The sequence below is a fragment of the Chlorocebus sabaeus genome, unplaced genomic scaffold, assembly GCF_047675955.1.
Source record: "Chlorocebus sabaeus isolate Y175 unplaced genomic scaffold, mChlSab1.0.hap1 unalloc_scaffold_428, whole genome shotgun sequence".
NCBI lineage: Eukaryota > Metazoa > Chordata > Mammalia > Primates > Cercopithecidae > Chlorocebus > Chlorocebus sabaeus.
The window spans coordinates 60745-132833 of record NW_027327735.1 but is presented as its reverse complement, the minus strand read 5'-3'; the positions used below and the strand labels follow the sequence as shown (position 1 = coordinate 132833).

At 40.2% G+C, this 72089-nt stretch overlaps 1 long non-coding RNA gene and 1 pseudogene across 1 annotated transcript; both read right to left on the bottom strand.

The window, feature by feature from the left end:
• Positions 1-22057: 22057 nt before the first annotated feature.
• On the bottom strand, positions 22058-31505 carry LOC140711266 (uncharacterized). The gene is made up of 3 exons (XR_012092424.1): positions 30806-31505; positions 23813-24046; positions 22058-22164 (listed from the first exon to the last, which is right to left on the bottom strand). It is a non-coding gene; the product is annotated as an uncharacterized lncRNA (long non-coding RNA).
• A 21122-nt stretch (positions 31506-52627) lies between these two features.
• LOC140711265 (zinc finger protein 426-like) lies at positions 52628-61797 on the bottom strand (annotated as a pseudogene).
• Positions 61798-72089: the final 10292 nt, after the last annotated feature.

Sequence of the window (72089 nt, the reverse complement as noted above, 5' to 3'; positions counted from 1 at the left end):
GGAGGTTTCTCAAAAAATTAACAATAAAAATACCATTTTGTTCCAGCAATCCCACTTATTTTATATATATATATATATAAAACATATAATATATATATGAAGTTATTGAAATCATTATGTGAAAGAGATATCTGCACTCATATGTTCCTCTCAGCTCTATTCACAATAATCAAGATATATGAAGAAGACACACATGTTATCATTCATTCACGGACGGATGAATTAACGTTATATATATATATATGTATGCACAATGGAATATTATTCAGTATTATATAATAATGAAACCCTGTCATTTGTGACAGCATCGGTGGATCTGAAGGGCATGAAGTCATGTGAAATAAACCAAACACAGAATGAGAAATATTGTATGATTTCACTTGTATTTGAATTCTCAAATAAACTCAGAAGCAGAGAGTAGACTGGAGGTTGCCAGGAGCTGTGGTGCAGGTAAATGAGTAGGTGTGATTATAGTGCAAAGTTTTAGATATACAAACATAAATAAGTTCAGGAGGTCTAATCTACAGCATAGTGCTTATAGCTATGAATGCTGTATTGCATACTTAAAATATAATAGGAGGGTGAATTTTTTGTTAATTGTTCTTACTAATAGAAATAATAATTAGAATGGGAGGGAGAACTTCAGGAGGTGATGATTATGTTTATAATCTTGATAGTAGTGATGCTTTCACAATGTATCCTTATCCTCAAACTCACTGAGATACACACATTAAATAGGTACAGCTTTTTGAATGTAATCATATCTCAACAAAGTGTTTTTAAGGGAGGTTGGTTAAAAAATTTAAAAAGGAAGGGTAGATGTTCCTTTGCCCTTCTCTCACACCTTTTTTCTTCCTGCTGTCTAGAATTCAGAAATAATAGGTGGGAATTTAGCAGCCAATCTAGGGTATTTTCTAAAGTATAGCAGAGCAGATACCTGGAAGGGACCTGCATCCCTAATGATATTAGAAAGTATCTGTACTAGCCCTGAATGGTGTATCTACAGGTTAATTTTAAGTGACAAAGAAATCAACCTCTGTCTTGTTTAAGCAACTTCATTCAGGCATTAATTTTATAAACATGTAGAGAATACATACTCCTTATGAGCAGAAACAATGTTTATAAATAAAACAATGGTGATAAATAAAAGAAAATAAAAAGCAGTGAAACAAAGTGGTTTAATAGCTATACATAGTTATTTTGTTGAAAGATTCTGCTGCTAATATTATGCAATATTTTTGTATGCTGGTGCAAGTAAGGAAATTTACATTGTCTAATAAAAATTATTTATCAATTTATAAAACAGTAAACATTTCATAGAATGGGGCTAAGAATCTGCATTGCAAAATAACTTTCAGTTGATTTTATGCACAGTAATTATTGAGAATCCCAACAGATCTGGACCTACATAGGTGCTATCAAGACTTAAGGAAGAAAATTTCCCTGACTCTATCCACACCTCCAGTTAGTAACAGATCTAGAGATTCAGAACTCAAATCCAGACCTCCTGCTTCCATGTGCAGTGGCCTTTCACTGTCCTGTTTCGCTTCACTTGTTGAAGAGGATTTGAGAACAAATGACCACATGATTCAACTCTCTCCTCAGCTCTGAGGAATATAGCCCTGTCCTGGCAAACAAGAAGCTCACACAGTAGTAGAGGAGGCAAATAGACATTCACTAATCTAGCATACAAGCAGTAGGCACTGTACCATAAACAAGGCACTGTGGGGGTTCAGACCAGGAGCAAAGCAGGGATTAGCAGGGCTAGTAAAGTCTGGGAAGTGTTAACAAAATGTCTAATCATTAACTAAACCAAATGGTTTCTCAACATGGCCTAATTAATTGTAACTTAATATAAATGGTTGGTTGTTCATAAACCTTAACCTTTTGCCAAAATATTTGTAGCTTATGTTCCCATTTAACAAGGTTTTCTGGTCAAAACTGTGCACCCACATCTTTCTAATGAACTTAGTGTCCAATAAAACGTGGACTTTCAGTCATCCCATGAAGGTGATTTTACATGCATAGTACATCTCTGTCTGCGAATATGCCTAATGAGGTATGGAAGAACACTTATTATCCAAACAAAGATATTCCACTGGTGCTAGAGAGCTACAGACGGAAGTTTTTTCTGCCTACTGGAAATAAAGCCAAGCTTTCTTCTTCCTTCAGCAGTGAGGATTGCTGTCCTCCTCTTTATCTTTCTCTCTCTCTCTCTTTTTTTTAATGGGCAAAACTCTACCAAATAACAAGATAAACTTTGTGTAAGCCTTGGTAAGAGCAGAGTGTCTGACACCTTATGGTGCTATAATACTCAAAGCAAAAGCAAAATCATCTATGACCAGAAAAGGGAGTCACAGGAAATCTAGAAGACTTATTGGCCAAGAGACCTGTAGCCTCGTAGTTCATTAGCTCTCCATAAGAATTCTCACGTGAAATGAAGTCAGTGGTGGTTCAAGTGCTTGAAACCCTCATTACTCTACCTCTAAATGTGAATTAATTAGGCAAGTTTACTAGCAGTTACTAGACCTCAAAAGCAAGAGAATCAGGCATTATTCTACTAAATATTGTTCTCCATAACTCCTCTATTTTCTTTAGGAAAAGCTAGTTAGCCTAAGACATTTGGCATAAGGGCTATGCCAAAGCTATGTTGGAGTCAGCCAGGAAGGATTCATGGGGGTCTCCTTGAAAATATTACAATAATCGAAGAAATCTTCAACCTATTGCCCCTCAGTACTGTTGGTCCCTTGTACTTGATTTTTCCCCTTAAGTTTTATTCCAATTTCTAATATTATCATTCCCTCTTCTTTCTCAGCAACTAGTCCTCCAAAGTAGAACTTAAACAATGACCAGACATGGCCCTGCAACAGAGCATATCCTTCTACATTTAGCATGCAATCATGAATCACAGGTATAAGACCCCTTGAACAGACATGGTTTTGGTGACTACATGTAGGACTTATTGCTTTTACCCAAGAAGAGGATCAGACATCCTAAGTAGCTCAGAAATTTTTCTGGAGCTCTTGAATGTGTAGAGGCAAGAAAGATTAAGCAACCTGTTGCCTCACATGAGGCATACTATCTTCTTATGTTTTCTTTTGAATTCAGGATTTCAAGGTTGGGGAAGGAGTGGGAAAGTAGCCATGGACATGTGAGAATGTGCATGATCCTTTTACATTGTCAGGAACGGTTAAATTCTATGCTTTATGTTATTTGCTAAAAGACACTTTCCAAAGCTTTCAACAGAAAATATAATGGCACACATGCCTATTCTTGGTGAACCCAGACTTTTTATCTAGTCTGTGATAGTCAATTCGAAGGACTGCTTAGTGTAATGAATCCTTCAAGTTGTAAAGATGAAGGGCAGTTTTTGGACAATTCCCATTTTGCTGTAGGAAAACTAATCTGGAAGAAGTAAAAGGGAGAGATTGAAGTGGGAGAGAACGGAGGTGGAAAATGAGTTCAGTTGATCAAATATTTGTTAAGCACCCACTGTATGTCGGGCCCTTACAAGGAAACAAGCAAAGAACAAAAGCATGTGATGGCCTTGCTCCTAAGAAGCCAGAGGCCAGTAACCTGGATGGCTATAGACCAGAAAAACGTTCACAAGCCCCTACAATACAGCACTGGCAGAGGATGAAGAAGAAGTTTCTTTCTATGAGATAAATAGCATACAACCAAATAAGAAAGCCAAAAGTTACACAAAGTTCAAAAACCTAAGACACTAACCTTTAAGAGATCTGATTGTCGGTGGTGACTTTGGAAGGAAAGTTATTATTAGGATTATTTTAGTACTAAGAGTTTTGAGCTGTCTATCCAATATTTTCATCTGCACCTCTGCCTTAGTAATACTGTCTGTGTGTGTGCGTGCGTGCGTGTGTGTGTGTGTGCGCGCATGCGCCTTTTCATGTGTTTGAAATATATTATCTATACCACACTCCACATAGGTTTGGGGGTTAATTAAAAACAGGCTGATCTGAATCTATACTCTTGGGGATGGGGTTAAGCTACTCTACCACATTGTGAAGAGTTGATATGTAAGAGACTCTGAACATCTTATAAATTATCTTTAAAATGTTTCCTTTTTTGGGAAGGGAAGAATAAATATTTGTAAACAAATGCAGAAATATCTTTACCTAAACAAAAGAACAGTTAGTTAACCTTGTTGTGATTAGCAGAGAGGATAGCTGCAGACACTATAAAATCACTCAGCAACAAGATTTGACAAAACCTTAAAGATGGCTCTATTTTTCCTGTTTTATACAGGAAAATATTAAGGCCCTGGGAATTGAAGTACTTTTCCCGACAGTGGAGTAAATGTCAGAGTCAAGGTTGTGTTTTACATCTCGGTTTCCCCACACATCCCACCCTATGGTTCTGTTGTACTGTTCCTTTGTGTGACTCCTCAAAGCCTGGTTAAAGGTGATACCGTATCAAATTGTATTAACTCAGTAGAACAAAACACCAGGGAATTGATTTATAAGTGTATTAACCTTGTGGCATTACTGAAGACCCATCTGATTAGTAGTTATCAAGTAGTCACCCTGGCTAAATACATAGGTTTGATTTTTAATTTTGAAAATGAAAAATATTTTAAAATATATGTCTTACATCCATATCTCCAGGAAATTTTAATCAAGTTTTAAAACTTCCAAATTTAGATAAACTCATGTTTTTTGTTGTTTTAATTTTCACTCAATGAAAATAGAAAAAAACTAATTGGATAGAACGGCACAGCAGAAGCATTACTTATCGCCAAAAATGGGATACAACAAGACTGAAGAAGAAAATGCAGGACAGTGCTTAAAAAAGCAGTCTAACGAAAAGTGGGGTCTCCTCAGGATGTCCTTAGGTAGACATTGCAGCAGAACTGCAAAGTTTTCTTTAGAAGGCTGGGGAAGAGAGGAGGAAACAGAGAAGGGGCCAGAGTGGAAAATAGAATGAGGCTCCGAATACCAAGCGTTAGTGCCGTCCCTATCACCTTCCTCACTTGATCACTGGGTGATCTTGGGCAAGTTTCTTCCTTTCCCTCAGCTCATTTCCTCATCTGGAAGGTAAGTCACTAGACAAGATAGCCTTTGATGTTCATTGTAACTCTCACTGATCTTCCCCAAGCAAATAGCTGGGAAAGACACTATGCCCACAATGTGCAAGACACAAGGTTTACAAGCAAAGAACAAATCAAAACAAAAGATGTTTTAAAACCCCTAATGTCACTTGAATTCTTACAACTAAGCAATGGTACATCATACTTTTACAAAGCCCTTCTGTGATTTCATTTTTAAAATCATTTCAAGTTTTATTTTACTTCATATTAAGATAATGGGAGATAAAGTGTTACATGGGTTCATGCAGAAATATATGTAAGAGACACAAAAATCCAAAATAGGTAATTGTTATGTTAGTTGTTCCCTTTACTGAGGGGGAGCAGACAAAAGAATGTTAGAAAAAGCTTCATAAAGTGGATTACATAGAATGTGCTTTAAAAGAGTTTGGTATTTTATTGAGTGGGAAAGAGCAATATGAGGAGTTATTGTTCAAGGGTTAAAGCTATGCAAAATGAGTCAATTACAAAGATAGGCTCTAAAATATAGTACCTATAGTTATTACTGAGGTATTTTGTATTTAACAATCTGTTAAGAGGGTCGATCTTACGGGTTCTGACAACAACAACAACAACAACGACAACAACAACAATAAAGGGACGTAGGAAACACTTGGAGGTGATGGATATATTATTACCTGGATATTGGTTGTGGTAACAAGAGCAATATCTATGTGCAAATTTGCCAAACTATGTCCGTTAATTACGTACAGTTTTTGTATAACAATTTTACTTCAGTTCCTACTATATTGCCTGGCAAACAATACTTTATACTTAAAGTAAGAGCAATGATTATTGCATGTGTATGTTGAAAATAATAAAGAAAGCAGGTGACAATAAGACATCCTGAGTCTTTTGGAAATAAATAGCATTCACCTGCTTTCTTATCCATTGAGATATCACCACATTTATGTACTTGTGTGTCCCTGGAAGTTTCTTGTGGGAGATTTAGTTATTCTCTTTTCGTTAGGCTCTACTAACCAAGAACAAATCACAGACTCAGACAGCATCATAAAAAGGCCCAGACCCACGATGTCCAGAGACTCCAGGCTCAACCCACATTGATGCTGGCCCTTCAGCCATGAGACTCCATTTGCTTCTTCTTATTCTCCTTCTTTTTTCAATTCTTTTATCCCCAGGTAAGTTGGTAGCTGATTACTACAAGGTTCTGCAGATTAGAAGGCTATATCCCTGGCCAGACAAGATCCTAGAATCAGTCCTGTGGGTTCAAGAACCTCATATTTACAGCTTCACTAGGATAATAATAGGGAAAAATAGAAAAGAGACTCATTTAGCAGTAGCTCCTGTTGATAAGATTCCATCCATGTTTTTTGATCTAGTGAGTGGATATAATAATGGATGCTGCTGAAATTCAATCCTTGTCAGATCAAACTGCCTACTTATAAATTTCCATGTCCCACCAAGGCATCTCAAGATACAAAGTAAGAATACAACAGAATGTGACCTCAATGAGATGTCTTTGTGGGACCTGGAAATTTATATGCAGGCAGTTAGATCTGACAGGATTGAATTTCAGCAGCATTTATTATTATATTTGCAGAGGTTGCAGTGAGACAAGATCACGCCATTGCACTCCAGCCTAGGCGACAGAGTGAGATTCCAAAGAAAGAAAGAGAGAGAGAGAGAGAGAGAGAGAGAGAGAGAGAGAGAAAGGAAGGGAGGGAGAGATGGAGGGAGGGAGGAAGGAAGGAAGGAGAGAGAGAGAGAGAAAGAAAGAAAGAAAGAAAGAAAGAGAGAGATAGAGAAAGAAAGAAAGAAAGAAAGAAAGAAAGAAAGAAAGAAAGAAAGAAAGAAAGAAAGAAAGAAAGAAAGAAAGAAAGAGAGAAAGCAAGCAAGCATTAGTGAGGGAGAGTGAGTGAGAATGAGTGTGTTTGGGCCCCTACTGATGATGCTAAACTATCACAAGCCCACACTCAGCCTTTCAACATTTGCTGGAGATTCACTTGTTTCCTTGTTATTTCCACCAAGGGCAGCTTCCTCCTGCTTCCGCTGCTGCAACTCAGCTAGGCACAAAGCATCTGTGGATCCGTTCTTTTTTCAGCAGGGCTTCATCACTCCGAATTTAAGTTAATTAGCTTTTTTTGAGACCTCGGTTCTGTGTTTTAAAATGAAATCTATGATCTATAGATTATCCAGCTTATTCTCTTTGTCAGGGCAAGAGCATTTTTCTATAACTTTCTAAATTCTAAACAAAAGTAAAAGTTCACTTCTTTTCAGAATCCCCACGTGTTAGAAAGTGTTACTATTATCATCAGTTTAGTGATATTTATGGAATTCCAAGTTGACTCTAATATCAGCTTTTGGGTTAAATTCTTTCTTTCTGATATGTAGCCTTTGAAATTTTATTTGCTGCAGATCTCTTGGTAGTGAACAATTTTCATTTTTATCTGTCAATTTCATATTGTGATTTTTGATCTTGAAAGACAGCATTACTGAGTACCCAATTCTATATTAACAGTTATTTGCTCTCAACATTTGTTGATACTAGTTTACTCATTTTTAGTTTTTGCTTTACTATAATAATCAGATAAATATTATTTCATTATAAATTATCCTTTTTTCAATGTTTGTATGGTCTGGTGTTTGGTTTTAATGTTTTATAATTTAACTAAAGTGAGTTTATTTTTATATCATCTGTTAGAAATATATTCTTTGAATCAATGGATTTATACCTTTTCTTAATTTCTTTTTGAGAATCTCTTGAAACGGTGAATCCTTTTACACTTCTCTCCCCCCATATTTGAATTAAATAAATGTTAGACCTTGTGTTTCCATGCTACATTCTGGGTATATCATTTAAACATTTTTTTTCTTCACTAGTTATCCTCTTACCTGTGTCTAATATATCATTAATAACTTGCATTTATTTTTAAATTATTTTTTGTTTCAGACCTGCCTTTTTTTTTTTTTTTTTTTTTTTTTTTTTTTTTTTTGGAGATGGAGTCTCGCTCTGTTGCCCAGGTTGGAGTGCAGTGGTGCGATCTTGGCTCACTGCAACCTCCACCTCCCGGGTTCAAGCGATTCTTCTATCTCAGCCTCCTGAGTAGCTGGGACTACAGCACCTGCCACCATGCTCGGCTAATTTATATATATATATTTTTTAGTAGAGACAAGGTTTCACCATCTTGGGCATGCTGGTCTTGAACTCCTGACCTCGTGATCCACCCATCTTGGCCTCCCAAAGTGCTGGGATTACAGGCATGAGCCACCACATCCAGCCAGACCTGCCTGTTTTTTCTATCATCTATATTGTTTTACTATTGTTTTTACATCTTTGTAATAGTAGATTGTTTCTTTAAACAATTGATACATACCTGCTTAATTATTTCTCCACATTGACGATTTCAATACATCTAGTATGAAAGGGTCTAGATATGCTATTCATTTCATTAACTTTCATTCATGGTGTCTTGCTTACCTGATCATTTTTAATACTGAACTCATTGTTCATCCTTAACCTGACATCATTTTATGGTCTGAAATGAGAATGCTATTATCCAGACTTACTCTGGGAAGCTGACTCAACGCTTTAACTCAATATAGAAGTTTCAGCATTAACAAACTGGAACTTCTGATGGCCCAAGAGTCAGTAGTACCATCATTAGCATTACTGATCATAGCAGATCTTCCCAGAGGATCTGGGAAACCTTCACCCACCTCCATCAGCTATCCAATACAAAGTGCCCACTGCTCAAGCTCCAATTCACAGACTATTTTTGTGTTTGAAAGAGGAGATATTTTAAGAACTTGCCTAACCATTTTCAGGGATAGAAATGTTTCAAGGAGATCCTCTACTATATATATGTTCTATAGCAGCAGTCACTTGAGAGCAGCTCACTTGCAGTCATGGCCAAAAGCCTAAATCTTTCTTTCATTCTAGTCACACCTATTTTGTATCTTTTGGGGATATCTCAGATTCAGATGCATTCATAGTATTCTATGATTTGCGACACTACTATAGATTCTTCAAAATGTTACAACATTCCAGTGGTATTTTGGGAGGTATAGAAGGAGAGGAAAAACAATGGGCTCAAGTCTCCTCTGACTTCTCTTCTTACAATATGTTTCATTGTTCAAAACTTTTAGAACTATATTAATACAGCATTGACAGTGGGAATTCTTCTTTTCCTTCTGACTTTAATAGGACTGAAGGAAGTGTTTTGTTATGAAATTGCTATATGGGTTGTATTCAGATAAATTTTGACTTTATAAAGGCAATATTCTCCTCATTATTTTTAAATGCTTACCAGGATTCACAGTATTATTTTCAGGTCTCCCTGTTTAAAGACATATTTAAATAACTTGATGACTTGGATATAGTATATATGTTACTCTGCTACAGAAACAGAAAAACCACCACCAAATTATATTCTAAGATACTTGGTACACCAATTGCACCATCTTTTTTTATCTAAGACATTCAATTCTTCCACAGGTGGGAGCACATGAATTAGCATCATTTACTACTTGTAGCTTTCACTACAGACTTTCAGACTTATGGTGCCTAAAAGAAATAGAAAACTTCTGGGTTTAAAAGCTACAAATAAACAGAGGAAATATACACTATTTTGAAAGTACCACTTGAGTGTTATGCATGTATTTCAATATTATGTTGCTAATTTTAATTGTTCAAAGTTAAAGAGCTTAAACCTCCCCCTCATGCATTCCTGAATCACCCATTACTCCCACACATACGTTGTTCGATACAGCATAAACCTAAGTAAATAAAGATGTGGCAAAATGAAAAAAATAAAATAACGTTATACCATTCTCATCTGTGAATGGCATCAGTAGACAGATGTGAATAAAAGTAATGTGATTATAATTTTAAAAATCATATTTAATAGGATCCATTTATTATTAAATGAACATCAGGTTACTTAATGAATAATAAATCTTTGACACAATGAAAACTCTTAATGCAGAGTGAGACCAAAATGAAAGTAATAACTGTTTTTCTCCTAACCCTTGCTTTAGTTGGTCTTTCCACCAGACTGTCACTTTATTTTAAGAATATTATAACACCACAAAGCCACCAGCTTTACCATTAGAGAGATCCTCATCAAATTATCTTTGTTGTAATAAAGGTCATCTGGAGGAAATACTGGTCTGGACACAATAATAAATGTTAAGCTTTCTAATATTTTTCACTTTTAGACACAAATTGAAAGGATCATTTATAATGTCAAAAATATACTTTTTTCTAACTAATCTATCTTATGACTAAGACACTATTAGCAATGAAAGTAGATAGAGCAAATCTAAATGTGGAGAGAAAAAGTAATTTCCACTTATGTTTGAACAGATGAAAGCGCGAATAAATTGAAAGCCTGAAATATTAGCTTGGGGGAATAAAATCACTTGGGGGAGCAAGAGCAGGATATACCAGCCTTTAACTCTACCCTTCCCCCAAGAAAAAATATATAGATAGCTATGTACAAACCAAAATAGCGCTGGGAGGGCTCAAGGGACCACTTAAGAAACTACAGCAACACAGTGAAGCCAAAAAAAAAAAAAAAAAAGAAAGAGAAAAAGAAAAAAAAGGAGAGAGAGACAGTGAAAGAAAAAAAAAAAAACCGAATAGCCATATAGAAAAAACAACTGCTGAAATCAGCATTCAGCATACCTGAGAGAGCAGAAACATCTTTTTTGGCTAGGAACGAAAAAAGCAGAAAGTGACTATCAGTATCAGCCACAAGGTGGAACCACCATGGCCCTCAGTAACCCACTCTGGCAGAAGACACTGGCATTTTTGCCCTGTGGTAAGCAACAGCCATTTCTGAGAGAAAACCCAGAGGAAAAGATGAAGATGTACCATCCCCTCCCACATCCCTTTTCCCCCACCAAAAATACCGTGACTGTTGTACCAAACCTGGATCGGAACTACTACCTTTCTTAATCTGCATGTGTCTCTGACATATGAGCAGCAACCATTTCAAAAGCTCCCACTTAAAAATGCTCATACTAAATTTATTCTGTTACTTAAGAGTATTTATGGATTTACATTCCAGTTGTGGACTATCTCACTGGATCTTCTTTCCTGCAGTAAGAGGTGGTTTGGGTGCTGCTGAAGGTCATTGTCTCAATTTGTCTGGTGTTTGCAAAAGAGATGTCTGCAAAGTAGTAGAAGATCAAATTGGTGCCCGCTGAAGAAGGATGAAGTGCTGTAGAGCATTGTGGATTTTAATGCCAATTCCAACACCACTTATCATGTCAGATTATCAAGAACACCTTAAACCTAAGTTGAAACGAAACTGACGTAAAATAAAAATACATCAAAAGTGAAGTTATTTGCATCTAAGAATATTGAAATATACAGATTAAGTACTTCCATCTTGATAACCATCTTGTATTTTCACTTATCAACATAAATGAATAAATACTAATTTCAAATATACGCAATACTATTTCTTTGTGAGTCATTAACAGATCTTAACAAAACCTTTAAAAATGAGAAAACTGTTACTTTTGTTTTCCAAGATGGTGGATTGAAGGCATTGTTAGCCTGCCTCTTGCACTTTGAAAGACAAAATGGTGTGTAGAGATTCACACTGAACTTTCTTTCAAGAAACAACACAGGAACTTAACAGGAAAATTGAAATAAGCCACAGACCATTTGAAAGAAGCAGCAGGACGCAGCTTACACCATAAGCTAGGCAGAAAATTTTGAGTTTCCAGGGTGTTAGATGGGGATAAACTGACTGTAAGATATACACTTCCATTGGGAACTCTATCAATCTAGGCCATAGGGGAAGGCCTTAATCCTGCTCAGGGCTGGAGTTGATTTAGTGAAGGGTGACGAGTATATGAGGAGTGGCATTGGGATGTGCTTTGAGTCTCCAGCACGTTCCCAGTTTCTGGCAGGATGGAGGGAAGCCATTTCTGATACTACCTCAGAGAGGACCTCCCAGAAGTCTGCCAGCTAACTCAAATGGTGGTCACAGGTTGAGAGAACCTCCCAACTGAAATGTTTGATATAATTTTCTGTGGGGACAAACTCCCCAGGCCAGAACTGAGAGGTGAGTGGGACGTGTGATGCAGCAGCAAGCACAGGAGCTGGATGCCCCTGCTCTGCAGGTGGATCAGGAGGGGTTTGGCCTGAAGGCTGCAGTTACTATCTCAATAGGAGAGGCTTATGGTATGGGTCAGTTTTGAGCTCTGAGTTTAGACTTCTTGAAACTTAGCTAACTACTCCCAGTGGAACACTGTGGGTGTGAGACCTGCCTTGCCAAGGGTGTGGGAGCTGGATGGGGCTTACTGCCAAGCTGCTACTCCCCATTCTTCATATGGACTCTCCTTGTACAGAGGCAGAGGCAGCTTCACTTCTCTCTGGAAAATTACCCCAGTGGCCCAAGAACTGCCTTCCGATTCCCACTGGAGCCACTGCTTGTCCCACACGTAGAGAGCCAGAGCATCACTTTACCTGACCTAGTTCCCACCTGGTTTTGCTCAACCACCTACCCTGGTAGATTAACACAAATAACAGAAGAAACTTTTAGAAGCCCTTTTGCTCTACCCGTTCCCTGAGACACCAGAGTACCTCCCATGGGTAACATAAGGCAAGTCCAAATCTCACCACTACCACCACAGCTGGCAGTCTTTTGCAAACACCACTCCTGGCTAAAGGCCAACTGACACAGTCCATTAGAGCATCTTGAATTCAGAACATTCAATGTCATGACAGGCCGGGGAGCCTCCTCTGCCTTAATTTGGCTCTCTATCACACATTCACACACACACACACACACACACGCGTCACACACACACATCAACCTACTGGCAAACCGAGGTAAACACACACACACACACACACACACACACACACACACACACACACCCCTGCTCAATTCAGGCCATTATCCCTGATGAACATCGATGCAAAAATTCTCAGTAAAATACTGGCAAACCGAATCCAGCAGCACATCAAAAAGCTTATCCACCACGATCAAGTGGGCTGCATCTTTGGGGTGAAAGGCTGAGTCAACATACACAAATCAATAAATGTAATTGATCACTTAAACAGAACCAAAGGCAAACACCAGACAATTATTTTGATACATGCAAGAATGCCTCTGATAAAATTCAACATCCCTTCCTGTTAAAAACTCTCAAAAAACTAGGTATTGATGGAACGTACCTTAAAATAATAAGAGCTATTTCATACAGCCAATATCATAAAGAATAGGCAAAAGCTGGAAGCATTCCAATTGAAAACTGGTACAAGACAAGGAAGCCCTCTGTAACCACTTCTATTCAACATAGTATTGGAAGTTCTCGCCAGGGAAATCAGGCAATAGAAAGAAATAAAGGGTATTCAAATAGGAAGAGAGAAAGTCAACTTGTCTCTGTTTGCAGATGACATGACTTCCTATTTAGAAAACCCATCATCTCAACTGAAAAACTTCTTGAACTGATAAGCAACTTCACCAAGGTCTCAAGATACAAAATCATTGTGCAAAAATCACAAGCATTCCATTACACCAACAATAGTCAAGTAGAGAGCCAAATCAAGAATGAACTTCCATTCACAGTTACTATAAAGAAAGTAAAATACCTAGGAATACAACTAGGAGTACAAGGGATATGAAGGACTTCTTCAAGGACAACTGCAAACCACTGCTCAAGGTAATAAGAGAGGACACAGACAAATGGAAAAACATTCCATCCTCATGACTAGGAAGAATCAATATTGTAAAAATGGCCATACTGCCCAAACATTATAGATTCAATGCTATATCCATCAAAATACCGTTGACATTTTTCACAGAATTAGAAAGAACTATTTTAAATGTCATATGGAATCAAAGAATACCCCATATACCCAAGAAAATCATAAACAAAAATAACAAAGCTGGAGGCATTATGCTAACTTCAAACTGTACTAGAAGGCTACGGTACCAAAACAGCAGGCTACTGCTGCCAAAACAGACATATAGACCAATGGAGAAGAGCAAAGACCTCAGAAATAACACCACACATCTATGACCACCTGATCTTTGACAAACCTGACAAAAACAAGCAAGGGAGAAAGGATCTCCAATTCAGTAAATGATGCTGGGAAAACTGGCTTGCCATATACAGAAAACCAAAACTTGACCCCTTCCTTACACCTTATACAATAATTAACTCAAGCTGGATTAAAGATTTAAATGTAAAATCCAAAACCATAAAAACCCTAGAAGAAAACCTAGGCAATATCATTCAGGACACAGGCAAGGACAAAGATTTCATGACAAAAATGTCAAAAGCAATTGCAACAAAAGCCAAAATTAACAAATCGGATCTAATTAAACTAAAGACCTTCTGCACAGCAAAGAAACTATCATCAGCATGAGCAATCCACCTACAGGATGGGAGAAAATTATTGCAACCTACCCATCTGACAAAGGTCTGATAACAAAAATTGACAGGGAACTTAAACATATTTACAAGCAAAAAATCAAACAACCCCATCAAAAGTGAGCAAAGGATATGAACAGAAACTTATCAAAAGAAGACATTTATCTAACCAACAAGTATATTTTTTAAAAGCTCAACAATACTGATCATCAGAGAAGTGAAAATCAAAACTACAATGAGATACCATCTCACACCCATCAGAATGGTGATTATTAAAAAATTAAGAAACAATAGATGCTGGTGAGGCTGAGAAGAAAGAGGGACGCTTTTACACTGTTGGGGAAACTGTAAATTAGTTCAACCATTGTGGATGACAGTATGGTGATTCCTCAAGGATCTAGAACCAGAAACACCATTTGACCCAGTAATCCCATTACTGGCTATATACCCAAAGGAATATAAATCATTCCACTATAAAGACACATGCACATGTAAGTTTATTGCAGCACTATATACAATAGCAAAGACATGAAACCAACCCAAATGCGCTTCAGTGCTAGACTGGATAAAGAAAATGTGGTACATACACACCATAAAATACTATGCAGTCATAAAAAGGAATGAGATCATGTCTTTTGCAGGCACATGGATGAAGCCATCATACTGAACAAACTAACACAGTAACAAAAAAATCAAACACCGCATGTTCTCACTAATAAGTGAAAGTTGAACTTTGAGAAAACAAGGACACAGTGAGGGGAACAACGCACAACACGGTCCGCTGGGGACTGGGGGTGAGGGAAGAGAACTTAGAAGATGAGCCAATAGGTGCAACAAACCATCATGGCAAAGGATACCTATATAACAAACCTGTACGTACTGCACATGTATCCCGTATTTTTTAAATCTAAAAACAGGAAATACTTATGGACATACATACATGCATACATACACGCATACATTCTTCCCGGATCTTCATTCCTGGTAAGCCAAGAAACCTGGAGAAACACCAGAATTCTGTCCCTCTGAAAATGCAGGACAGGTCTACCTTCATCAGCATAAAACTTTGGACCAAATGTGGTAACTGCAGGTCCACCCCACAATGAGTAACTGAAAATTGAGGCAGTATTTCAGATCCAAAAAAAACTGATGAAGCAATTCGTGACACATTTGGGTTGTTTTTGCCTTTTCCTACTATGAAGAGTGCTAGTAGGAGGAAGGAAGAACGGTGTACAAATATCTGTTTGATTCTCTGCTTTCAGAATCCTTTGCTTGTTTGTGTGTTTGTTTGTTCTTTCTTGAGACAGGACATCACTCCAGTCAGCCAGGCTTTTCCAGTCTGTAATTTTTGTTCTTTCCTTTTGTCAAGTTTTAGAAGATTTTATTTAATTTCTATTGAATTTTAAGGCATTTTTAGATATGTATTAAAACATTATCTCACATGCTGTGTGTTACATTTCATTTATTTTCATCGTCCCTTTTTTATTTTATTATTTTATTTTATTATAGTTTATATTCTAGGGAATATATGCACAAAGTGCAGGTTTGTTACATATGTATACATGTGCCGTGTTGGTGTGCTGCACCCATTAACTCGTCATATACATTAGGCGTATCTCCTAATGCTATCCTTCCCTCCTCCCCCCACCCCACAACAGGCCCTGGTGTGTGATATTCCCCTTCCTGTGTCCAGGTGTTCTCATTGTTCAATTCCCATCCATGAGTGAGAACATGTGGTGTTTGGTTTTCTGTTCTTGCAGTAGTTTGCTGAGAATGATGGTTTCCAGCTGCATCCATGTCCCTACAAAGGACATGAACTCACCCTCTTTTATGGCTGCATAGTACTCCATGGTGTATATGTGCCACATTTCCTTAATCCAGTCTATCATTGATGAACATTTGGGTTGGTTCCAAGTCTTTACTGTTGTGAATAGTGCTGCAATAAACATATGTGTGCATGTGTCTTTATAGCAGCATGATTTGTAATCCTTTGGGGATATAGCCAGTAATGGGATGTCTGGGTCAAATGGTATTTCTAGTTCTAGATCCTTAAGGAATCGCCATGCTGTTTTCCACAATGGTTGAACTAGTTGACAGTTCCACCAACAGTGTAAAAGTGTTCCTATTTCTCCACATCCTCTCCATCACCTGTTGTTTCCTGACTTTTTAATGATCACCATTCTAACTGGTGTGAGACGGTATCTCATTGTGGTCTTGATTTGCATTTCTTTGATGGCTAGTGATGATGAGCATTTTTTCATGTGTCTGTTGACTGCATAAATGTCTTCTTTTGAAAAGTGTCTGTTCATATCCTTTGCCCACTTTTTGATGGGATTGTTTTTTCTTTTTTTTTTTTTTCTTGTAAATTTCTCTGAGTTCTTTGTAGATTCTGGTTATTAGCCCTTCGTCAGATGAGTAGATTGCAAAAATTTTCTCCCATTCTGTAGGTTGCCTGTTTATTCTGATGGTAGTTTCTTCTGCTGTGCAGAAGCTCTTTAGTTTAATTAGATCCCATTTGTCAATTTTGACTTTTGTTGCCATTGCTTTTGCTGTTTTAGACATGAAGTCCTTGCCCATGCTTGTGTCCTGAATGGTGTCGCCTAGGTTTTCTTCTAGGGTTTTTATGGTTTTAGGTCTAACATTTAAGTCTCTAATGCATCTTGAATTAATTTTTTATAAGGTGTAAGGAAAGGATACAGTTTCAGCTTTCTACTTATGGCTAGCCACTTTTCCCAGCAGTATTTATTAAATAGGGAATCCTTTCTCCATTTCTTGTTTTTGTCAGGTTTGTCAAAGATCAGATAGTTGTAGAAGTGTGATATTATTTCTGAGGGGTCTGTTCTGTTCCATTGGTCTCTAGCTCTGTTTTGGTACCAGTACCATGCTGTTTTGGTTACTGTAGCCTTGTAGTATAGTTTGAAGTCAGTCAGTGTGATGACTCCAGCTTTGTTCTTTTGACTTAGGATTGTCTTGGCAATGTGGGCTCTTTTTTGCTTCCATATGAACTTTAAAGTAGTTTTTTCCACTTCTGTGCAGAAAGTCACTGGTAGCTTAATGGGGATGGCATTGAATCTATAAATTACCTTGCACAGTATGGCCATTTTCACTATATTGATTCTTCCTATCCATGAGCATGGAATGTATGGAATGTTCTCCCATTTGTTTCTGTCCTCTTTTATTTCATTGAGCAGTGGTTTGTAGTTCTCCTTGAAGAGGTCCTTCACATCCCTTGTAAGTTAGATTCCTAGATATTTTATTCTCTTTGAAGCAATTGTGAATGGGAGTTCACTTATGATTTGGTTCTCTGTTTGTCTGTCATTGGTGTATAAGAATGCTTGTGATTTTTGCAAATTGATTTTGTATCCTGAGACTTTGCTGAAGTTGCTTATCAGCTTAAGGAGATTTTGGGCTGAGAGGATGAGGTTTTCTAAGTATACAATCATGTCATCTGCAAACAGGGACAATTTGACTTCCTTTTTTCCTAATTTCATACCCTTTATTTCTTTCTCTTGCCTGGTAGCCCTGGCCAGAAGTTCAACACTATGTTGAATAGGAGTGGTGAAAGAGGGCATCCCTGTCTTGTGCTAGCTTTCAAGGGGAATGCTTCCAGTTTTTGCCTATTCAATATGATATAGGCTGTGGGTTTGTCATAAATAGCTCTTATTATTTTGAGATATGGTCCATCAATTCTGAATTTATTAAGTTTTTAGCATGAAGAGCTGTTGAATTTTGTCAAAGGCCTTTTCTGCATCTATTGAGATAATCATGTGGTTTTTGTCTTTGGTTCCGTTTATATGCTGGATTACGTTATTGATTTGTGTATGTTGAACCAGTCTTGCATCCCAGGGATGAAGCCCACTTGATCATGGTGGATAAGCTTTTTGAAGTGCTGTGGATTTGGTTTACCAGTATTTTATTGAGGATTTTTGCATGGATGTTCATCAGGGATATTGGTCTAAAATTCTCTTTTTTTTGTTGTGTCTCTGCCAGGCTTCGGTATCAGGATGATGTTGGCCTTATAAAATGGGTTAGGGTGGATTCCCTCTTTTTCTATTGATTACAATAGTTTCAGAAGGAATGGTACCAGCTCCTCCTTGTACCTCTGGTAGAATTCGGCTATGAATCTTTCTGGTCCTGGACTTTTTCGGTTGGTAGGCTATTAATTATTGCCTCAATTTCAGAGCCTGTTATTGGTCTATTCAGGGATTCAACTTCTTCCTGGTTTAGTCTTGGGAGAATGTATGTGTCCAGGAATTTATCCATTTACTCTAGGTTTTCTAGCTTATTTATGTAGAGGTGTTTTTAGTATTCTCTGATGGTACTTTGTATTTCTGTGGGGTCAGTGGTGATATCCCCTTTATCATTTTTTTATTGCATCTATTTGATTCTTCTCTCTTTTCTTCTTTATTAGTCTTGCTAGCTGTCTATCAATTTTGTTAATCTTTTCAAAAAACCAGCTTCTGGATTCATTGACTTTTTGGAGGGTTTTTGGTGTCTCTGTCTCCTTCAGTTCTGCTCTGATCTTAGTTATTTCTTACCTTCTGCTAGCTTTTGAATGTGTTTGCTCTTGCTTCTCTAGTTCTTTTAGTTGTGATATTAGGATGTCAATTTTAGATCTTTCCTGCTTTCTCTTGTGGGCATTTATTGGTATAAATTTTGCTCTACACACTGCTTTAAATGTGTCCAGAGATTCTGGTATGATGTATCTTTGTTCTCATTCGTTTCAAAGAACATCTTTATTTCTGCCTTCATTTCGTTATGTAACCAGTAGTCATTCCGGAGCAGGTTGTTTAATTTCCATTTAGTTGAGCAGTTCTGATTGAGTTTCTTAATCCTGAGTTCTTGTTTGATTGCACTGTGGTCTGAGAGACAGTTTGTTATAGTTTCTGTTCTTTTATATTTCCTGAGGAGTGCTTTACTTCCAACTATGTGGTCAATTTTGGAATAAGTGCGAGGTGGTGTTGAGAAGAATGTATATTCTGTTGGTTTGGGGTGGAGAGTTCTGTAGATGTCTATTAGGTCTGCTTGGTGCAGAGTTGGGTTCAATTCCTGTATATCCTTAACTTTCTGTCTCATTGATCTGTCTAGTGTTGACAGTAGGGTATTAAAGTCTCCCATTATCATTGTGTGGGAGTCCAAGTCTCTTTGTAAGTCTCTAAGGACTTGCTTTATGAATCTGGGTGCTCCTGAATTGGGTGCATATATATTTTGGATAGTTAGCTCTTCTTATTGAATTGATCCATTTACGATTGTGTAATGGCCTTCTTTGTCTCTTTTGATCTTTCTTGGTTTAAACTCTGTTTTATCAGCGACTAGGATTGCAACCCCTGCCATTTTTTGTTTTCCATTTGCTTGGTAGATCTTCCTCCATCCCTTTATTTTGAGCCTATGTGTGTCTCTGCACGTGAGATGGGTCTCCTGAATACAGCAAACTGATGGGTTTTGTCACCACCAGGCCTGCCCTACAAGAGCTCCTGACTCTTTATCCAACTTGCCAGTCTGTGTCTTTTAATTGGAACATTTAGCCCATTTACATTTAGGTTAATATTGTAACATGTGAACTTGATCCTGTCACTATGATGTTAGCTGGTTATTTTGCTCATTAATTGATGCAGTTTCTTCCTAGCATTGATGGTCTTTACATTTTGGCATGTTTTTGCAGTGGCTGGTACCGGTTGTTCATTTCTATGTTTAGTGCTTCCTTCAGGAGCTCTTGTAGGGCAGGACTGGTGGTGACAAAATCTCTCAGCGTTTGCTCGTCTGTAAGGATTTTATTTCTCCCTCACTTATAAAACTTAATTTGGCTGGATATGAAATTCCGGGTTGAAAATTCTTTTCTTTAAGAAAGTTTAATATTGCCCCACCCCCCCTTCTGGCTTGTAGAGTTTCTGCCAAGAGATCCACTCTTAGTCTAATGGGCTTCCCTTTGTGCATAACCCGACCTTTCTTTCTGGCTGCCCTTAACATTTTTTCCTTCATTTCAACTTTGGTGAATCTGACAATTATGTGTCTTGGAGTTGCTCTTCTAGAGGAGTATCTTTGTGGCATTCTCTGTATTTCCTGAATTTGAATGTCAGCCTGCCTTGCTAGGTTGGGTGAGTTCTGGATGATATCCTGCAGAATGTTTTCCAACTTGGTTCCATTCTCCCCTTCACTTTCAGGTTCACAAATCAGACGTAGATTTTGCCTTTTCCCATATTCCCATAGTTCTTGGAGGCTTTGTTCATTTCTTTTTACTCTTTTTTCTCTAAACTTCTCTTCTCACTTCATTTTATTCATTTGATCTTCAATCACTGACGCCCTTTCTTCCAGTTGACCGAGTCGGTTACTGAAGCTTGCGCATTTGTCATGTAGTTCTCATGTCATGGTTTTCAGCTCTCTCAGGTCATTTAAGGACTTCTTTATATTGGTTATTCTAGTTAGCCATTCAGGAAATCTTTTTTCAAGGTTTTTAGCTTCTTTGCTATGGGTTCGAACTTCCTCCTTTAGCTTGGAGAAGTTTGATCGTCTGAAGCCTTCTTCTCTCAACTCGTCAAAGTCATTCTCTGTTCAGCTTTGTTCCATTGCTGGAGAGGATCTGCATTCCTTTGGAGGGGGAGTGGTGCTCAGATTTTTAGAATTTTCAGTTTTTCTGCACTTCTTTTTCCCCATCTTTGTGGTTTTATCTACCTTTGGTCTTTGATGATGTTGATGTACAGATGGGGTTTTGGTGTGGATGTCCTTTCTGTTTGTTTGTTAGCTTTCTTTCTAATAGTCATGACCCTCAACTGCAGGTCTGTTGGAATTTGCTCAAGGTCCACTCCAGACCCTGTTTGCCTGGGTGGCAGCAGTGGAGGCTGCAGAAGAGTGAATATTGCTGAACAGCAAATGTTTCTGCCTGATTATTCCTCAGGAAGCTTCATCTCAGAGGGGTACCCGGTTGTGTGAGGTATGGGGTGTCAATCTGACCCTAGTGGGGGTGTCTCCCAGTTAGACTACTCAGGGACCAGGGTCAGGGACCCACTTGAGCAGGCAGTCTTTCTGTTCTCAGATCTCAAACTCCGTGTTGGGAGAACCACTACTCTCTTCAAAGCTGTCAGACAGGGACATTTAAATCTGCAGAGGTTTCTGCTGTCTTTTGTTTGGCTATGCCCTCTCCCCAGAGGTGGAGTCTACAGAGGCAGGCAGGCTTCTTTGAGCTGTGGCGGGCTCCACCCAGTTCGAGCTTCCCCACCACTTTGTTTACCTACTCAAGCCTCAGCAATGGCGAGCGCCCCTCCCCCAGCCTTGCAGCCTCCTTGCAGTTAGATCTTGGACTACTGGGCTAGCAATGAGGGAGGCTCTGTGGGCGTGGGACTCTCCAAGCCAGATGCGGGATATAATCTCCTGGTGTGACGTTTGCTGAGACCCTTGATAAAGGACAGTGTTAGGGTGGGAGTAACCCAATTTTCCAGGTGCTGTGTATCACAGTTTCCCTTGGCTAGGAAAGGGAATTCCCTTCCCCCTTGCACTTTCTGGGTAAGGTGAAGGCTCACCCTGCTTCGGTTGCTCTGTGTGCTGCATTCACTGTCCTGCCCCCACTGTCCAACAAGCCCCAGTGAGATGAACCCGGTACCTCAGTTGGAAATGCAGAAATCACCCGTCTCCTGTGTCACTCACGCTGGGAGCTGGAGGCTGGATCTGTTCCTATTCGGCCATCTTGGAACTGCCTCTCATCGCTCCTTTAATGAACAAAAGGTTTTAGCTTAGTTATCTTCCTATTTGTCAAGTTTTTCTGATTTTGACTTTTCAAAATATGCTGTCATATACAAGAAACTCTTGGATATAAAATTCCATGAATATTTCTCTTTTCTTGCACTCATAACTTCGGTGGATGTCATCAATTAATCTCTGGGTTATAGCATGTTTTCTTGAAAGTGTTCTGTAGTCTATTTTGGGCATTGAGAATTTCATCAAACTTCAGTGAATATTTCTACAAATTGAAGGCATAGTCCCTTTTGATGCTTTATTATTTGCATATATTGCTTCCACAAGACCATTTCATGCAAAGACTTGTCTTGTCCTCACAGCCAGATCATTACAACGTGATATAGAATCAATTGGTCAAAAATGGGAAGGTTATCTCTGGAATGTCAATTTGACTCCATTGATCTCTCCATTTTAATTAAGACACAATATGCTGTGTTAATTACATAACATCGCTACACATTCTCAAATCAGAAAATGTAGTTCCAACTTCTTGTAGTTCAATCGTGGAAAGAATGATCTTATCTCCCAGATGCACATGCTTGGAAGTACTTCTCAACACACACAGTCACATCCAGACACAAAGATACAAATACACACACAGACACAAACTGTTTAATATGTATACAATTGTTAACTGGCATTGTTTTACATGAAATAAGGCAAATGTGTAGCCACTGTCCTAACCCAGTTCCACTCCTATCATATTTGCCCATAACACTGATTAGTAAATCTGATTCAACTGTTCTATAATCACAATTTAAGCTGTGTCCATTAAATTCCCAGAGGAATACAAAAGAATACAACCTAAGACACAAAACTTAATTGACTGCTGATATTTCATTGGGAAATTGGGTAATTGATGGGTAAATGTAGTGGAACTAGTGGGTGGGCATTAGTTATATAAGGGGTGAAGCAGCAAGATACTTCATTATTAAAAGGTGTTTGAAAGAAATTGAAACACAGGAGTGTGTGTATTCAGCTGAACTAAAATTAGAAAACCCAGAAATAAATCTCACTTGGGGTGTTAAAAAATGGCATTAGGGGAGATTCTGGGTCAATCGTCCAACTGTGCAAACTGGATCTTGGAAGCAGGATCCCTTTCCTGCAATGAGCCTTGTTTATTGGTGGTGGTGTTTCAGTGGAAACGATTTTGGAGAATGGCCCCTTCCTTTTGTGTATCTGCTGATTAGATTTCATGGCTGATTAGATTTCATGGGAAATCTGGGGTTTTAAACTCTATTTAAATGTTAACATAATTCATTCAAATGACAAAAAATCAACAGGTTCTTTGATGTGGAATCATCACAGATCCCTTTCTTCTTAGGTACAGTTATTAAAGTTGACAATTAGTGAAACAATTATGGAGAATGGCCCCTTCCTTTAGTGTATTTGCTGATTAGATTTAATGGTACATTTATCATTAGGTATAGTGATCAAAGTTGACCTACCCAAGAGTAGAGATGTCCAGGACAGAACTCAGGACTCTGTAGAATCACAGAATCTTGGATGCAACACTGTTCAAGCACATAAATATGCTCATTCAGAGTGTTTCGGTGTGACGTGTGTGTGAATTGCAGTGTAATGAGCATGACACGCAGACAGGTTATCAAGTGGACTCACCTCAAAATCAGTTATGGGCATTACAGAACACTGATGCCAAGCTCCCGGATCCAGAGGAAAGAAACTCCAGCATCCTGTGTAAAGCCACGGCATCTGGATTTCTCATGCTTCTGGGGATCATGCCCCTGAAAATAGTGACTCCTTCCTCCTTGTGGAGCATCTTTCTCAGCAGCGCTCATTTCTTCTTCCAGGACTCTGTCCAACAGAAAGGGGAAGCCTTCTGATAGAGCACACCTGACCCATGAAAAGAAAAGGGAAAGAAAGGAGGCCAAAGGTCACACTCTCCTCATTCCACCAGCCTCCCTAAAATCTTCCTGATTTCATGGGCCCTGAGACCGGGGATGCTTCTGTACACCTCGAGGCCTTGGCGCCTGGCCTAAATTCTATTCTCTTTCTCATTATCTGAAAAATTTTAAGAAAATCCCTAGAGTCAGGATCTTTATTCCTAGTAAGCCAAAAGTCCCAAAGAAACACCCAAATTCTGTCCCTCTTAGTTTGGGAAACAAGTCTACCTTCATCAGCATGACATTTTCCACCAAATGTGGTAACTGCAAGTCCACCACACAATGCTTAACTGGAATTGGAAGCAACATCTCAGACGATGAAAAATACATGCAAGAATCCCTAAGACAAATGGTTTATTTTTCCCTTTCTTACTAAAACAACTGCCAGTATTAACAATGGTATGCAAATCTCTTTTAGATGCCCTGCTTTTAAATCTCTATGTTTCTTCCTGAGACAGGGACTCACTCCCATCACCCAGGCATTTACAGTGTTTAATTCTGGTTATATGCTACTCTCAAATTTACAACTATTTATTTCATCTCTCTCAAATGTTGATCCATTATCACATACGTATTAAAATATTATCTCCCATGCTGCGTGATATATTATTTTTATATTCATCCTTTCTTAAATGAACCAAAGGTTTTAGTTGGATTAGATTGTGATTAGTTAAGTTTTCTGATTTCATGATTTCTTAAATTGTGGTCATATGACCTCAATCACTGGAAATAGAATGTCATGAGTATTTCTCTTTACTTGCAATCATAAATACAGGGAATGTCATCAATTGGTATGTCGGTGATTGCATGATTTCCTGAAAGTCTTTCACAGTCTAATTTGGGCACTGAGTATTTCGTCTAAGTTCAGTGCATGTTTCCAACACTTGATGCTTTATGATTTGGGTATATAGCTTCCACAAGAGCATTTCCTGCAAAGACATGTCTTGGTTCCCACTGGTAAGTCATTTCACTCGAACACAGAATCAATAGGCTGAACATGGAAAGGTTATCGCTAGAATACTTATTAGACTGCACAGATCTCTTCTTTAATATTAAGGAAACAAATACACTGTGTTATTAACTGTACTTCATTGATGATTCTCAAGTCAGAAAGTACAGGTCTGACTTCCTGTCCTTCAATTCCTGAAAGGATGATCGTATCAGCCAAAAGCACATAGTTAGAAGCACATTGCATCTTAAACACACACACACCCAGACATATAAACAAGCACAAAGAAACACTCACATGGGCATAATTCCGCATGCCCACAAGCTCACGCAAGCAAACACATACACACAAACACACGCATTGTTTCGTGAGGACAGAATTATTCCCTAGCACTGTTTTAAGTAAACTAACGGATTCCCCAGGAGTTTTAAGTGAACTCCCTGGGGAATAAAAGGGGACACACCCTATGACTCATTCTTTAACTGAGTGCTGATATTGGATTGGTGGACCGTGTACCTGATGGGTGGGTGGGGTGTTTGCGGTAGGCAGGGGTTAGTTATATAGGGGCTGATGCAGTCAAATGGCGCGTCATTTGAAGACTCTTTCGGAAGAGATAGCGTCTTTCTGCAACGTGCGGTCCCAGCAGAAAAAGTTTGTGATCCTTGCTCCTGGCAACATGGAGACCGATTCACTCCACTTGGGAGGTGAGTGGCAGTTCAACCACTTTTCAAAACTCACATCTTCTCGGCCAGATGCAGCTTTTGCTGAAATCCAGTGGACTTCTCTACCTGAGAAGTCACCACTGTCATCTGAGACCCATGTCAACCTCTGTGATGGTTTGGTTCCTGTGGCAAGACAGCCTGCCCCCGGAAAGAAGCTTCCTCTCAGTAGCAGGAGACCTGCTGCGGTGGGGGCTGGGCTCCAGAATATGGGAAATACTTGCTACATGAATGCTTCCCTGCAGAGCCTGACATACACACCACCCCATGCCAACTACATGCTGTCCCGGGAGCACTCTTAACTTTGTCATCGTCACAAGTGCTGCATGCTGTGTACGATGGAAGCTCACATCACACGGGCCCTCCACTGTCCTGGCCACATCATCCAGCCCTCACAGGCATTGGCTACTGGCTTCCATCAAGGCAAACAGGAAGATGCCCATGAATTTCTGATGTTCATTGTGGATGCCATGAAAAAGGCACGTCTCCCCGGGCACAAGCAAGTAGATCATGACTCTGAGGACACCACCCTCATCCACCAGATATTTGGAGGCTGCTGGAGATCTCAAATCAAGTGTCTCCACTGCCAGGGCATTTCGGACACCTTTGGCCCTTACCTGGACATTGCCCTGGATATACAAGCAGCTCAGAGTGTGAAGCAAGCTTTGGAACAGGTGGTGAAGCCCGAAGAACTCAATGGAGAGAATGCCTATCATTGTGGTCTTTGTCTCCAGAAGGCGCCTGCCTACAAGGCATTCACCCTACACACTTCTGCCAAGGTCCTCATCCTTGTATTGAAGAGATTCTCCAATGTCACAGGCAACAAACTTGCCAAGAATGTGCAATACCCTGAGTGCCTTGACATGCAGCCATACATGTCTCAGCAGAACACAGGACCTCTTGTCTATGTCCTCTATGCTGTGCTGGTCCACGCTGGGTGGTGTTGTCACAACGGACATTACCTCTCTTATGTCAAAGCTCCAGGAAGCCAGTGGAATAAAATGGATGACGCCGAGGTCACTGCCTGTAGCATCGCTTCTGTCCTGAGTCAACAGGCCTATGTCCTCTTTTACATCCAGAAGAGTGAACTGGAAAGATGCAGTGAGAGTGTGTCAATAGGCAGGGAACCAGGAGCCCTTGGCGCTGAACACAAAGACAGGTGAGCAACGCAAGGAGAGCTCCAGAGAGAACCCTGCCTCCAGGTACCTGACTTGGAGGAGCACTTGGTGGAAAGAGCCACTCAGGAAAGCACCTTAGACCACTGGAAGTTCCTCCAAGAGCAAAACAAAACCAAGCCTGACTTCAACGTCAGAAAAGTCGAATGTACCCTGCCTCCCAATGTGCTTGTGATTCATCCATCAAAATACAAGAGTGGGATGAACAACCATCATCCTGAACAGCAAAGTTCCCTGCTGAACCTCTCTTCAAGGAACCTGACACCTCAGGAGTCCATGAACACTGACACACTCACTTCTCTGCAAGGGAGGACCAGGAGATCCAAAGGGAGGAACAAATACAGCAAGAGGGCTCTGTTTGTGTGCCAGTGATCTCAGGAAAAGTCTCCACCCAAACGCAGGAGTGCATGCGCACACACACTGACACACACACACATACACGTACACACACACACACCCACGAGGGGGTTCGTGCGTGCACACACACACACCATCACATCACATACACAGTCAATCCGACATAAAGTAATGAGGAGCCCAGGTTTCTGTCTACACAAGAGGGACAACTGGATAGTGATGGCTGCGTTTCAGGATGAACCCAGACATGGGAAACATCGAGTTTTGCAGTCGTGAGTCTTCTGAACCTGTGGAGGCAGTGTCTGTGTGTTTGTGTTCATGGTAGATGACATTCAGTGTGAATTTCTGAATAGGACATATTGCAGTGTAGGGTTGCGCGTGAGGTTATTGCAGGGGACGGGGTTGACTATTTTCTCTTGGGGTGTGTTTCATTCATCAGTTGTTGGTGAGCACCAGAAGTTGAAATTTTGCGAACGTGGGACTTCTGTGGATCCTTCTCGCTACCTTGAGTAGTGGAAACTGGGACACATTTGAAGAGAGGAAGGATGTTCTTCTTTTGAACCTGCCTCACCGTTTTTACATTGCTTGTTGAATGGACCTCAGGCGCCCTAGGACTTGTGGCCTTGGTGGAACCCACAGAATGCTGGAGACAGACAGACAGACACACTTGCCTATTGAATGCTGTCCATTTCCAATGAATTGAAGCAGAAAATCATCCCACTGGTATGTGAGTCATTTGGAAGTAAATCGTATTGATAATCAAGGAAATCAAACACAGGAGCGTGTGTGTATTCAACTAAAATAAAAGCAGTAAGCACTGAAATAAAACTCATTTGATGTGTATCAAAATGGCATTTGGGAGATTCCGGGTCAATCGTCCAGCTGCGAAAGGTGCATCTCCGAAGCATAGTCCCTGACCTGCAATGAGACTTGTTCATCCGAGGTGGTGTTGCAGTGGAAATGATTGTGGGAAATGGCCCCTTCCTTTTGTGTATTCGCCAATTGGATTTCAGGCTCCATTTCTCGTTCAGTAGAGTGATCCAAGTTGACCAACCAGAGAGTAAAGATGTCCAGGGCATAACTCAGGGCTCCGTACAACCACAGAATCTTGGGTGCAACCCTGCTCAAGCACACTAATGTGCGTATTAACAGTGTCTCTGTGTGACGTGTGTGTAAACTACAGTGTGATGAGCATGACTGGCAGACAGGTGATCCATTGGGCTCACCTGAAAATCAGTTATGAGCATGAAAGAACACCGATGCCCAGGTCCCGGCTTCAGACGTAACACCCTCCAGTGTCTTGTGTGAAGCCACGGCATCTGGACTGCTCATGCTTCTGGGGATCATTCTCCTGAAAATGGTGGCTCCTTTCTCCCTGTGGAGCAACTCTCTAAGCAGCGCTTCTTTCCCCCCACAGGACTCTTCATCGAGCACGGGAAGCCTTCTGAATGAACACACCTGGCCCATGAAAGACAATGGAAAGAAACGGGGCCAAAGGTCACAGTCCTCTCATTCCACCATCCTCCCTAAAATCATCCTGATTTCATGGGCCCTGAGGCCAGCATGTTTCTTTACACCTCGAGGCCTTGGCGCCGGGCCTAAATTCTGCCCCGTTTCTCACTCTCTAAGACATTTTGACAAAATCCCTGGAGCCAGGATCTTCATTCCTGGTAAGCCAAAGGACATGAAGACACACCCAAATTCTGCCCCTCCTAGTTTGGGGAGCATGTCTACGTTCATCAGCTTTACATTTTGCACCAAATGTGGGAACTACCAGTCCACCACACAATGCCTAACTGGAAACGGAGGCAACATCCCAGATCCTGAGCAATCCATGCAAGAATACATGAGATAAATGCCTTCTTTTCGCCTTTTCCTACTGAAACACGGGCCAGTAGTAACAATGGTGTACAAACCTCTGTTTCACTCCCTGCTTTTAAATCTCTCTGTTTCTTTCTTCTTGAGACAGGGCGCTCCACTCCCGTCACCCAGGCTTTTCCAGTGTTTAATTCTGGTTGTTTGCTTTTGTCAAATTTACAACTTTTTATTGCATCTCTCTCAAATGTTGATCCATTATCACATACATATGAAAATGTCATCTCCCATGCTGTGTGATATGTGGTTTTTGTTTTCATCCTTTGTTAAAGGAATCGAAGGTTTTAGCTGGCGTACCTTCTGATTACTCAAGTTTCTTGATTTCATGATTTCTTAAACTGCCATTGTATGTCCCCAACCACCGGAAATAGAATGTCACGAGTATTTGTCTCTTCTTGCAATCATAAATTTGGGGAATGTCATCAATCAGCCTCTCAGTGACTGCATGATTACCCGAAAGTCTTTCACCGTCTAAATTGTGCGTTGAGTATTTCGTCTAACTTCAGTGCATGTTTCCAACACTCGATGCTTTCTGATTTGGGTATCTAGCTCCCACCAGACCACTTCTTGCAAAGACTTATCTTGTTCTCCACTGGCAAGTCATTTCACTCGGATATAGAATCAAGAGGCTGAACATGAAAAGGTTATCACTGGAATGTCTATTGGATTTGCCGGATCCCTACACACACACACGCACACAAGTGTACAGTCATTCCTACATAACATAATGTGGTCCTCAGGTTTTTGTCTATGTAAAAGGGACAACTGGTTAGTGATGGCCGCATTTCAAGATGATCCCATATCTAATATATTCTTGTGGAGTTGTGAGTATTCTGATCATGTGAAGGGACTGTCTCTGTGCATGTGTTTTCACAGTAGATGACATCCTGTGTGAATAGCTGTATACTACATTTTGAGGTGTAGGTTTTCCCCTCAGTGTACTCGATGAATTTGAATTTATTATTCTGTCTTGGTTTGTTTTGATTAGTCAATTGGTAGTCAAGAGTAGGTGAAATTTTGCTAAAGTGGGATATAGGTGAATCATTCTCGTGAATGTGAATAATTGAGACTGGGATGCATTTGTAACATTGGAAGGGTGTTCTTACTTTTTATTCCAACTTTTTTTGCTTTTGTTTTCAACTGACCTCAGGTGCCCTGGGTAGAACCTATTTAATTCTTGGAACAGACAAACAGATGCTGCTAATTTTATGGTATGAGTTTAAGTTTAATTTAAAGGGAAAATTTCCTCACCAGTATGTAATTCATTTCCAAATAAGTGTGAGTATGAAACTACAGTCAAATTAGAAAGTTCTTAAATAAACTGCATTTCATGAGTAAAGGATGGAATTTTCGGAAATTCTAGATCAACCATCCAGCTGTGAAATCTGTGTCTTTGAAGCAGTATCCCTGTCCTGAGAGTTGTTTTTCTCTGGTGGTATTTCAGTGTAAACTACTTTGGGGAATAGCCCCTTCACTTTTTATATTTGCTTCTTACTTTTCATTGTAAAGCTGTGTTTTTAAACTGTATTTAAATGTTAATAGAATGCATCCCAATAAAACATAACCAACAGATCTTCTCATTTCTAATCATCACAGATCAATCTCTTGTTAGTTATGGTGATCAGTTTACTTACCTGAGAGTAAATGACACCTGGGCAGAACACAGGGCTCCATAGAAGTACAGAATCTTGGGTCCAACCCTGTCCAAGCATCAAAATGTGTATATTAACAATGTGTCTGTGTGAATTGTGTGTCGAGTAAAGTGAGTTTAGTAAAACTTGCAGTAGATTATTAATTTGGCTCACTTTGTAATCAGTGAATGAGCTTTAAAGAGTATCAATGACCAGTGTCTACCCCCCAGAGATAAGAACTTCCAGTGTCTTGTGTGAAACCATGGCATCTGGATTGCTCATGATTCTGAAGATAATTCTGTCCCCCATGGTTTCAGAATCACTGCAGGAGGTGGAAACAGATAACACATCAGTCCCTTGCTCTCTCTGCTCTCTTCACTCAGAAAAAGTCTCACTGAGACCAAGGAAAATCCTATGGTTTCCTAGGAAGAAGGATTTTTCTCAGGAGAGAAAATGGTGGCTCCTTCCTCCCTGTTGAGCCTCTTCCTCAGGATTGCCCCTTTGTCTCTCCAGGACTCTGTTCATCAGACCTGAGATGCCCCCTAGTTGAGCACATCTGGCCTATGAACAAATAAGGGGAAGGAATGGTTCCAAAGACTGTACTATGCTCACTCCACCATCATCTCTGAAACTAACCTGACTTCATGAGCCCTGGGTCAGAAGCTGTTTCTTTATATCTCTAGGCTTTGCCTCACAGCCTAAACCCTGCCCCATTTCCTACATATTGTATATTTTGGCAAAACCTGTAGAGTCTAGATCTTTATTCCTGACAGGGAAAAGGGAGACACACCAGAATACTGTCCCTCTGAGACTGCAAGACATCTCAGCTTCCATCAACATGAAATTTTGCATCAAATACAGTTACTGTAGGTCCACCTCACAATGAGTAATGGAAGTTGAGACAACATCTCAGACCCTGTACAGTTTTTGGCCAAGCTCATTTAGTTTGGCAATGCTTTTACTCTATAAATCAGTTGTGAAAACACTTAGGATTCATATTATTTAGTCTTTTAATCAATCTGTTATTGTTTTCAATGTATTTACTACACTTTAGCTTAATATTTCTGATAAACTTTGTTGCAAAATTCTCAATATAATAGTGGCAAACCAAATCCAGCAATACATCAAAAAGCTTATCCACTAAGATCAAATCGGCCTCATCCCTTGGGTGCAAGGCTGGTTCAACATATGCAAATCAATAAATGTAATCCACCACATAAACAGAGCTAAAGACAAAAACCCCATGATTACTTCAGTTGACTCAGAAAAGGTCTTTGATAAAATTCAACATTCCTTTATGCTAAAAACTCTCATGAAACTAGGTATTGATGGAGCATGCCTCAAAATAATAAGAGCCATTTATGACAAACCCACAGTCATTATCATATTGAACAGGCAAAAGCTGGAAGTATTCCATTTGAAATTTGGCACAAGGCAAGGATGCCCTCTCACCACTCCTATTCAATATAGTGTTGGAAGTTCTGGCCAAGGCAATCAGGCAAGAGAAAGAATAAAGCATATTCAAACAGGAAAAGAGGAAGTCGGACTTTCTTTTCTTGCAGATGACATGATCCTATATCTATAAGATCTCATCACCTCAGCCCAAAAGATTCTTAAGCTACAAGCAACTTCAGCAAAGTCTCAAGATACAAAATCAGTGTGCAAAAGTCTCAAGCACTCTTATACACCAACAATAGACAAGAAGAGAGCCAAATCACAAATTAATTCACATTTACAATTGCTACAAAGAGTATAAAATACCTACCTAGGAATACAGCTAACAAGGCAAGTGAAGGACCTCTTCAAGGAGAACTACAAACCACTACTCAAGGAAATAAGAGAGGACACAAACAGATGGAAAAACATTCCATGCTCATGGGTAAGAAGAATCAATATCATGAAAATGGCCATACTTCCCAAAGTAATTCATAGATTCAATGCTATTCCCATAAACTACCATGGACATTTTTTACAAAATTAGAAAAAACTACTTCAGAATTCATATGAAACGAAAAAAGAGTCCATATACCCGGGACAATCCTAAGTAAAAATAACAAAGCTGGAGGCATCCTGTTACCTGACTTCAAACCATATTACAAGGCTACAGTAACCCAAACAGCATGGTAGTGGTACAAAACAGACACATAGACCAATGGAATGGAATGGAGATATCAGAAATAAGACTGCACATCTACAACCATTTTATTTTGGATGAAAACAAACAATGGGGAAAGGATTCCCTATTTAATAATAAATGGTGCTGGAAAAACTATCTAGACATATGCAGAAAACTGAAACTGGACCCCTTCCTTATACCTTATACAAAAGTGAACTGAAAATGGATTAAAGATTTAAATGTAAAACCCAAAACTATAAAAATCCAGCCCCATATAAAAGTGGGCAAAAACTGGGTGCAGTAGCTCATACCTGTAATCCCAGAAGTTTGGGAAGGTGAGGTGGGCGGATAACTTGAGGCCAGGAGTTCAAGATCAGCCTGGCTAACCTGGTGAAACTCAGTCTCTACTCAAAATACAATAAATTAGCCAGATGTGGTGGCAGGTGCCTGTAATCCCAACTACTCAGGAGGCTGAGACAGAAGAACCACCTGAATCTGGGAGGTAGAGGTTGCAGTGACCCGAGATTGTGCCACTGAACTCCACCCTGGGTGACACAGCAAGACTCTGTCTTAAAAAGTGAAAATAAAAATATTTTTAAAAGTGGGCAAAGGATATGAACAGACACTTATGCAGCCAACAAACATATGAAAAAAAAGCCCAACGTTACTGATCATTAGAGAAATACAAATCAAAACCACAGTGAGATGCCATCTCATGCCAGTCAGAATGGTGATTATTAAAAAGTCAAGAAACAACAGATGCTGGTGAGACTGTGGGGAAACAGGAACACTTTTACACTGTTGGAGTGAATGTAAATTCAAACGCTGTGGAAGACAGTGTGGTGATTTTTCAAAGACCTAGAATCAGAAATACCATTTGATCCAGCAATGCCATTACTGGGTATATACCCAAAGGAATATAAATTCTTGTTTTATAAAGATACTTGTATGCATATGTTCATTGCCACACTATTCACAATAGCAAAGACATGGAATCAACCCAAATGCCCATCAGTGACAGACTGGATACAGAAAATGTGATACATATACACCATGGAATACTATACAGCCATAAAAAGGAATGAGATCATGTCCTTTGCAAGGACATGGATGAAGCTGGGAGCCATTATTCTCAGCAAACTAATGCAGGAACAGAAAACCAAATACACATGTTCTCACTTATAAGTGGCAGATGAACAATGAGAAAACATAGACACAGGGAGGGGAACAACATACACTGGAGCCTGTCTGGGGGTAAGTGAGGAGGGAGTGCGTCCGAATAAATAGCTAATCCATGTGGGGCTGAATACCTAGGTTACGGGTTGATAGGTACAGCAAACCACCATCGCACACACTTACCTATGTAACAAACCTGCACGTCCTGCACATGTATCCTGGAACTTAAAATGAAATAAAATTTTTAAAAACTTTATTTTTTCTAAGTCGTGTTTGCAATTTTCAACGTGAACTTTCTAGTAGACATTTATCATATATAGAATTATATAGTTGATTTTTGAACAACTATGGTTCTGCCATTCTTTAAAATGCAAATTCTTTATGATTGTGTGTGTATATGTACACATATGTGTGTATATATATTTGTGTGTGTATATATACGTGTACGTGTGTGTGTGTGCATAGATAGATAGATAGATAGATAGATAGATAGATAGATAGATAATGCTCCTGGTCTTCTGTTTGAGTAGGCTGAGAAGGAGGAGGGGGAGGAGTGATTGTTCTTGCAGTCTCAGAGGTAGCTAGGTGGAAGAGAATCTGTACAAATGAACACATGAAGTTCTCATTTGTAAGTGTGAGTTAAATAATTGTACACCTGGACATAGAAGTGGAATGATAGACACTAGAGATCTGGAAGGGTGAGAGGGTGGGAGGGGCAAATAATAAACAATGGTTCAGATATCTGGATTCGTTGATCCCAAATGGTGTACAATTATTTCTCTTTAATTTGTGTCCATTTACCAGCAAGTTTGAGAGGAGTGAGCCAAGCTCAGAAAGGCATTCAGCTCTAAAATCAGATGTGCATGGCAATGGGCAGAAGTACCCTCTCCCTTTCTCAGAACAAATCCAAGCTTCCTTTATACCCCTTACCACAGGAAAGTTATCTTCCAAAATGTATTTCTGCTGGAGGCAAAACGTTTTATATTTTACGAAAAAAAAACTTGTAACTTGGTAAAACTTATAAATTAATATTGGAAAAACAGTAGGGCACTCTCTTTGGGACATAATCTTTGAGACACTTCAGCAGCATATACAGCTTGTAATTCGTCCTGAGAAAATCCAGATAGCATAAACTTGAGAATGTTCATGAGGAACGGAAAAGTACACATTTACTCACATATTTTACATTAAAGTTTATCAAGGGTAGAAATTAAAAAATCTGTTTTACTATGAATGTTCATATGAAAGTACAGACATTCACCTAAATTTTCCTGAAATTATTTAAAAATTAATTTGTCATTGGTAATAGAAACTTCCAAACATCTCCATTTTACAAGTCTCATTATCCATATTTTCTCTAAAATATTCAGAAGTAGAAAACAAAAATATAGATTAAAATAGCTCATATTTTTCCAATTTAAAATAATTGTTCAGTAACTGGGAAGAAAGGTTTACACAAATTGGAAATTCTGTATGTATATAGAAATTAATAAGATGAGAAAATTATGGCAAATAATAGGGGGCTTCAATAAGTTCATGCAAAATAACAATTATGAAAAAACTATGCATGAACTTTTAACTTTTGCATCAAAACCCACATATACTAGTTTATTTTAACTTTTTCTTATTTTTGAGACAGGGTTTCACTCCTCTCACCGAGGTTGCAGTGCAGTGGAGCAATCTTGGCTCAAAGTAACCTCTGTTTCCCAGGCTGAAGCGATTCTCCTGCCTCAGCCTTCCAAGTAGCTGGGACTTTGTCTGGTTAATTTTTGTATTTTTTGTAGAGGCTAATTTTTGTATTTTCTGTCGAGGCAGGGTTTTGCCATGTTGCCCAACCTCCCAAAGTGCAGGGATTACAGGCGTGAGCCACCATGCGCGGCCCTGTTTTAACATATGTGAACAGGATTTAAAACATCTGTCTGAAAAGAGCCACATGAATTCTGCCAAACTTGAATTCTGCCAAACCTGAAACAAGAACAAACATCAAATTTATGGTGAAGCTGGGGTACAAAAAACGGTGAAATAAATTATTCTTTAAGAAAAGTCTATGGGAAAAATGACCTGAAGGATCAGTCGTTTACAAAGGGATACCTGATTCTAAGAAGAGATAAGACAATGTTGAAGAGGAAGCCCACAGAGGAGGGGCATCCATTCCAATTTTTGAGAGAAAAAAAATTGTTTCTATGCCCTAATTGAGGAGAACTGACAATTAACGAGAGATATTATAGCCAACACCACAGACATCTCAATTGGTTCAGCTTACACAATACTGACTATAACGTGAAAGTTGAGAAACTTTACATTTGATGAGTCCCAAATACCCTTGTGCCTAGATCAGCTATGGACAAAAGTAGGCTATTAGTGACTATTTTGAACAAGCAGAATCAAGATCCTGAAGCATTATTTTGAAGAATTATAACAGGGAGTGAAACTGACTTTATCAATAGGATCCTGAAGGCAAAGCACAATTAAAACAATGGCTACCAAGAAGTAGAAGTGGTCCAGTCAAAGCAAAAGCAAACTTCTCAAAAGCAAAAGCCATAGAGGTTTTGGGGATGCTCAAGGCATTTTCCTTGTTGACATTCTGTAGGATCAAAGCACCATAATATTTGCTTAGTAGGAGAGTTCTTAGAGAAAATTAGCAAATACTTTTGCAGAAAAGTGCCCTGTAAAGCTTCACTAGAGAGTCCCTCTGCACCACAACAACACTTCTGTTCCTTCCTCTCATCAAACACCGGTAATTTTGAAAGAGTTTTCATGGGAAATTATTAGGCATCAACATTACAGTCCTGATTTGGTTTCTTCTGACCTTATTTTTCCTAATCTTAAAATAACTGTAAAGGGCACCCATTTTTCTTCAGTTAATAGTAGAAGACTGCATTGACATGGTTAAATTCCCATGACCCTCAGTTCTTTATCAATGGACTGAATGGTTGGGATCATCCCTTAATGCAGTGTCTTGACCTCAGTAGAGATTATATTGAGAAATAAAGTTGATATTTATATTTTTATTTTTAATTCCATTTTTCACTGGCATTTTTAAATCCCTTCACAATTCATGTTTGTCTCAAAGGTATTTAAATTTAGAAATCATATCAAGTGAGGTTGGTGCCACAATGGCCAAATAGGAACAGCTCCAGCCTCCAGCTGCCAGCGTGAGCAACACAGAAGATGGGTGATTTCTGCATTTCCAATTAAGGTACCGGGTTCATCTCACTGGGGCATGTTGGACAGTTGGTGCAGGACAGTGGGCGCAGCCCAACGAGTGAGAGCCAAAGCAGGGCAAGGCATCGCCTCACCTAGGAAGTGCAAGGGGGAAGGGAATTCCTTTTCCTAGCGAAGGGAAACTGTGACACAGAACACTGGAAAATTAGGTCACTCCCATCCAATACTGTGATTTACCAAGGGTCTTAGCAAACAGCACACCAGGAGATTATATCCCATGCCTGGTTCAGAGGGTCCCAAGCCCACAGAGCCTCTCTCATTGCTAGCAGAGCAGTCTGAGATCCAACTGCAAGGCAGCAGTGAGGCTGGGGGAGGGGTGCCCACCATTGCTGAGGCTTAAGTAGGTAAACAAAGCAGCCAGGAAGCTCGAACTGGGTGGAGCCCACTGCAGCTCAAGGAGGCCTGCCTGCCTCTGTAGACTCCACCTCTGGGGACAGGGCATAGCTAAACAAAAAGCAGCAGAAACCTCTGCAGATGTAAATGTCCCTGTGTGACAGCTTCAAAGAGAGTAGTGATTCTCCCAGCATGGAGGTTGGGATCTGAGAACTGACAGACTGCCTGCTCAAGTGGGTCCCTGACCCCCAAGTAGCCTAACTGGAGAGCCTAACTGGGAGGAGCCTACCTGGAGTGGACCTCAAGCGAACTCCAACAGATCTGAAGCTGAGGGTCCTGACTGTTAGAAGGAAAACTAACAAACAGAAATGACATCCGCACCAAAACCTCACCCATACATCACCATCATAAAGACCAAAGGTAGATAAAACCAGAAACAGGGGGAAAAAGCAGTGCAGAAAAGCTCAAAATTCAAAAAATCCGAGCACCTCTCCCCCTCCAAAGGAACGCAGCTCCTCACCAGCAACAGAACAAAGCTGGATGGAGAATGACTTTGACAAGTTGAGAGAGGAAGGCTTCAGTTGATCAAACTTCTCAGAGCTAAAGGAGGAACTACAAACCCAGCACAAAGAAACTAAAAACCTTGAAAAAAGATTTGACGAATGGATAACTAGAATAACCAATGCAGAGAAGTCCATAAACAACCTGATAGAGATGAAAACCATGATGCAAGAACTACATGACAAATGCACAAGCTTCAGTAACCGACTTGATCAACTGGAAGAAAGAGTATCAGAGATTGAAGATCAAATGAATCAAATGAAGCAAGAAGAGAAATTTAGAGAAGAAAGAGTAAAAAGAAATGAACAAAGCGTCCAAGAAATATGGGATTATGTGAAAAGACCAAATCTACATCTGATTGGTGTACCTGAAAGTGATGGGGAGAATGGAACCAAGTTGGAAAATACTCTGCAGGATATCATCCAGGAGAACTTCCCTAACCCAGCAAGGCAGGCCAACATTCAAATTCGGGAAATACAGAGGACGCCACAAAGATACTCCTCAAGAAGAGCAACTTCAAAACACATAATTGTCAGATTCACCAAAGTTGAAAAGAAGGAAAAAATGTTAAGGGCAGTCAGAGAGAAAGGTTACATTACCCACAAAGGGAAGCCCATCAGACTAACAGCAGATATCTTGGCAGAAACTCTACAAGCCAGAAGAGAGTGGGGGCTGATAGTCAACATTCTTAAAGAATTTTCAAACCAGAATTTCATATCCAGTCAACTAAGTTTCATAAGTGAAGGAGAAATAAAATCTTTTACAGACAAGCAAATGCTGAGAGATTCTGTCACCACCAGGCCTGCCCTACAAGAGTTCCTGAAGGAAGTACTAAACATGGAAAGGAACAAACAGTACTAACCATTGCAAAAACATGCCAACATGTAAAGACCATCGATGCTAGGAAGAAACTGCATCAACTAACGAGCAAAATAACCAGCTAACATCATCATGACAGGATCAAGTTCACACATAACAATATTAACCTTAAATGTAAATGGGTTAAATGCTCCAATTAAAAGACACAGACTGGCAAATTGGATAAAGAGTCAAGACCCATCAGTTTGCTGTATTCAGGAGACTCATCTCACGTGCAGAGACACACATAGGCTCAAAATAAAGGGATGGAAGAAGATCTACCAAGCAAATGGAAAACAAAAAAATGTCAGGGGTTACAATCCTAGTCTCTGATAATACAGACATTATACTACAAAGATCAAAAGAGACAAAGAAGATCATTACATAATGATAAAGGGATCAATTCAACAAGAAGAGTTAACTACCCTAAATATATATGCACCCAATACAGGAGCATCCAGATTCATAAAACAAGGCCTTAGAGACTTACAAAGAGAGTTAGACTCCCACACAATAATAGTGGGAGAATTTAACCCCCCACTGTCAACATTGGACAGATCAACGAGACAGAAAGTCAATAAGGATATCCAGGAATTGAACTCAACTCTGCACCAAGCGGACCTAATAGACTTCTACAGAACTCTCCACCCCAAATCAACAGAATACACATTCTTCTCAGCACCACATTGTACTTATTCCAAAATTGACCACATAGTTCGAAGTAAAGCACCCCTCAGCAACTGTAAAAGAACAGAAATTATAACAAACTGTCTCTCAGACCACAGTGCAATCAAACAAGAACTCAGGATTAAGAAACTCAATCAAAACCACTCAACTACATGGAAACTGAACAACTTGCTCTTGAATGACTACTGGGTACATAACGAAATGAAGGCAGAAATAAAGTTGTTCTTTGAAACCAATGAGAACAAAGATACAACATACCAGAATATCTGGGACACATTTAAAGCAGTGTGTAGAGGGAAATTTATAGCACTAAATTCTCACAAGAGAAAGCAGGAAAGATCTAAAATTGACACCCTAACATCACAATTAAAAGAACTAGAGAAGCAAGAGCAAACACATTCAAAAGCTAACAGAAGGCAAGAAATAACTAAGATCAGAGCAGAACTGAAGGAGACAGAGACACAAAAAACCCTTCAAAAAATCAATGAATCCAGAAGCTAGTTTTTTGAAAAGATCAACAAAATTGATAGACCACTAGCAAGAGCAATAAAGAAAAAAAGAGAGAAGAATCAAATAGATGCAATAAAAAATGATAAAGGGATATCACCACCGACCCCACAGAAATACAAACTACCATCAGAGAATACTATAAAAACCTCTACACAAATAAACTAGAAAACTTAGAAGAAATGGATACATTCCTGGACACATACACTCTCCCAAGACTAAACCAGGAAGAAGTTGAATCCCTGAAGAGACCAATAGCAGGCTCTGAAATTGAGGTAATAATTAATAGCCTACTAACCAAAAAAAGTCCAGGACCAGACAGATTCACAGCTAAATTCTACCAGAGGTACAAAGAGGAGCTGGTACTATTCCTTCTGAAACTATTCCAATCAATAGAAAAACAGGGAATCCTCTCTAACTCATTTTATGAGGCCAGTATCATCCTGATACCAAAGCCTGGCAGAGACACACCAAAACAAGAGAATTTTAGACCAATATCCCTGATGAACATTGACAGAAAAATCCTCAATAAAATATTGGCTAACCGAATCCAGAGGCACATCAAAAAGCTTATCCACCATGATCAAGTGGGCTTCATCCCTGGGATGCAAGGCTGGTTCAACATACTGAAATCAATAAATGTAATCCAACATATAAACAGAACCAAAGACAAAAAACACATGATTATCTCAATAGATGCAGAAAAGGCCTTTGACAAAATTCAACAACCCTTCATGCTAAAAACTCTCAATAAATTCAGTATTGATGGAACGTATCTCAAAATAATAAGAGCTATTCATGACAAACCCACAGCCAGTATCATACTGAATGGGCAAAAACTGGAAGCATTCCCCTTAAAAACTGGCACAAGACAGGGATGCCCTCTCTCACCACTCCTATTCAACATAGTGTTGGAAGTTCTGGCCATGGCAATCAGGCAAGAGAAAGAAATAAAGAGTATTTGATTAGGAAAAGAAGAAGTCAAATTGTCCCTGTTTGCAGATAACATGCTTGTCTATTTAGGAAACCCCATCGTCTCAGCCCAAAATCTCCTCAAACTGATAAGCAACTTTAGCAAAGTCTCAGGATACAAAATTAATGTGCAACAATCACAAGTATTCTTATACACCAATAACAGACAGAGAGCCAAATCATGAATGAACTCCCATTCACAATTGCTTCAAAGAGAATAAAATACCTAGGAATCCAACTTACAACAGATGTGAAGAACCTCTTCAAGGAGAACTACAAACCACTGCTCAGTGAAATAAAGGAGGACACAAACAAATGGAAGAACATTCCATGCTCATGAACAGGAAGAATCAATATCGTGAAAATGGCCATACTGCCTAAGGTAATTTACAGATTCAATGCCATGCCCATTAAGCTACCAATGACTTCCTTTACAGAATTGGAAAAAACTACTTTAAAGTTCATATGGAACCAAAAAAGAGCCCGCATTGTCAAGACAATCCTAGTCAAAAGAACAAAGCTGGAGGCATCACGCTACCTGACTTCAAACTATACAGCAAGGCTACAGTAACCAAAACAGCATGATACTGCTATGAAAACAGAGCTATAGACCAATGGAACAGAACAGAGCCCTCAGAAATAATACCACACTTCTACAACCATCTGATCTTTGACAAACCTGACAAAAATAAGAAATGGGGAAAGGATTCCCTATTTAATAAATGCTGCTGGGAAAACTGGCTAGCCATAAATAAAAAGCTGAAACTGGATCCCTTCCTTACTCCTTACACAAAAATTAATTCAAGAGGGATTAGAGACTTAAATATTAGACCTAAAACCATAAAAGCCCTAGAAGAAAACCTAGGCAATACCATTCAGAACATAGGCATGGGCAAGGACTTCATATCTACAACACCAAAAGCAATGGCAACAAAAGCCAAAATAGACAAATGGGATCTAATTAAACTAAAGAGCTTCTGCACAGCAAAAGAAACTACCATCAGAGTGAACAGACAACCTACAGAATGGGAAAAAATTGTGGCAATCTACTCATCTGACAAAGGGCTAATATCCAGAACCTACAAAGAACTCAAACAAATTTACAAGAAAAAAACAACCCCATCCAAAAGTGGGCAAAGGATAAGAACAGACACTTCTCAAAAGAAGACATTTATGCAGCCAACAGACACATGAAAAAATACTCATCATCACTTGCCATCAGAGAAATGCAAATCAAAACCACAGTAAGATGCCATCTCACACCAGTTAGAATGGCAATTATTAAAAAGTCAGGAAACAACAGGTGCTGGAGAGGATGTGGAGAAATAGGAACACTTTTACACTGTTGGTGGGACTGTAAACTAGTTCAACCACTGTGAAAGACAGTGTGGCGATTCCTCAAGGATGTAGAACTTGAAATACCATTTGACCCAGCCATCCTATTACTGGGTATATCCCCAAAGGATTATAAATCATGCTGCTATAAAGACACATGCTCATGTATGTTTACTGCAGCACTATTCACAATAGCAGAGACTTGGAACCAACCCAAATGTCCATAATGACAGACTAGATTAAGAAAATGTGCCACATATACACCATGGAATACTATGCAGCCATAAAAAAGGATGAGTTTGCATCCTTTGTAGGGACATCGATGTAGCCAGAAACCATCATTCTCAGCAAACTATCACAAGAACAGAAAACCAAACACCACATGTCCTCACTCATAGGTGGTAACTGAACAATGAGATCACTTGGACACAGTAAGGGGAACATCACACACTGGCGCCTGATGTAGGGTGGGGAGAGGGGGGAGGGATAGCATTAGGAGATATACCTAATGTAAATGATGAGTTAATGGGTGCAGCACACCAACATGGCACACGTATATATATGTAACAAACCTATACATTGTGCACATGTACCCTAGAACACAAAGTATAATAAAAAAAATCATATCAAGTGTGAAATAAAGAAAATTACATATAGAGAGGGAGAACAGAATCTATAAATATGCATATTTGTGTACATACATCCATATACATACATATGTGTGTGCATGCAGTAATTTTATTCTCCTAAAGCAATGCCTCTGCCTTCCACCCTCACTGTACATGTCCTAGTCCTGTGATGTCCCTAGAACTGAGCACCGGATTTCCTTCTCTGCCTCCCACATGAACAGGGAATAGAAATGGAAACTACACTCTGTGGTTACTGTTGTGAAAATCCATGTCCCCCACAGGCTAGTTTGGCATCTTACATTCCAGTTCCCATTGTAAAAAAAAGCAAGCAACAAACACAAACTACAAAAGAAAGAATGAAATATTTGAAAGTCTACAGCCACAGAGGTTCCAGATTCACCCACCACCCACAGTGACCTCCGCCGCCCTCCAGACCTGAGGGCAGTTGTGCCTGAACAGCCTGCCTCTTCACCATCCATGAAAAGAGGTGACCTTAAACGTCAATAGATTTTACTCTGTTCAAAAGGAACCAGGTCAACATTCAAAGTCAGTGGTCTGACAACTCTAAACTTTGGCCAGAAAGTATTGGAAACATTTAACGTGCAGTGGATGAAGCAGCCTGGCCCCACTGCACACAACACACTCGTGGGGTAGGACACTCAGTGGCTTTCAGTAGTTCATCCAGACATCCAGATGGAAGTGGGATTTCCTGGAAGAAAAGCAAGACCCCAGAATTACATTGAATTCTAACACAAGAGCCCAGAGTCCCGTTCTGCATGGGACATTGAGCTGCAAACACTACATAGGCACTTAATGCTCAGCTGCCCTTTTAACATCTGGTCCAGTTGTGTCCCTCCTCCTTGGAATATCTCAGAAAATATATCTCCACCTAGAGTTGTTTAAACGCATCATCCTATGTGATTCCAGACCATCAGGGGGTACAATGGGTCCTCACCAGAACTTCCACTCTGCTTGGAAGACTTAGAAAATTCTGAGGCTGCTCAGAGGGTCAGATTCCCATTTCTGTGTTCCAGAAAAACTTCAGTCTTTTCTGGACAAGTGAGGAAACAGAAAATGTCTAGTCTCTGGCACATCTTTTGCAAGCAATGGCGGCTCCCAGGAACCAAAACTATCAATGAATATATTTTTGAGACTCTGGTCAAAAGAAGAGTCATTCTGCAATTTCAGGTAGGATGGAGTGGTTCTGTGGCTCCTGAGGTGATTTTGAAAAAATCTGGACCCTCACAAGAACCACGGAGGACATTTCTGGCATTTCCAGACCAGGAGGAATGACTGATGGACCTCCAGTGTTACTAGGAAAACTTTTTGTTGGACAGCTTTGCTTTGGCTTTCAGGCCTTCACATAGGTTGCTTAGATCATGGAAGTGCTTCTGCATTTCTGCATAGGCTCAGGATGCCTTCTCAAGTTGTCCCTGCAATTATGAGACAGTTTCTGTCTCCAGAGGTCACTTAGAATAACACAAGAGGCTTCACCTTCAAAGGGACACCAGACAATATAGTCACAGTTCAGCCAAGATTATCTGTGTTTACATACCTGTAAAGTAACACTCCTAGTTACCTCCATTAACGTGGACATCTTTCATGAATAGAGAAACTCTAGTGATTGTTATATAACAGCTGCCACAAAAATTAACCAATAAAAATAAATGATAAATGAAAAATATTTAATAATTATGATAGTGAACACAATGACCTAAATAGTAAGAATTTTAATACTGGTGACAATATGAACACAAGGATACAAAAATCAATGTGGAGATTCTCCTAAATATATGAAAAGTTCACAAATTGGGTCCTCCTTGTGTAATTTGGAGTCAGAGTCAAAGAATTTCACTATGAAATGTGTTCCATGATGGCAAACATGAGAAACAGGTGAAAGGAAACCAAGCCACAGAAGAGCATGGGCTAATAGGACCACTTGTGTGCAAACTTCTCTAGTCAAGGACTACCAGCCAGAGGTGAAGAGAGTTTGGCTTGTGTCTTGCCTACCACTGGGCACACAAAAGCTTTCAGTAGTGTAACCAGATGGCTGGTTTGGCCTGGCTCTCTGCAAAGAAGACATGTATCTCATCCCCACCAGCCCATCAATCCTGGAACTCAGAATCCTACATGCATTAAACATGAAGCTCCACCTCCATAGCTGACTTCACCTCCTTACTGTCCTTCTGCCATCTGGTGTTTCAGGTGCTCTCCAGATCTGGACTTCTTGGCTCCCCTACCTTTATCAAGTGAAGTCAGGATGTATCATTCTCAGAGTTCTCCTGCCAGTCCAAGGTGAAACTCACCAATACAGGCATACCCTGGATGGACTTCCTTGGAATATTTAGAAAACAATGAGCTTGCTCGGGGGTGGTGTGAGCTCTAGGAGTAGAGATACGGTTTCCCATGGAAACCTGAGAGGGCTTAGAATAGTCCCAGAGGCCCAAGCAGTCCAATCTGCCCTGGAAACATCAGGAATGATATACTTGGTCTTCCTGAGGCTCCAAACATTTTCTAAATAAACTCAGGGGTTACAGAACCATTTTTCTCTCAGGAACTGAAGTGGAGTTATTTGCCTTCTGCCAGCATCTCACTTTTTTTATTATCTAAGTTAGCTTTTGAGCCCAGAAGTAGATATTCCTTGTATTTGATTTACACAGGGAGCTTCCTAGAATGCCCATGCGTCTGGATACTTTCTGCATTCACTCAGGTATTCACAAAATGCTGCAGTTCTGCTGAAAATCTATGAGATGACCATTTGATCACCTGAGCAACTTTAGAATGTGTCTTCTATGGAAGCCCTGGAGCCTCCCTTCTGGTATTTCATCCATTGCTGGTACTGAGTACCCAGGGTGAAACCCTCCATCAGACATTGTCAGCAATTCCAGTATGGAGATGGCACTTACGTGATGGGGCTCAAGAATCAGATGGTAGAAGACCAGCCAGGAGGTGAAGTCTCAGTAGGCTTGGGGGCTTAATGTTCGATGCACACCAGACTTCTGAGACTCAGGAAGCGGGTGTGGATCTGTCTGCCCAGTGCTTCTCATCTACAGCCTGGACCAGCCATTTCTTGGGGCGAACTACTGAGAGCTTTTGTATGACCTGTGCCAGGCAGGACTCTGGCCAGACCCTTTTCCATAGTCCATTTGTAATGTATTTCCACGTGGCACAGGCATCTCCACTTTTGCCCAAGCCTTCGTGTGGCTCAGAATTATTCTCCCTACTGCCACTCTTCTTTGCCATCACAGAAGACATTTCAAGATGCAGCCCCAAGCCTCTCCCTGTAATCAATAACATGAGGGCTCATATGGGAACAATGTCACAGGCTTACAGGAATATGTTCTTAAATATCTGCTTTTTTATTATTCTCTTCATTAAAATGACATTTATATCACACCATTGTGATTGCTATTAATGTTATTATTATGTGGGTACAGTTCTTTATCATGGATAGATTTGTGGTAGTTATTATGCAATGTTGAATAATTTTTTTTATGTTCTGAAGACTGTTGAGTTTGCTGAAGATGATTAAAAGACAACCTTAAAACATACATAACACAGCAACTCCAAGACTCCTACTGTACCACTTGGTGTCCTGTAGAAGAATGGGCTTCCTGAGTTATTCTTTTCTTTTTCGGGCAAGTACCTATTCATACCAGCATAGGAGATGGATGAAGTGCACCCTGGTCTTGCCATGGGCTCAGAAAGAATTCATACATATGCTTTATGTGCTAGCAACTCTATGTGTAGGCCTGTGAGCCCTAGAATGCACTTTCTTTCACCAACTAGTCCACCTAAAAGTTTTCTAAGTCAAATTCCCCCTCCATGCTTGGATAGGTCATGAATGGCTTTCTGTTACCCACCTAAGATGAAGGGATACTGCTAAACCAGGTTTGTGGCCAAGAAACTTTTACCTGGAGTGGCAGGAGAGGGACTACCTGTTCACCAGAGTCTCTGCAACATTTTCTTTTTCTTCTTCTTCTTCTTTTATTTATTTATTTTTTTTGTGATAGAGTCTCGCACTGTCACCCAGGCTGGAGTCCAGTGGCCCAATCTTGGCTCACTGCAACCTCCGACTCCCAGGTTCAAGCGATCCTCCCGCCTCAGCCTCCTGAGTAGCTGGGTTACAGATGCATGCCACGACGCCTGCCTAATTTTTGAATTTTTAGTAGAGACGGGGTTTCAGGCTGGTCTCAAACTCCTGACCTCGAAATCTGCCCGCCTCGGCCTCCCAAAGTGTTGGTATTACAGGCATGAGCCACCGCGCCCAGCCTTTACAACATTTTCTAAGTCACTACAGTAGTTCTTTGAGCCACTTTTTCAGTCAAAGAACTCGTGAAAAAGTCCTCCAAGAACTTGTGACCTTCTAGAAATTGTCAAAATCTCTACAGGTGTCCAGAGTCATCCAGAGCTGTATTGCAAACCACTGACTGGGTTCCACCATTAGTAAAGCAAATGCAAAATATGCCATGCCCACCAAAAAGAACCCAGAAGCCATGGTATTTAGCTCTTTCCATCTTTCTTGCCTCCTGCAGGTGGCAGAGTACTGAGTATGATGCCCTCCTACAGCCTCTGGAGGACATGCCAGTGCCTAGAGGTACCAGTAGAGAGGGACCATGAAAGAGCAGATGACAGTCAGGTGGCTGGGAATGACATTGTCCTGGGGTTTTTTGCTTGTCATGAACTCTGCCACTGGGCAACATGTACGGGTCTGGACACGTATCTTCTCTGGATCCCTGCCCCATCAGCCAGCTATCTTATCTCCTGAAAGCTGGTAGGTGTTGGTCAGCATGGTGTTGCAGGACCAGGGTTATATTAACATTCCCTCTTAGGCTGAAACAGCAGAAGTTAACACAGGAGTCCCCAGGTGTGCACATGCCAACCTCCAGATTGTTTTTCTTCTCGTTCTAGATGTTCATCCTTGCTTTCTGGGACTTGAAATAACCCTACACCACCAAATATTTATGCCTATTATCCACTTAGGGAAAACGCATATGTCCCAAGTCCATAGGGTTAGTATTATTATCAGTATTATAATCACTAGTACCAGTATCATGATGATCATCATTCCTGTTAATATTCATCAATATTTTTATTACTACCACTGTTAATATGGATTTTTCATTATTGTACAGCAAGGAATATAGTTTATCCATTCACAAATGGTGTTCAGTTACTAAAGAGGACTACAAGGCATGCTCTGCAGACATATACACACACAGCTGTCCTGGAGACCCAGCTTTGCCACCAATTGTTCTTTCATAAGATGAGCTCCCCTAGTACCCACCAGTTTTTCAGGACTCGACCTAAGCTGATTGGGCTAGACCTGGAAAAGTTTCCTATTCTCAGCTGTACCTGGAAAAATTTTAAAGACTCTTCCAAGGCCCAGTAATAACTTTTGGCAGCCTCCAAGACCAGAGAGGGTTTCTTGGCCATTCAGAGCCATTCAAATATTCTAAGTAAACTCAAGGAACCAGAAACCACACTTGCAGTCATGAAATACCAGTGAATGGCCTCTGTGAGTCTCTTCAAGTTTTTCAAAGATAACTGCCTGGAAAGGCTGGCCAGGAAGTCACCCAAGCCCATCCGTCTACAGGATGTTCTATGTCAGCCAGGGACCCAGTGAATTGCCATTGAACAGAAGGGAGGAACAGACACAGCATGCCTGAGCTTCTGGAAACATTCTAAGTGCCCTTGTTGGCCCAGAAAAGACTGGTGCTGCCATACGAGGCACAGATATGGCAACCTAGCCACTCTAGGAACCACACGAGATTTAAAGGCTCCCAGGAAGTCCAGGAAGGGCAAACATGGCCTTTTAGAGCCATCAGATTTTATTCTAAGTCTACGTGGGAGACAGTGAACTTGGCTTCATAAAAACACCAGTGGAGGTGATATCACTTGCCCCAGTATCCGGTCTTTTCCACCTCATCTCAGAGCCAGGCAGCCACCATTTCCCAAAGCTGCTGTGCAATGAAAGGGGAATATTCTAGGTGCTCTCCTGTGCCCACGAAATTCTGTGGCTGCACTAAAGGCAGGGGTTGTCCTCCGGAATGCTCTTCAGGAATCTGACAACACTAGTCAAGATTAGAGAAGTTCAATTCAACGTCATACAAAACCAATCACACACACAAAAAAAATGCATAGTGAGACAAAATGATGAACACACCTGCTAATAATCATGAATGACAATAACAACAATGATGATCTTAGTGATAATGCCACCAACACTGTTAATGGCAATAACAATAAACCTGAGGTAATGGGTGTTAGGGTCCCGATTCACTGATGTGAAGGATGGCGCCAATTTCTGGCCTTACAGAAATAAAGGAAAAGTAAACACCTGAAGGAGGAGGAGGTGAACCTGGAGCTCCCGCCAGCCTCTGGGCGCTCCTTGGTGGAAAGAGAGGGACTTGGTCCTGAGCCTGCCCAGGATCCACCCGCACCAGAACTCGGGAGTCCCAGTCCCTGGATGGGCTCAGTCTCACCCAGGCCAGACGCCCCGGAGCCCCGGAGCCCGGGTCCTCCAGCCCTGGCTGCTGCTGCTCCTCGCGGAGCCCGGGCCCCCCGCGCCACCTCAACCTCAGCGCGGCTCTGCGAGGGCAGCGCCAAGGATGCTCCAGGCCCAGCGGGGGCATCCTGCCCCAAGGGGATACTGACGCCCTGAGGGCGCAGAACAGCACGGCCTGTGCAGGGCCCGCCATCCTGGGCCTTGCAAAAAGAGCTGCCTCTTCAACGCCCCCACCCGGAACCTCCCCAGAGGCCCCAGCCCCAAGGCCAGGGTGGCGGCGCCTTCCTCACCCTGGGTAAAGAAAACTCAGGTCCTCCCTGGAGACCCGGCTCGCGGCGGCAAGCAGACCGCGCATGCGCCCTGCATGGCCGGAGGGAAGGGTTTCATTGCCCTTTGCTGGCCATGACGTGGCAGCACAGTACGTTTGGCCTTTACTGCTTAGCGGTGGACCTGAGTCTGAATCAATGAAATTCAGGTATGGATTATTCAGTACCTTTGTTTTGGAAGATCAAATGGAAATTGAGTACGATATCTTGTGCTTTAATTAAAGAAGATGGGAATAAAGAAACAAATTCGAAAGTTAGTATACAAAAGTCGATTGATTCCCTCTATGTGAAGGGAAGAAGAGCTTGAATAAGAGAAGCATTCTGTGTTATGCTTTAATGCTGGAGATCTGCCACCATGCATTTGTCAAATCCCGTAGAATTTCACAGCACAAATAGTACATCTTAATGTGGCTCAGGACTACATATAATGTCAGCCACAGTTTGAGGGTAAATTACATATTTAATTAAATAGCTTAAGCAATAAATATTGTTATGAGCTCTACCTGGACACAATCCTTGCCTCTCCAACCAGTTTGCCAAGGGCTCGAATTTCTTGCTCGTTATCCTCACACTTGACATAAACCCTGGCTGCTGAGTAAAATCAATCACTTGTGGAGATTTTTTAATATAATGATGTGTCAATTTCAACCATGGATAAGGCCATTTAGCCTTAATAAGGCCTATCGTAATAAGATTGTGCCTGTTTTGCAAGATTTCAAGTCATCATCCCACTTATTATTCAGGAAACGTTTTCTCTTGAGTTTTAGGTTCAGTACTGAGGCTCCTTGATGGACAATATATTTTCCAATTCTGAAGACAAGGCAGAGGAGGCCCCGTCTGTGAGAACTTTCATTTTGCTTCTGGAAAAGTACATTGAATCAAATATAGGAAAGGCTTGCATGGTGGCTGACAGGTTCGGCTGTTTTATCATGCTGGTGTTTTACCTTCTGGACAGAAGTAAAAGGAACACAGCTGTGTCTGTCTCTGTGTAATAACTCAGGACTTACCTGAGTAAACTCTGGGGTGTCATGAGATGAACTGCTACCTCCACTTAGAGAGGCTTCAGGGACAAAATTTCAAGAGATTTCTGAGGGATAGAAGAGCAGGGCTGCCTTATTCTCTGATCCCAGATAACTACTCAGAGACAGAGGCAAAGGCTGGGGACACCCAAATGCATATACTAGGTGTCTTTGATCCAGCCTCTGTTTCCTTGCTAAATCTATACAATGACACACTGAGAAATCTGGCAAGTGGGGCTGAAGATCCCTGATGGAGGTGAGCTGTGAGGAAAGAGCCGTTGAAAACTTGGGAGACTCAGAAGTTGGGGTAGAATCTCGACCCATAAGCCGAGGAGTGCAGATGCAAATCGATTTGTTAGGGCTGCATAAATGAAAGAAGGACTTTACCAGCACACTAAGTTTTTCCAACAACCGATTGTATTCTTTCAATATTTGAAAGTATTGATCTTTTGGAAATGTTTAATGAGATTTCATATATAATTCTGCATTCAATTTATGCCCAGGTCACTTTGCTATTATATGTTTATGTGCTGCATTTTTATGAATAGACATTTTCTCAAATTTCTGAATTATTTTGCTAAACTATGCGTTAAGAGTTTTTTCTAGAGGTCCACCTTCTTGACTCAAGAAATCTATCAGGTTTCTCCATAGTAATTTTCAATTTTAAGAGCTCCTAAATGTGAGAAACTTAATGTTAACTAAGAAATGAATTACCACTAAAGAATCTTCTCCTTTCAAGATGCTAACCGTGTTCTGTCCAGTGTGAAATCTCACATGTGCCACAAGCGTTACTCTGTGAAGAAAGGATTTCTCATGATTTTGCAAGGCATAACTTCTCCAGTAAGAAGTGTTTGGTATTCCAAGAGAATTCATTGCCCTTGGAAAGACTTTCCCTTCTTATTTAGCTTATAAAGGATTTCCTCTCTTATTTTCCATTTTAGCAGCATTTTATCACTGTGTTTTCTTGTGAACATCAAGCCTAGTGCTTGGTTGAATGTTTATTCACAGAAAATACAAATAAAGGGTTCATCCAAGTAAAGTTTTCTTACATTATTTGACAACAAATTGCACATAAAAACATTTTCACACTGAACGCAGAGCTAGAGATTCTCTACCTGAAAGTCCCACACGTTTTAAGTTATTAAAACTGTTGCTGAAGACTTTTAGTTTATTATGTTGACAGTTTCAGCTCTCTCGTGTCATTTATGATCAGATCACTAACAAGCCTTTGGTACATATATGTCGTACAATTTCTCTTCCATATGAATTTATTGATGTGGACTGAAGAATAAAGGTAACTGAAGTAACGTCCATGTTGATTATAGTAATTCTTCAAAATGTGAGTCCTTTGGCATGTTTAGATGTTACAACTACAGCTGAAGTATCTTCCATATTCCTTACATTCGTCATTCCTAACACCATGTCATCTAAAGTCAGAATATGTTCTGAAGACATTTATAATTTTCTCTCCAGGGTGAATTTGCTGATGTTATTTAAGATTAGTACACTGACTGAAGACTTTCCCACATAAATGGCATTCATATGGCTTTTCTCCAGTGCGTGTTCTCTCATATCATCTAAGGTCAGAAGATAGACTGAAGGCTTTCCCACAAAGAAGACAAGCATGTGATTTCTCTTCAGTGTGAATTCTTGTGTGTCCTCTAAAGCCAGAGGTTTGACTAAAGACCTTCCCACTTTTATCACATTCAAAACGCTTTTATCCAAGGTGAGTTCTCTCATGTCTTCGAAGGTTAAAGGATTCAATAAAGCCTTTCCCACACTGATGACACTTATACAGTCTCTCTCCCCTGTGAGTTTTCTCATGTCTTCTAAGGTGAGAACACTGAGTGAAGGATTTTCCACATAGATGACATGCATATGGCCTCTCTCCAGTGTGAGTCATGTGCCATCTAAGGTGAAAGTAATTAATATAAGCCTTTTCACATATATTACATTGATATGATTTACCTTTAATATGAATTTGTTTATGTGGTTTAGGGAATAACTGATTACTAAGGGATTTTCCACACTGTTTGCTGATGTAGGGTTTCTTTCCACTCTGAGTTAACAAACGCTGAGTCATTGTGGAACTGTGAGTGCAATCTTCTCCCAAATCATTACATTCAAAGGGATCCTCCAGAATGAGAGAGTTCTCCTTTAGGGACAAAGATTAAAAGCTCTTAATGATTTACCAACATACATCTATACATTCATTTCACCACCTTTGAATTCTAGACCAACTATTCAGTGGTAGAGCCCAGTTGAAATCTTTCCAATGTTACTTGTGTGAAAGGAAATTAAATTTTGGCACCCCAAACTCATTGAACCAAAGGGAAAAATCGAGCTGGGAACAGGGTCACACAAACCTGCCTCCTCCTTCTGCTTCCTAAATAATATGGCTACAAGATGAAAAGCTACATGCCTCCCCCATATTTTGCCCACAAGGAAATTCCTCATGAGCTGTTAAAGTTACACCATGGCAATGCCAACTCATAGCTTGTCTTTACAGGCGCAGTCATCCCCAGTTCACCAGACACAAATGCATATCCGATTGTGTCCCTGCCCCATTTTGCCTATGTTGTCTTATATAAAATGCAGCTCTCCTGCATTATTCCTCTGCCTCATTTGTTTATGCCATCTTATGTAAAAAAAATCCAGATTCACTGAGCCAGAAAAATGCATGAATGACTATTTTTTTCTATGCACCTTTTACATGAAAATTGTGTACTTCTCAATATCCCACCCTTTCCCCCTTTAAATTTAGAGGAAATCATCTTTGGAGAAAGGTATACACCTGTCCCCCAGGTACATGTCCTTAACTCTGGCAAATTAATCTCCTAAAATGATTGAGACTTGTCTCATCATTTTTCTCGATTGACACTTGCGTGCACATTGTCTCCTGCAGACACAGATATTTTCTCTTTTGTAAGATCCCAACTGCAGAGTTATTCCATTGATTGTGATGATATCAATATCTTTCAAAGTCTGAACATGAGCAATGTATATGCACTTGTTCTATTTTAAAGATCTCATGTTATGGTTTAGAACACAGGTCACTTTATTCACTGAATTCAAACTATCAAATTTTTTTTTGCTTAGAAAGCACTTAATGCCAGCCTAATTACACTCAGGTGACTGTGCGTCATTACTAACTTAACCCATTACCAGGTCTTTAACTTAGATGGCTGGTGTACACAGCTATAAAACTCACCATTGTCATACCGGTGGATGCGTCTTTTCTGATAAGATGCATGAATATCGTGTGTTTTTTCTTAAGGGCATTTTCCTTGTCTGAAATAATTGAAAAATAAATTGTTACCTTGGTATTATGGTAATAAAATTGTTTGAAAAACCCCAAGACCCTTTTACTTTTTTTCAAAAATTGACACTTAGATGTGGCAAATGTGTCAAATGAAGAAAATACTTCAATAGAAGAAACAGATTGTACAGCGTCAGCAATTAGAAAAGTGCTTTAAAATTAAAATGTGAAAAGAGATAAAATGGAGATGAGATATCAGGCAGGTAAATAGAGGGATAGTCTTCACAGGGGTATCGGGAAAAGAGTCAGCATGTGACAGTTTAACCCCAACAGGTACATGAATTATCCTTTTCCCGAAAGTAAAAGAAAAGGCAAGAGGACACAAGAGTAGCATCTGACATATGAACAAAATGATAATAACATCTAAGGAATTCTGCTCCAGTAGCTTAACCTACATTTTAGAAATTATCACTCATTTAATAAAACTGCTAATTAATATTTGACTGATATTATTCATTGACAAAGCACTTCCTCCTGTTAGAGCACAGGACCTTGTTCCTTACCCAGATTCTGGCCTTGGAGAAATTCTCTTCCTTCTCGCCAGAGCTCTTTTCCTTGCTCCAGCTGCAAAGTTATATAGGATTTGCTTATCTGTACCCTGTTAGTGGAAACAGTACATGTGTTTTGAGTTCACTGTCAATAAATGTGCATTATCACCAACTGTAAGGCAGGCTACCGAGGAAGAATAAAAACAGTGAAGGTCAGCTCAGGCCATAAGACCTAGAACACAGAAAACTCCCCAGGATTTTTCGGACCCAACGTGAGACTAGAAAATAAATCCAAACAAAAGGTCCATCAGGAAAAGGAAATTCAAAACAGTCAGGACCTATGAATGCTGAGTCCATGCCTAACTTCCAAGACACAATGCATAATACACAGTCTTTTCAGAAAGAGATTAATTAAACCTCTGCACAGTATGTTTATTATTATTCTCATGCAGAACAAAAAAAACATTCGATTTACAAAAATAATTGGTGTTCTATACAGAAAAGATATTGCTATTGTTTTCACTAATTGGTCTCAGCCTAAGCATAGCGACTGAAGCAGAAGAGTTATTTAGAAAATATTTAATTTAATACATTGAAAATATTCATTAAGTTCCCAGGTCTGTTCTGAGTATTAGAGACTGAGTACCAAGGAAACCATGAAATCCCTGTCAAGATTACATTCTAATTGCGTGACACACTAAATAAAACAAAATAAAATAAAGATATTTCTTTAGACAGATTTAGAGAGCTCAAACTTTTTTCAGATAACATCTGTGAGAGAATCAGAGAAGAGATTAGAGTGAGATATGGAGAAGCTGTTCCAACACTTATCGAATGAATGAGTCAATGTGTGTCTACATACATATGTGAATGTTGAGGGACTCACCGAGGGACACCAGGTGACACACGTTTTCCAGCATTACTTCTCTGTTCAGCTTTCTCTTGGATGTGTCCATCATGGCCCACTCTTCCTGGGTGAAGTCAATAGCTACATCTTCAAAAGTCACTTTGTTCTAAAACATCACAGACATTTTAGTTTAGACAGAGAATCCCTTTTAATGTCCAGAGGAGGAAGGCTGAAATGACATAGGTAGGAGCTGGGTATGCAGAACACTCAGTGTTTTAGGTTCCAGCCAGTTCATTCTCAATACTAAACTGGTATCTGCCTTTCAAATTCACTCACAGAGACATACCCACTCTTAATCCTTTAAACTTTTCTATGAAGAAATATCGCATGAGATGTGGCATAATATAGCCCAGATACTTTTCAGTAATGTGTTAATCACCTGTACATAACTGATTATAAAATTTTCACTTGAACCTTCATAAATAAAACAAATTTACCATGAATTTCAAGTAAGTTACAGATTTGTCACAAGGCAAATAACCATGATTTACTACTTTTTAAACATGACCGTGATTAAATGAATTATTTCTCTAGATAAACCACAGGTTTCTCACCAATCAAATGGCTAAAAGACCTATTGTGTGTTTTGAATAATCTAAAGAAGTAATAGAAAACATGTTTCCTATCTAGCAAATATTTATTAAATACAGGTCATTGGTCCCTTATTCATTAAAAAGTTAGAAAGTGATGAACCAGACTCCAGCATTCTTCAGAACTGAACAAGTCTTACACAGAATATAGGATTCAATTCATACATATAGTCACTCTAATGTTATGTAATTCAGGTGTTCATGACAAGGCTTAAAGACAGTCCAGCAGCACAAGACAAGACTGCTGAGGCTGCTATACTGAGGAAGTCTTAGTCTGATGATTCCTGTGATATGAAGCCTCCTGTTCTCAACTTTCTCTGGGCAATCCGAACATCAGTTATCACTGCCTCTCTTTTAACTTTACCTTGTCACTTGGCTTGTTCAAGGATAAAAAGGCTTCTTTACTGTTTTGTTTTTTTCTAACCAGCCCTTATAGAGCATTTCCACAGAACCCTAAATTGTACTATATCTATTATATTCCTTCTCCTGAGTGTGCAACCATAATTAAGTAATTGTATTTCTTATATGTTACTTTCAGTTACCAGAAGGCAAAAAGGTTAATTCAATCAAGTAAGAATCTGTTTTAGGGTCAAGTGCGGTTGCTCTCGCCTGTAATCCCAGCACTTTGGGAGGCCAAGGCAGGTGGATCACCTGAGGTCAGGAGTTCGAGACCAGCCTGGCCAAAATGGTGAAACTCCATTTCTACTAAAAATACACAAATTAGCCGGGCATGGTGGTGTTTGCCTGTAATCCCAGCTACTCAGGAGGCTGAAGCAGGAGAATTGCTTGAACCCAGGAGGCAATTACAGTGAACCGAGATCCTAACACTGCACTCCAGCCAGGGCGACAGAGCAAGACTCTGTATCTCTCTCTCACACACACACACACACACACACACACACAATCTGTTTTAGGATGGGGATAATCAACTCAGGAATTTATTTCACTTGGAGGGTCAACACTCCTATCCTGCTGATCTAGCCCTTAAAATCCCCGGCATCAGAAATTCACAGCAGTACCCTGCATCATGGTGTTTTTGTCCTGTGTATACAGTCACAATCCTCTAGGATGCTCAGAAAATACAAAATGACTTAGGACTGAGAGAAATTTAGCAGCTCAATCTGATATTTTACTAAGGTGGTATCTAAAATTCTTGCAATCATGGTTTATATTAGTCTTTGTTAGTTGCGATATCTCTGATTATCATGATACATATTTGCTGAGAAATACTGATGTCCATGTGTATATTCATACATAGATATGTAGGTATATAGATGGATATGTTTATATGAACGCATGTGTTTGAGACGGGGGAAAACATGCGTGTATTATTTCCCTGCTAAAAATATAAAAATAATTAAATATATTTTATGTACAAATGATAATTATGTGTCATAAACAAAAAATTAACTGACCCATTTGTACATGAAGTCCAGGAAAAATAAAAAGGGTAGCTTTGTATTAATTGTGACATTGTGCTTACAGATATACACAGATTTCCTTATTTAACCCTTATAATAACCCTGCTGATTAGAGTTTATTTACCAGTTTAATAAATGATCAACAGCGTTTGACAAATATGACAAAATTACAAAACTAGAAAATGACACAGCAATACTTTTAATTATATTCTGCCTTGTCACTGCCTCTTCTTGCTTTTTTACAAAATTACTCCCCTAACCAAGGTTCTCTATGATTCTGGGGACTCCAGGATTTAGACCCCAGTTCCCAAACTTCACTATGTCTATTTTTACTGCCACATTTTAATGCACATTTACAGACTTCAACAAGCCCTTTTCAATATCAACTTTTTTCTTATTCCTTGGACTATTTCCTACATCTGTTCATCAAGACTCCAGTAACATATGACTCCATCTGCCTGTCCCTTCCATGAATGTACCTGACAGTGCATGTATTATGTAGTCTATAATTCAAGCAGAACAGACATTCCTTCAAAACAATAAGGTATTAGAGAATGCCTACAAAGCTTCAGTGAAACCAGCTGTAACCCTTAATATTATTACCATGTAAACTCTTACTCGAATATCAAAATAAGATTTGGACTTTAGAGAATATCTGTGTGTGATTATAACCCAAACTTGAACTAAAAGTAATTTAAATGGTCATATACAGACTGTGCCAGGGACAAAAAGGGACAAATATTATAAGAAAATTAAAGCACACTTATTTCCTAAAGGACTCTTGTGTGGAATGTATAAAAACTATTTCAAGATATAGAGATTAAATATATTTCAAAACACATACATACACAAGCAATCTTTAGGATAAATTTTTTAAAACTTACGTTATGGGTCTAAAATTTTCATTAATTCATGGAAAAAATGTATTGACAAACTTCTCACCAGAGCAGGAATAACAACTTACGTATTTGGTGACTTCAAGATGAGAGCCTGCGCAGCTTAGTATCTCCCTCCAGATATCTCTCTCTCTCTCTCTCTCTCTCTCTCCTTTTTTGTTTTTTGACAGAGTTTCGCTTTTGTTGCCCAGGCTGGAGTGCAATGGTGAAATCTCAGCTCACTGCAATCTCCACCTCCCAGCTTCAAGCTATTCTCCTGCCTCAGCCTTCCAAGTAGCTGGGATGACAGGCATGCGCCACCACGCTTGGATAACTTTGTATTTTCAGTTGAGACGGGGTTTCTCCATTTTGGTCAGGCTGGTCTGGAATTCCTGACCTCAGGTAATCCACCTGCCTCAGCCTCTCAAAGTACTGGGATTACAGGCGTGAGCCACAGCGCCCGGCCCAGATCTCTTAAAAAGTAATGAGGAAGGAGCCATTCTGCATCCTCAATATTCCCTTAATATTTTAAGGACACCCGTAACAATTAAGAGGCTGACTTGTGACTTCCTAGCCCTTTCAGGGCTATTTAGGCACACCTTAGTGAAGTATTAGGAATGCAGTATTAGGTCTCAAGTTCCTGGACACCAAAACCATGTTCTCCAACAGATCTTCAGTAAAAATAGCTGATGTCTATATTCTTTTGCCTGTCCTTTCCCTTCCTTTTAATTCAGAACTGTGGTCTTGAAAAGTGCTATTATTTAGTAGATTCTCTCAATTCTCAACACCAGCACTATACAGTGTTGAGTAACATCTCAGGTGCTAGGGAAACAGCAGCTGACATTCTAGCAATGCACAAATAGAAAAGCAAAGGTCACCACAGAGTAAAAGAGAATAGATTTTTTAAAAGTATGAAACCAAAACGAATATATATCAGATTACACTATAAATGGAAAATCCTATTATCTTTACTGGATTGCAAGTCAAAACCTCTCATGGCTTCCAACATCCAATATATTCAAAGTAGTTCAGGAATGGTGAAAGTGGAATGGAATTTAAAATTATTCTAATGTTGCATGTGTGAAAGCACTATGCCTTGAAACAAAATACTTATTTTTAAAGTGCATAATGAACACTGCATAAAAAGTTTGTGTAACAAGAGAGAGAAAAAATCTCACATTTTAAAAAAAGGAATATGCAACATATTTATATATAATAAAATAAAATTAAACTAAAATAACAGTAATGGAAGACACAATCTGACCTCTGAAAATCAAGGGAGAAATCTCTTTTAAATAAACTTGGCACAATTTTTAAAGTAAGGTATGAAAAATAATAACACCTGAATATAGTATGTAAAAGTACCAACACAATAAAGCTAAAACAATATCTGTGGAAAAATTATTTGCTGTACATTATTTTTAAAAAATGATCTAAGTACTTTCCTCAAGAAGGTAAATGAATGAAATTTAAGAATTGCCTGAGAAAATCTGTGAAAGGAAATGAATATAGAGAAGCAGAACATAATTTAACTATAAAGCACAAAATAGAATTTAAAAATAAGGCCGGGAGCAGTGGCTCATACCTGCCATCCCAGCACTTTGGGAGGCGGAGGCAGGCGGATCACCTGAGGTCAGGAGTTTGAGACCAGCCTGACCAACATGGAGAAACCCCGTCTCTACTAAAAATAGAAAAAAAAAAAAAAAACAGATGGGCGTGGTGGCACATGCCTGTAATCCCGGCTACTAGGGAGGCTTAGGCAGGAGAATCGTTTGAACCCGGGAGGCGGAGCTTGCGGTGAGCTGAGATCATGCCATTGCACTCCAGCCTGGGCAACAAGAGCAAAATTCTGTCTCAAAGAAATAAAAAATAAAAATAAAATAAAAATAAGTGGCAGCCAACATGCCCAACATGATTTTCTGTGATGAAAGAAATTCTCTGTATCTACATTGTCCAATGCAGTAACTACCACACATATGTAGTTACAGAATTTCTACTTTGGCCACAAATTTGGCTATTACTACTAAGGATATGCCATTTAGTTATTTAATTATAATTAATTTACAGTTTATAGCCACATGTGACTGGTAGTTACTCTATTGGTCAATGCAGATCTAGAATCTTGGAGAAGGCAGTTAAAATAATGAGATACGGTCAAACCAAAAATGGAAAAGGCACACAGATAGTGAACACAGAATATGAGAATGTGAAGGAACAATTCACACAGTAAAATTTAATAATGAGATGCTGCCTTGATGGGACACATGTCTGATGATATTCAAGGCTTGTCTTGTTACAGGTAGAAGAGCAGGAGCAGGGCAGGAGAGGGCTCTTCCCCTACCCACTAGAAATGTCAGGTGATGGCCTGTTAATGATCACTTTGCCTCTCTAAAAATGATAATTAGGCAGCACCAGAGAGAGGCCATTTCATGGTGGTCTATACCTGTTAACATCAAAAATGTTAATTAAATGCAGACTCCAGGAAGAAGCAACTTCTTGGGCGTTCATGTTAAGAGACAAAAATGACAAAGTATACTCTTCCGGGGACACACTCCACTGGAAAAGGAAAGAAAGCCTCAGATGGACATGCACATAACTCCCTAAACACACCGTGCATGCTCAATTCCAAAGGGTAAGGAAAGCACTGTGCATGCCGGAAACTCTCCCTAAAGGAAGAATCATGGGAAAGAGGCAAGCCCATCCCAGGATCAAGGTTAAAGGCCCTTCTCTTTTCTCTCTTGCACCTTCAGGCATCCACTTGGGTCTCTTCCAAGAGAATTTTCCTTTCCTTTCTGTTCTGAAACCTTTCTAAATAAACTTCCACTCCTGCTCTGAAACTTAGTCTCTTTTTCTGCTGTATGCCCCTCAGTCGAATTCTTTCTTCTGAGGAGGCAAGGACTGAAGTTGCTTATGGACCCATGCAGATATGCTGCCAGTAACTCGAATCTCTTCTACTGGTAACAGTATCATTGTAAGGGAATGAGGCCGGTTCACATCTCAGTGCTCGGAGAACTCACCAAAAATAAAAAGTCGGAGGATGCTGTGAACTTATCTACCTTCCAAGGCAAGTCCCACAAGCAAGAAGCAAGACTCTCTTCCCCCAAGGTTTTAAACTCTTCTGATGCTCCTCTGGGAAAACGCATCCTCCGATTGACTTCCCCTTATATAGGAAAAAACAATTAATAAACCTAATCAGCACTACATTCCAAGAGACATGCCCTGGTTGCACAGATACCGAACCTAATCAAAACTTCCCACACCCGGTTCAATATGATTGGATTTTTGAGACAACTACTAAAAACCCCACATCAACTTGGAAACCAAAGAGTGAAGGCTATTTTGAAGGAAAAATAGGGAGATTCATTCCTTTTTTCATTCATAAGTGCTTATTTTTTTTTTTTTGAGATGGAGTTTTGCTCTGTCGCCCAGGCTAGAGCGCAGTGGTGCGATCTCGGCTCTCTGCAAGCTCTGCCTCCCGGGTTCAAGCCATTCTCCTGCCCCAGCCTCCCAAGTAGCTGGGACTACAGGCGCCCGACACCACGTCCGGCTATTTTTTTGTATTTTTTTTAGTAGAGACGGGGTTTCACCCGCGTTAGCCGGGGTGGTCTAGAACTCCTGACCTCGTGATCCGCCTACCTCGGCCTCCCAAAGTCCTGAGATTACAGGAGTGGACCACCGCATCCGGCCTCATAAGTACTTTTGAGTGTATTATATGTACTAGAAGGCATTCGCAGTCATGGGGTACAGCAAGAAACCAGACAAACTAGTGTCTTATGGAGACTCTACATTCTAAAATTATTTGGAAGTAAGCTGGACTTGAAAACAAATGGAAAGTGAATAGATATAAAAAGTTTCAATATTCATGGTGATGTAAATAAATAAAATATGTTGCAGAAATGAAGTCAGGAAGTGTTAGGGGTCATATGGTACTTTTAAGGCCATTGGTATCCTCTGAAATTCAAGCAGGCTGAAGACATTTGCATAACTAAAAGGAAAGAAGATGCTAATAGAAGACAATGAAGAAAGAGCCTGAAAGGCATTTCAGAGTCCTTGGCTGGTGGCAGCGCCTCCCTTCAAAGGTCTGGAGGCCTATAAGGGAAGACTGATTTTGTGGGCTGGGCCTAGGGCTGCACCACCCAGGGCAAGCGCAGGACAGTGCTCACAGCATTCTACCTCCCAACCACTCCAGCTCCAGCCATGGCTAAAAAGGTCCCATACACAGTTTGGGTCACTGCTTTGAGGGTGCAAGTCATAAGCCTTGGCAATTTCCATGGGATATTAAACCTGCAGTTGCACAAAGTACAGGAGTGCGCTGCTGATAAAGACATACCCGAGACTGAGCAATTTACAAAAGAAAGAAGATTCATTGGACTTACAGTTCCACATGGCTGGGGGGAGGCAGAAGGCGAAAGGAATTTCTTACATCACAGCAGGCAAGTGAGAGAATGAGAGCCAAGCAAAACTGGTTTCGCCTTATCAAACCATCAGAACTCGTAAGACTTATTCACTACCACGAGAACGATATGGGAGAAACTGCCCCCATGATTCAATTATTTCCCACTGGGTCCCCCCACAACATGTGGGAATTGTGGGAGTGCAATTTGAGGTGAGATTTGGGGGGGGACACAGAGCCAAACCATATCAGAAACATTCGCCTGGATTTCAAAAGATGTATGGAAAAGCCTGCATGTCCAGTAGAAGCCTGCTGGGGTGGAGACCTCATGGCAAATGTCTACTATAGCAGTACAGAGGGAGAATATGGGGTAGGAGCCCCCACAGAGTCCCCACTGGGGCACTGCCTAGTGGAGGTCTGAGAAGACGGCCACTATCCTCCAGACCCCAGAATGATAGATCCACTGACAGCTTGCACCCTGAGCCTGGAAAAGCTGCAGGCACTCAACGCAACCCTTGACAGCAGCCATGGGGACTGACCCTTGTATCCAAAGGAAAATAAATTGTTCTACCATAAAGACGTGTGCACTCATATATTTATTATAGCATTATTTGCAATAGCAAAGACGTGATAGAGAAAATATAGTATATGTACACCATGGAATACTATGCAACCATTAAAAAAATTATGTCCTTTGCACCAACATGGATGCAGCTAGAGGCCATTATTCTAAAATAATGCAGGAAGAAAAAACCAAATACCATATGTTCTTAGTTATAAGTAAGAACAAAGCACTGATTACACATGGATGTAAAGATGGGAACAACGGATACTGGGGACTACAAGAAGGGGAAGGGAAGATGGGGACCAAGACCTGAAAAACATATACACCATGAAATACTATGTTTTCTACCTGGGTTACAAGATCATTCATACTCCAAGCCTCAGCATCACACAATGTGCCCATGTAAAACCCTGCACATGCATTCACTGAATCTAAAATAAAAGTTGAAATTTCTTTTTAAACAGGTGAAGATCTGAATAGTCGTTTCCAAGAAGAAAAGATACAAATGGCCAACAAATATATGACAAAATTCTTACCATCTCTAATTGTCAGGGGGATGCAAATAAAAACCACCATGAAATGTCACCTGATACCTCTTAGAATAGCTGTTATCAAAAAGATGAATAGCAAGTATTAGTGAGGATGTGGATAAAAGATAACCCTTGTATACTCACGGTGGAAATACAAACTACTATGGCCATTTTGGATAATATTATGAAGGTTTCTCAAAAATTTTTTAAATAAAACTACCTGCTGATGAGACTGTTGAGATATAGGAACACTTTCACATTGTTGGTGGAATGTAAATTAGTTCAACCATTGTGGAAGACAGTATGGTGATTCGTCAAAGACCTAGAACCAGAAAGATCACTTGACCCAGCAAGCTCATTACTGTGTATATACCCAAAGGAATATAAATCATTCTGTTATAAAGATACATGCACACACATGTTCATTGCAGCACTAGTCACAATAGCAAAGACATGGAATCAACCCAAATGTCCATCAATGATAGACTGGATAAAGAAAATGTGGTACATATACACCATGAAATACTATGCGGTCATAAAAGGGAATGAGATCATGTCCTTTGCAGGGACATAGATGGAGCTGGAAGCCATTATCCTCAGCAAACTAACCCGGGAACAGAAAATCAAACACTGCATGTTCTCACTTACAAGTGGAAGCAGAACAATGAGAACACATGAGTACTGAGAGGGGAACAACACACACTGGGGCCTGTTGGGAGGCAGGTGGAGGGAGAGTATCAGGATAAACGGGTAATACATATATGCATTGGAATATTATTCAGTGTTACATAATGATGAAATCATGTCATTTGTGACAACATGGGTGGACTTTGAGGGCATTATGTTATATGAAATAGGCCAGCCACAGAATGACAATTACTGTATGATTTCACTTGCATTTGAAATCTAAAATAGACAAACTCACAAAAGCAGAGAGGAGAATGGTGGTTACCAGGGGCCGTGGTGCAGGGGAAATGGGTAGATATGGTTAGAGCACAAAGTTTCAGATATACCATATAAGTAAGTTCTGGAGGTCTCATTTACAGCATAGTGCTTAGAGCTAAGAATGCTGTGTTGCATACTGAAAATTTGCTAAAAGGGTGGATTTTGTGTTCTTACCAACATTTCTTACCAGTAATAATAATAATAATAATGGGGGGGACTTTGGGCGGTGAAGGATGTGTGTATAATCTTAAGGGTAGTGGTGTTCATGATGTATACTTATCCCCAGACTCACTGAGACGCATACCTTAAACATGTACAGCTTTTTAAATGTAATCATAGCTCAACAAATTGGGTTAAAAAAAAGAAGAGGGGGCTGGTTAAAAAATTTAAAAAGAGGGGTAGATGTTCCCTTGTTTTTCTCTCTTGGCTATTTTCTTTCCTGGTGCCTGGAATTAAAAAATGATAGGTGGGCATTTAGCAGCCAAACTGGGGCCTCTTCTAAAGCACAGCAGAGCAGACAGCTGGAAGGGGCCTGCGTCCCTAATGAATTTGGCAAGCATCTGTACCAGCCATGATAGGTGTAACTATAGATATAAGTGAGAAAGAAATAAACTTCTGCCTTGTTTAAGCCACTTTGTTCAGACATTAATTTCATATGCATATAGAGAATATATGCTCCTTACGAGTAGGAAAAATGTTTATGCCATATGGTTCGTAATGGGTGTTCAGCGATGTAGGATGATGCTGATTATGATGACAATGGTGACAAACAGCATGAAATAATAAGTAATGAAAAAAAGTGGTTTAATAGTTGTATATGGTTACTTTATTTAAAGATTCTGCTGCTAATATCATTCAATGTATTTGTATGCCGGTGGGAGTTGTATTAGATGTAGACTAAGAAAGTTTACATTATTTAATGAAAAATACTAGATCAGTTTTAAAAAACAGTAAAAATATCATGAGATGGAACTAAGCGTCTGTATACCAAAGCAACTCTTCCAGTTGATTTTATGCATAGTAATGATTGAGAATCCCCTGATCTAGATCCAACAGATCTCAACATTTATAGGTGCTATCAAGGAAGCACCTAAGGAAGACAATTTTCCTGACTATATCCATACCTCCAGTTAGTAATCGATCTAGAGATCTAGAACCCAAATCCAGACCTCCTGCTTCCATGTGCAGTGGTCTTTCGCTGTTCTGTTTTGTTCCACTTGGTGAAGAGGATTTGAGAATAAATGGCCGCATGATTCAACTCCCTCCTCTGCTCTGAGGAATATAGCCTTGTCCTAGCAAGCAAGAAGCTCATACAGTAGTGGAAGAGGCAAATATACATTCACTAATCTAACATACAAAGCAGTAAGCACTGTAACATCAACAAAGCACTTTGGGGTTTCAGACCAGGAGCAAGTGGGGTGATTAATTCTTATCAGGGCTAGTAAAGTCTGGGAAGTGTTCGCTAAAAAATTGTCTGGTCATTAACGAAAGCAACTGGTTTCTCAACACAGTCTAACTTATTGTAACAATATAAATGGTTGTTTGTTCATAAACTTTCATCTTTTGCCAAAATGTTTGTAGCTTATGTTCCCATTTAACAAGGTTTTCTGGCCAAAACTGTGCAGCCACATCAGTCCTCCCATCAAAGCAATTTTGCATGCATAGAACACCTCTATCTATGAATATCCCTAATGAGGTACAGAAAGGCTCTTCTTATCCAAACAGAGACATTCCACTGGTGCTAGAGAGCCACGGATGGAAGTTTTCTCTGCCTCCTGGAAATGAAGCCAAACTTTCTTCTTTCTTCAGTCATGAGGATTCCTGTCCTCCTCTTCACCATTTTCTTCTTTATGAGCCAAGTTCTACCAGGTAACAAAATAAATTTGGTAAGAATGGAGCGCCTAACACCTTACAGGGATTCAGAGCAATCAACATCATCTATGACCAGATAGGGGATCTCATAGGAAATCTGGAAGACACACCAGTCTCCGGCTCCCTGGTTAGGCCCAGTTCTGTCCAACCCACCTGTACAGGCCCCGCACACCCAGTGCCCACCAGGTCCTGTCAGCCAGGAGGACCCGTGCTCATCCCCTGAAGTATCCGTGGGAGCCTGCATCCCACAGGGACCCACATCTCGGGGCCAACCTCCATGGGGGCCTCTTGGTTGTGGTGGCAGGGGGGGATGTAGTTGACCTCCAGCCCTCCCATCCTGGCCACTGTATTTGTGGGGATCATTCAGTCCTGGGAGCTTCCTGGGGACCCCAGAAGGAAGAGAACAGGGTGGTCATGGAGGCCTCAGCCCCAGCCTCTGGGCCCAAGTGCAACAGAAAGTAGAGAACAGGGTGGTCATGGCAGCCTCAGCCCCAGGCTCTGGGCCAGAAGTTGATAACGACCAATTGAGAGCAACCACTGAATTCGATCCTCTTACAGATACACGAGAACTTGGCGAAAAACTGAATGTCGACCATTCTATGGTCATCCAGCATTTGAAGCCAATTGGAAAGCTGAAAAATCTTGATAAGTGGGTGCCTCATGAGCTGACCAAATATTTTAAAAATCATCCTTTTGAAGTGTCATCTTCTCTTATTCTATGAAACAACAATGAACCATTTCTTGATCAGATTGTGACATGCCACGAAAAGTGGATTTCATACAACAGCCAGCTCACTGGTTGGACTGAGAAGAAGCTCCAAACCACTTCCCGAAGTCAAACTTGTACCAAAAAAAGGTCCTGGTCACTGTTTGGTGGTCAGATGCCAGTCTTCTGATCCACTACACTTTTTGAATCCTGGTGAAATCATTACATCTGAGAAGTATGCCAAGTTAATCGATGAGATGCATGGAAAACTGCAGCACCTGGAGCTGGCACTGGTCAACATGAAGGGCCCAGTTCTCCACAACGCATGACCACATGTCATACAACCAGGACTTCAAAAGTTGAATAAACTGGGCTATGAAGTTTTGTCTCATCTGCCATATTCACCTGAACTCTCGCCAACCAACTACCACTTCTTTAAGCATCTTGACAACTTTTTGCAGGGAAAACACTTACACAACCATCAGGATGCAGAAAATGCTTTCCAAGAGTTCATCGAACCCTGAAAGCACGGAATAAACAAGTTTGTTTCTCATTGGCAAAAATGTGTTCAATGTAATGGTTTCTTTTTTTTTTTTTAAGACCTAGTCTCACTCTGTCGCCCAGGCCAGAGTGCAAAGGTGCAATCTTGGCTCACTGCAACCTCTGCCTCCTGGGTTCAAGAGATTCTCCTGCCTCAGGCTCTTGAGTAGCTGGGATTACAGGCACTTGCCACCACACTGGCTACTTCTTGTATTTTTAGTAGAGACGGGATTTCACCACATTGGTCAGGCTGGTCTCAAACTCCTGACCTCCTGATTCACCCGACTTAGTTTCCCAAAGTGCTGGGATTACAGGAGTAAGCCACTGTGCCCAGTCCATTGTAATGGGTTCTATTTTGATTAATAAACATGTGTTGCAGCCTAGTTATAAAAATTTAAAATTCAAGGTCCAAAACCACAATTACTTTGGCACCAACCTAATAATAGAAGAATTATAAGAGGCCTTTATATTAGAGAGCCCATGGATGATAAAATAATAAACAATATTACAATCTCCATAACCCACAAACTTGGTAAATTGGACCAACTGGATGAATTAAAAGACACAATCTATTAATACTAAAACATAGGAGAAATAGGTAATCTAAAAATATTGATACCTACTTTAAAAATGGAATCAATACCTAATAACCTTACAGAAAACCTATATATTCCAAAAACCTGATATTCTGTCATGTTATTCTAACTGGTGGGATTCGGGGATTTCCATTTTGATAAGAACATAGGTGAGTCGCACACACTTACTTTTAGTGCTCATTGGTCAGGAAACCTATGTCCACTATAGGATACTGCACAGCGATGCGTTTTGGAGAATTTAGGCAAGATAATATGATTTTCAGAGTTAAAGGAAGGCAACCTGTTTTATGTACAGTAATTCCTCATAATATCACAGGGGATACCATATTTAAAATTTTGGGTATCCTCAGGTATAATTCTTATTTGAGCCACATGTGAATTTCAGACATGCAGGCTTCCCAACTTTGATGGCTTTCAACAGATGTGGAAGTTAATTCACAACCTACTTTGTGGAGGCATAAAATTCAATGAGCACTCATTTAGCATTTTATTTTAAATATTATTTTTGTAAGTTTGCATTTCCAATTAGGTGAAATTTTAAACCTGTTTCAGTTCTTATCCACTTTTTTTTTTTTTTTCCCCTGAGACGGAGTCTTGCCCTCTCACCCAGACTGGAGTGCAGTGGCATGGTCTTGATTCACTTCAACCTCCACCTCCCAGGTTCAAGCAATTCTCCTGCCTCAGCCTCCCAAGTAGCTGGGATTACAGGTGCCCACCACCACGCCCGGCTAATTTTTGTATTTTTAGTAGAGATGTGGCTTCCCCATGTTGGTCAGGCTGGTCTTGAACCCCTAATCTTGTAATCTGCCCACCTCGGCCTCCCAAAGTGCTCGGATTACAGGCCTGAGCCACCGTGCCTGCCCTCTCCACTCTTTTTAGGCAGAGGGGAGTAAGGTTTGCTTTAAGTTAGGAGGGACTCCCGTGTACCCAACCAATTTGTGTAAATTTCTTCCTTCAGAGTTCTTCAAATCAACATCACCATTGTTAAAGGCCTCCCACATTGTAATAATTGTGCTACAGGGTTTTAGGAACATGAAGTTTATGTTTGGCTGAATTAACCTCCTTGCTGTGGCACAAGGGGGGCATAGGTGTTTTCACTAATTATGAAGCGGGTTCACAGTGTAATGGCTACCAACTTTTCTGAGTACAATGAGACCAAACACATCCATACATAAATTCCATGAAGTGAATTTATTACTTACAAATAGCAAACAAAAGACAACAGAAGCCTAGGATTCAATATGAACCGCTACCACAAGATCAGGAAGGCTACCCATAGCAGATGGATGGAGTTTTGACTGTAAATGCTTCACTTGCACTACAACTGAGGGAACCCAGAAAGCAGCCCACCTTGGGTTTTCTCCCACGATGTGGTTTGCTGCACACAAACGTTAAAGGCCACTCTGTTTCAAGCAGGGACTCTAACAGAGCCTGGGCTGTTCTGACCAATGTCACCTGATTATCAGGATATTGCATTCCCAGCATATCATACAGTTATCTTGAGAACTACCAGTAAGAAAGGGAGGAAAATGGCCCTGCACCCTTAAAACTGAAGGATCAGGATATTTGTTGTGACAGAGGCACAGACAGTAGCGACAGAGTGTTCTTGTGAGCCATCTACTAGTTCTCTTGAACCATGAGGCACCATGGATGTACACCTCATCAGGAGGGTGTAGGGGACAGCGGCAAGGGGAGCAGCAGCACAAGAAACAAACAAGGCCACTACTTCTGCCTACATAATTACTATTGTCTTGGAGTGTACAGTAATTAATAATGTTCACATGGCTGCCCTAAACATACAGAGATGGTGACCAGAGTAGATGCAGGGACTACAGAGATACAGCCTGATTCTTGCTAATTAGGACTTAAGTGTCGGCTTATGTGCTGTGCTTCTGTGCATTAATAATCCAGGGCCTCAAAACTGCCTGTTAAGCACAGGCCAAATGTCATGCTGGGGTGCAATTAAACATTCATGTCTAGGAGATGAGAGCATTTTAGTGTGGGAGAAGATGACAACACCTGAAGACCACAAAACACTGTGCAAAAAACACTGTGCAGAACAAAGGGAAGGCCCATCGTCAGCTCATGGTTCTGACTCAGGTGACTGCTGATGTGTTACGGAACCATCAGCCGACAGCAGGTAGGTCAAGTTGAGCAGGTGTCCTGCATGAGGGCTGGTCCATTCCATTCGTGTTGCATTGCCAATTGTTTCAATAGCGTCTCATGCACCCCACTGGTGAGGAAGAAATGAGCACCCTAAGTTTACTGGCACCGTTAAACACATAATATCTATTACTAAACAGATAAGCCAGACATCAGTTATTAATTACATACAGGAAGATGGCGTAAGCTCCCACAGGCCCAAACAGGGATTAACTTGGGAGCAGGGAGTGGTATCACATTAAAAAAGTGAGGATGTTCCTTTTTTTTTTCCTTTTTTTTGAGACAGAATCTCACTCTATCACCCTTGCTGGAGTGCAGTGGTGTGATCTCGGCTCACTGCAAGTTCCGTCTCCCATGTTCATGCCATTCTCCTGCCTCAGCCTCCCTAGAAGCTGGGACTACAGGTGCCCACCACCATGCGTGGCTGATTTTTTGTAGTTTTAGTAGAGACGGGGTTTCACCGTGTTAGCCAGGATGGTCTCAATCTCCTGACCTCGTGATCTGCCCGCCTCGACCTCCCTAAGTGCTGGGATTACAGGCGTGAGTCACTGTGCCCGGCTGAGGATGTTCCTTTGTTCCTACAGGAGTACGTGATTGGTTTGTCTGTTGGCTGGTAGGGAACTGAATCATGTGACACTGACTGGTAAGACTGTAATACTCTAAAATACAATATGTAAACTATCATACCTTAATGGTGTAATACGATCTACTACAATACCAAAGGGATCGATGAAAAGCTCAATGTTATCATATGTGACTGAGAGACTGAATGCTTCCTCCCTCAGATTGGTTACAACGTATCGTCCTATGACAGTCCTCTCTCCTTCATTCAAAGTGAACGATCCAAATAACAGAAAGAAATAATAAAGAATAAAGGGCAACAGATGCAAAGAACTCACGAGATGATACTCTATGATAAACTTTATGTACTTAGGAATTAATACCAACTCAGTATTAGCAAAAAAGAAACATCTTTACATCAAGAGTAATTTTTCCTTTAATAAAGAAAGGTGGAATGTGTATAATGAACAAGGTATAATCAAAGTTTACCAAATGAGACTAGTAAGACTATCTCAACAATTCACAATCATTATTCACTGGTCCATTAATCACAGGGCAATACAT